Raw genomic sequence first — 72,089 nt, 5'->3', positions numbered from 1 at the left:
AGGTTGCTTAACCCCGGCTTCCTGCGCTGCTCGGACACTCCTGTCTCGTCCCTGCGAGTTTCAGCTACTCATTATTGTGATCCAGTGCTAACTCAAACTACACCTTTTAAAATCTAATTACACCCAAAAGTGAAAAGGGGAAAAAAATAAAAAATTCCACTTAATGTCACTGAAAGACGCCTCTACAATCTACTTCCATCCATCCATCCATCTATTTTCTGTAGTGCTTATCCTACACAGGGTCTTGGGGAACTTATCCCAGGGGATTCGTGGCACAAGACAGGGGACATCCTGTATGGGATGCCAAATCATTGCAGGGCATCACTCACACACTATGTACAATTTGGAGATGGCAATCAGTCTACCTATCTACTGATTACTACCAAATTGTAAAAAACTACAGGTTAACAATAGGAAATTAATTCTTACTTTGATTATCAGCATCCACATCAGACTCTGTTAAAGCTAACACCAGTGTAGAAATAATCTCTGATTCATTCACTCAATTCTCCTGACTACATTTTATGTTATTGATGTCTTTTTGTAGTTATTTAACATTTACAAAAAAAACAACAACAAAAAAAACAACAACAACCAACTTTGTCCACTGTTGTCTGTTCAGAGTGTGTAAGAGATGATTATAAACTGAACTGGTTAGGCTTATGCATGTTTCATCACAGAACTCATTGATGAACCCCATATGCCAGATGAATGAATTATTTTAAGGCCCTCAAACTAAATTGAATTTGCCGTTCCCTACTATGAAACAAGTGTTTATGTCCTGTTAATAAAGAAAAAAAGAATTAATACTCGGCAAGCTAAGGATAAACAAATAAAAATGATCAAGTGAAATAAAAATCATCAAAATGAGCGGTGTATAATGATCATTAAGGGTTCTTCATGTGAGGATCACACAAAACCCTGAACATCACCGCACCGGTTCTGAAGCATTGCTTTATATATATAAAAAAATTAAATGTATGCATTTATGAATGGGTTATAAAAACCCTGTGTAGATACCCTTTAAATAAATTTCAAAGGGTTAAGTCTATATATTCATGTTGCTGTGCTTATCAACAAGACTATGCTATTGTCATAGGAGCTTTTTTAAACATAATTTTTCATTTTCTTTTTCAAAAATAAATTTGCAATTTAAACATCAGACACAAAAATGAGAGGGTTGAATGCTATAGCTTTGTTTCTATCATAATGACAGTCACACAATGAAATCTTATTAGATTTCATAGGTAGATAAAAAATCACTAAAATGCTTGAACTTACCTGTTGGGAGGAGAGGCCATGCAGAATTGGAAGAAAAGAAAGGCAGCGATCAGAATTTTCTGAATTTTCCTGTCAGAAATTGTACTGTGCGTGGATGGCACCATGTTACTGCTTCAGTGGGGATTAATCGTGGTTATTTAGTATTTTGCAAAAAGGAATATGTTTTTTTTTTCAGGATCCATGTCCTTTTGGTGTTGCCTCAAAAACTAGTCAGGATAACAGGATGATGGTGTCTTTGGTGAAAGGAAAAACAAAGTGACATAAGTACATCTTACGTTATACTACCTGTGTGTGTGTGTGTGTGTGTGTGTGTGTGTGTGTGTGTGTGTGTATGAGTAAGAGACAGAGACAGAGGTGGTGAGAGAAGGACAGGACATTGGAACAGGGAGGTCTGTTATTACGGCCTCCGTCTGCACGTCCTTTCAGCTTTTATGATAATATTTAGTATATATTGTAGGTTGTAGTTTGTATTTTTGAAAGCAAATTTTCCTTAAAGAGAGTGAGAAAAAATATAAAGGCTGGTTTATAAATATAAGGTCGACATTCAATGAGACCACTCATTCCCTGATAATAGAGACACTTTGCGTTAGCTATGTTCCCAAAGATAGTAGCCTTCACTCATGAAGATTATGTTGTTTGCAACAACAAATCTTCTGAATATCAGACGCAAAAGCAACAACTTCAAATAATGTTTTTCACATTTATTATCCCAAGAAAAGATCCTCATATATTAGCAATTAAGTTATAAAGTTTGTCTAGGAAGTGATGAACACAATTTTTTACTCTTTTTTTACTCAAAAAGTAAAGAAAAGGACTTGCAACTTGAATTGGGACTTGCCTGTCTTGACTTGGGACTTGACTTTGGACTTGACTTGGGATTAGCCTGTCTTGACTTTGGACTTGCCTTGAGACTTGAATAGGGACTTGCCTGTCTTGACTTGGAACTTGACTTTGGACTTGACATGGGACTTGAATTGGGATTAGCCTGTCTTGAGCTTGGACTTGACTAGGGGCTTGACTTTGGACTTGACTTTGGACTTGACTTGGAACTTGACATGGGACTTGATGTTGGACTTGATGTGGGACTTGATGTGGGTCTTGCCTGTCTTGAATTGAGACTTGATGTTGGACATGACATGGGACATGAATTGGGATTAGCCTGTCTTGAATTGGGACTTGACTTGGGACTTGAATTGGGAATTGAATTTGGACTTGACTTGGGACTTGCCTGTCTTGAATTGGGACTTGCCTGTCTTGAATTGGGGCTTGCCTGTCTTGAATTGGGGCTTGCCTGTCTTGAATTGGGGCTTGACTTTGGACTTGACTTTGGATTTGCCTGTCTTGACTTGGGACTTGTCTTGGGACTTGATGTTGGACTTGATGTGGGACTTGATGTGGGACTTGATGTGGGACTTGCCTGTCTTGACTTGGGATGTCAATGCCAATGACTTGCAAAACACTGTCTTGCACAACCCCGGGTATGAATCATTGTGATCAAAATTTTTACCTCATAAGAATGAGGCCAGCAACAGGAACTAACTTTCGTGGACATTTCATAACATTCAATGTAACTATAAATAAATAAAAAAGTATGAAATATTGTTCTTTAATGCATTAAAAAAACTCTAAATGTATATTTTTGCATGTATAAGTGGAATGAAATACTTTAGAATGTTCTTTTTATGGAAAATAATCAGCGTTGATGTGATAACAGTAACTCTGCATAATGTCTGACTGAATCACACCAACTTGTTAATTATTTTCCTGTAAAATAGCACATATTATGTCAGCATTTGCTGTTTTAGATATTTACATAAAAGTAAATGGTTTTATTTGTAGCATATTGGATGAATCACTATGATCAACATGGGAACAAAGCATTCAGCATGCTGTCAATGATCTAAGTATTCATTTATATTATCTTGTGATGTCAAGCATAGCAAGGAAATCGTTCATAACACATTTATTGAATTTCAACTATGAAACCATGAGCATGTTAGTTTCAATTGGCAGCCTAGTCGCTGTACAGCTTCAGGAACTGTGTTGTGTAATGTGGAACTGGCCCAGCTGAAAGGCCTAGTAGTGGTAGATGTGATACATCTCTTTCATTCTGTGCTCAGGCGGTTGATTCAATGTGAAATATAATTAGGCACATTTTCTAGCAGACTTTAAATGGACCATTGTCATAACATAATCAACCCCCTAACTAGAACTGTGGTAACAGTAGAGACCAGTCTTTATCTATGATTCAGCATGTACAGCATGTACTAAGTGTAAGCTCTATTCTGTGTGTAAGAGTGCTGTTTTATCTCATCAATTATGCCTGGGCGCCACTGACATTCCTACTGTTGCAATGCTACTAGTGAGGCATTTATTATTCTAATTCCCTCACTTACACCAATTTTGCCAGACGTTAACTGGAGCCAGTCTCAGACTGAGACGCTCTGCCATGGGCTATGGAGTGTATAATATCTTTTTTTTTTTTTTTGGCAACAAGCTTCAGAATGTTCATCATTTTAAGCTTTCACAACAACTGTTGTATTATTTCCCTCCTCAAGTTCTCACATTAGACACTTTATATGCTTATAATCATGATATATATAATCAAGATATTAACTTGAATTACTACTGCACTCTATGGCATGACTGATTTGTACTGCTGTTATTATGGTCCTCCTCAGGTTCTTACACAAGTCACTTTCTCTTTACATATTTGAAATCCAATATCGTTCATCAAGATAGACAAGTACAATTGGAAACCATTATCACCACACGGCTGCTTCTTTTCATCCAACACCACTGAAAATTCCTAATACATTTCTATAAGGTGAATAAAGTGATTCTTGATTCCTGTTGTTGAAGGTTGAAATGTGTTGTACTCTCTGCACTTTTGTGTGGTGAAACTACATTTTTCAATGTCAAATCAATGTTGACATCAAATCAACATGAAATGACAGGGGTTTTCAGAGCCAGATATAGTCACGAGATTTTTAAAAAACACTGAGAGAGTCCAATCTTTAAAAGTTATGAAAGTTTTTTTTTTTTTTTTTTTTTTTTTTTTTTTTTTTTTTTAACAGTTAGCATTGAGTAAATGAGAATCTTGTTTGGGAAACTATCTGTGATTGGTCATCTGCCTTTACAGTCAAATTGCCTATTTCTGTGAATATAGGTGGGTATTGGGTGTGTTTATTAAATGTGCCATACTATAGGTTTTGACAAATTGTACCATACTCTTCAGAGAATTCTAGACTTTGGAGTAAGCTAAGACTAAGCTTCATATGAAACCCATAATCCAAACAAATATAGTCCCTCCCATAGGTGATTCCCCAAAGCAACACCCTTTAAAAACACAAGCTCTAAGATTGCCTAGACTACACCCTAAATGCTAGTCTAAGAGTCTGAATCAACAGGCAACACAATAGGCAGGTAACAATCCCTCTTTGTCCTGATTGGTTAGACGTTGATGGTTCAAATATGATTTTTTCCTCTTATTTACAGAGTGCCTCACAAAGTTTGTCCTCTGAGCAAATAGTTTATTCACATCTGCTTGAACCTGTTTATCCATCCAATCACCTATCCATTCAAACATCCAACCAACCACACACATACCCACCCACCAACCCATCTATGTACATATCTATCCCTCCACTCCCTTGTTCTTCCATCAATCAATCCATCTATCCATTCAGCTACTTACCCATCCAAACATCCGTCTACTCACACCCATCCTTTCATCCATCCTTCCATCCATCATTGCTTCCATCCGCCCACACACATACCCATAAACCCACCCAGTTACCTACCTTTCTATCTATCTATCCAATCTTCCACATACCCACCCACACATCCATCCATCCATCCATCCATCCAGTTGAGATTGGTCTAGTATCCAGTTAATTGTGAAATCCTTTGTAAAACACAATGCTTATACTGTCTATGTAAACTATTCCAAGCTTATTCATGTAAAACATTTGAATGCCAATGGTTTTATGGGCATTGATGATGTTTCTAATGTTTGTGTGCCAGTCATTCTTATTTGACTATTAAGGCAGCACCATATAAATATTGTAATCTGTCATAAAACCTCCAGTAAGTGTATGATCTCCTCCATTGAAGAATAAGAGTATATGTGTGATATTCCAGGCCTGCAAACCACAGCACCTTCTCAAAATACCGAATCACTTGAGAAGGGTGAGAGTGGTTTGGAACTGGATTTCTCCATGTGAAGCCAGCGTGGTTTTGTTGAAGTGCTCCGCTACACATCACTGAGTGGGAAGAAACCAGAGAAACAGTTGTGCATGATCTGCCTCTGACTCCCCGCCAAGCCTCAGAGTCTGCTCATCATGATAACACAATTAAATATAGTTCTGGCTGCTGAGAGAGATCGGGTAGAAGACAGCTGAGGCAGAGCTCCCTGGTTGTCTCGGTGTGTGGCATCAAGATTGATGGGCTTCTCAAGAGGGTTTCTCTGTCATGCCGATTATAACGGTTACCTCCTCGAATCCCCACATGAGCCACTTCATCTGTAAGACGAGAGCCTCCGAAGCTCATCCATCTCAACAGATGACAGTGCACTTCTGCTCAGATTAATGTGCGGTCGAAATGGTTGATTTTGAGGTTTGAAAGGGAAAAAAAGGGGTTGCAAATTGTAACATGGGTTGTACAGTGATCCCAAGGTGCTGAAAACAGGAAAATGTTCAGGATTGTCTTTTGGGTTGGGATCAGACTGGTGAAAGTCAGTGGTTACGCTAATATGGAAAGAAGTCTTGGTTTGATTCTGCTGTATGGAGTGACTGCCACCTTCTGTTTGCACTGAAAGACAGTGGATTAAAACCCAAAGTATCTCATTGTTCTGGATTATTTATCATTTTGGTTGAAGAAACGTTGGGATTTTGGCAGCATGTGCTGAAACCTTACTCCTTCCACATTTGGTTTTGCTAAACACTTTGATATGTAAAATGAGAAAACTTTTCAGATTTTTACTTGCCTTTAAATGTGAGCATGGGAAGCATTTTATCACCTGCTGTCCTGTAAACTCATCAAGAGGAATGGCCTGCCACTGTGATAAGTTTAACAGGTGCCTGGAAGTGGCAGACACACCATAGCCAAAGGTCACACTTCAATGAACTGACTCCCAGGTGTGTGAGGTCAGAGATCAGGTTACAGGGTCAGGAGGATGTGACAGGGCACCTGCATGGAGATGGATGAATGTATCATGGATGAATATCGCATTGCATGGACTGTGGCCGGGTATTTGTACTGTATTTATGTTATAGCAACTGTTAAGTCAAAATGAGGCTGCTGACATGGAGACTTGAAATGTGAAGTGATAGTGATATGGTTATTGTTAATTACAATATCTAGAGCAGTGGTATTCGTGCAAATCTAATGTTTAGCTTCATAAAATTCTGTGCTTACAAAGGTCTGGATAAGTAACTAACATGACTCAATGGAGACAACAGCTAATGCTAAGTGATTAAGTATTAGAAATCACATGGCTATAAAAACAACACGTCACTTTGAAGTGGTTATACAGGGTGCCCCAAAAGTCTTCATACATAGGGGACTATACAGTTATGTGAAAAAATAAGTACACCCCATAGAAATGGTTAGCTTTTTTGACATATTCAGACCAATAAACAATTGATCATCTTTGAAACTGTTCCTATTAATAAAGTTGATATGCTTAAAAAAATCAACTCGGGAAAATTAGCTTTTACATTCATTCACTCAACAGAAATATCACTAGATGTGATATTCTTCTGTGGAAAAAGTAAATACACACTTGTCCTCAGAAGCTAAAATTGCATTGCCACCTTTAGCAGAAATAACTTCATGTAGACACTTTGCATAAATGTCCATAAGGTTTGCTGGAATTTTTGACCACTCTTCCATGCAATATTCTTTCAGTTGCAACATGTTTGAAGGTTTTCTTGCATGTCTTGCCCGTTTCACATCCCCCCACAACATTTCAATGGGATTCAAATCCATGCTTTGACTAGGCCATTCCATAACTTTTCATTTCTTCTTTTTGAGCCATTCCTTGGTGGATTTGATTGTGTGCTTAGGATCGTTATCCTGTTAAAAGGTCCACTTTGTGTACAACTTTAACTTTTGGACAAATATGGCCTCACATTATCTTCAAACACTCGATATTATGCAGAATTCATAGTTAAATCAATGAGTGCAAGCGGTCCAGTCCCTGAGGCAGTGAAACAACCCCAAACCATAACATTTCCACCACCGTGCTTCACAGTTGGTATGTGGTGCTTCTCCTGAAAAGCTGTCTTTGGATTGCACCAAACATGTCTGCTGTTACTGTGGCCAAACAACTCAATCTTTGCTTCGTCTGTCCAGAGCACATTATTCCAAAAGGCGTGGTCTTAGCCTATGCGCTTGTTGGTAAACTGTAGTCTTACAAAGGCTTTTTCCTGGTACACGCCTCACATGCAGGTCAAGTTTGTGTAATCTCTTTCTGATTGTAGGCGCGTGCACTTTGACACCAACAGTTGCAAGACTTACTAGCAGATCCTGTGATGAAATTTTGGGGTTCTTGGAGACTTCTTTTTGCATCAGACGGGCTGCTCTTGTGCTGAATTTGCTATGAGAGGGGTATAAATAAGACCGGTTCCACCTGCACTCCTTAAGCAGGTTCTAATCACTGGCACCCAGTCTTCAACACCTGATTCTAATATTATGGATTTGAAGGTGTAATCAATGTAAGGGTGTACTTACATTTTCCATGTGACCGATCTGGGTTTTTTTTTGTTAATTTAAATTGTGAAAATTAAATTAATATCACCTTTATTAATAGGCACTGTTTCAAAGAGAATCAAAAGTTTGCTTGTCCAAATATGTCAAAATAAAAACCAACCATTTCCATGGGGTGTTTATTTTTTTCCACATGACTGTATATGCCAGCACTACGTCGGTTGTGCTTTCATCAGTGGATGTTCGTGTATATCCACTTTTTGGCTGGTCCGCAACTGCACCGCTTCCAATCTTTTTGAATTCGTTAATAAGTTTGGCAACAATCATGTGTGATGTGCTTGCAATGTTTCCTGTTAAAGTCCATCGCAACCATGTGACAGTTTCCCATTCCAGTCAAGAGAATAATTTCAATAAGGCTATCTGAAAAAAACAAAACAAATATATATATATATATATATATATATATATATATATATATATATATATATATATATAAACTAAGTAAAAATTTTTACAGACATTTTGCTGAAAAGTTAAGAGTACGGAGACTTTTTTTGGACACCCTGTCTTTTGTTTTGTTGTGGAGTTTCACGTTATGAGTTTTGACTAGAGCCACGAACTCTGAGCAGATGAGACGCCTGTTTTGAATTTGAAAATGAAAAAAAATAAAATAAAATAAAAGCATTCTGCTGTCTAATAGTTTGTAAACATTATGTTTGTTTCGTCTCTAGCTCTGTAGTTATTCTCTGGTTATAGAGCTGCCTTCATTCATTCAACTTCAGTAACCGCTTTATTCTCTGGATCGCTTTGGATCTGGAGTCTATTCCGGGAACACGTGGTATGAGGCGGTTACTCACACATTCAGACTCATTCACACCTAGGGGCAATTTACTTTAGTAGCCAATTCACCTTCTGGTATGTATTCGAGAAGTGTGAGGAAACCGGAGAACGCGAAGGAAACCCAAGTGGACATGGAAAGAACATGTGAAGAACATCTTGGGGTTATTAGCAAAATGTTCCAACTACACTAACTATGAACCGGTCACTACACTGAGCTGCTTTCAGCCATAAATGCTTGTGATTGGCTGCAACAAACCACAACAAAGGATCTGCTACAGAAGCTCTGATGGTTCTTGTTTAGAAAGCTAAAGTCAATCAACTAAGTACATTTACTTGATCAATTCTGCTACAGTATACAGAACCAAGCTGAAATACTTTGCTTGGTTCACATCCAGATAACAATCTGACCAATTGGTGACCCCTGAGCTAGAACATATCATTTTTCTGATGCTTAGACAATTCTTTTCTGTTTGTAGAGGAAGCATCTGAAAAGCAGATTGCAACTACGAGTTGATTAAACATCATCCAGCCTTGTCTTGTTGGAATGAGCAGTGTTTCTTTTTGAAGGGACTTCAGTAGAGGGAGCCTTTATCCTTTGTGTTGAAGGGCTTTCTATAAAGCATTGACCTACAGCCGGACTCCTTTAAAGCCGGCGCTTGAAATGGAATGCAAGGGCATCATTTGGCTTAGATTAAAGCTCTGAGGGGGCTGAGGATGATTTTAGAAAATATTATGCACCACCTCGTGTGGAGAATCACGACACGGCACCACACAAGTCTGTGTATGAAAACCAGAGCGCCGGTCTTTTTAAAGAAACGGAAAAAAAAACATGCATCCTGTGCCAAGGAAATGCAAATGATGTGAATCCAAAAGGAAGAATGATATCAAAGTACCAGGCCTGATCAGGGATGTGAGAGAAACACAACACTCCACTGATATTCATTAGGGCATATTGCGCAGTGATTAATTAGTTTGGAGTATGCAGACATGCCTAAGATTAGAATAAAACTCGTGACAGTGCTCTGGGTGAATCAGGATGTTTTCCATTAAGCAAGTGTGTGTGTGTGTGTGTGTATGTGTGTGTGTGCGTGCACAGGCACATGTGGATCAGGAGCGTGCGTGTGGCCTGCACTGAGCAGACATTCACTGTTCTGATTCATTGTGAATGCAGTTTGTAAACAGCACATTCTTTTCTCCCGCCTCAAGCTCGCAGAAACGATGGAGTGCCAGCTGCCAACACAAGCACAGGGCATCATCACGCACATCAGTGCACAGGGCTTATGGACCAAATAACCACCTGGACACTGACAAAAGCGAATCTAATGCACTAGTACACATCTCTTATTCTAGATCAGTGGTGTTTTTCCGTTCTTTGTGAAGTGCGTGCTAACAATAATAGCATTAATGAGCATTACTGTTGTATTGACATTGCACTTATAAGCATTATATTCTGTTAACTACTGTGTCCCATTACACCAGACCAAACCTTAAGAGTCTTATACAACAGCGCTGTTGAAAATGCCTTAATTAATTTTCTATAATAGCTCTAACATGATGTCATTTCTATTGTAACGACACAGACAGGGACTTGTATGGGAGATGCTCCAGCTAAACGTATTTAAAAAAAAAAAAACCTGCGTAGTTATTGTGTGCGATATGGTGAAGTTTATTTAACGTTTTTGGAAGGAGTTACCAGTGTCAGCGCTTTATCACTGTCAGACGTAAAGCTGTAAAAACTTTACGTTTTCTGACAGTCTGTAGCACGGAGAGCTTTGCACATTCTCGGGGTTTTGTGTTAGAAGCTGGTGAGTGAACGAACGTTTCTAACTGCTGTAATGTAACAGAACAGGAACTATCTTGTTTTATGGTTCTATGCATGTGTAGTTATATGTAACTATAAATGCATAGAAAGTATGAATTTTCTTTTGCAAATTACTGTGAGAAATAAACGCATTGGGACGTGCCGTTATAGGAAAATAATAAACCTCAGGGTGGTAACAGTGACTCTGCTTCATGTTGAGCTCTATCACACCATCCCATCATTTATTATTTTCCTGTAAAAGCATGTCATCACCCACAGGGTCTCCTCAACGGTGTGTTCTTTCACCACTTCACTATATTCTTTACACTGACGATTGTCGCAGTCGGCATGATAACGGACATATTTTAAAATTTGCAGATGATACTGCTCTTGTCAGTCTCCTCCATGATGAAGAAAATGATGTTGGTCCTGTTGTGGAATACTTTATAGACTGTTACGATAGGGCATTCCTGCAACTAAACGTGGCAAGGATAAAGGATACGCTCATCGATTTTAGCCGCAAGCCCTTAGCTCCTCAGAGTACTTCAATTAAGGGGCAGGTGGTCGAAGTTGTAGAAACATACAGGTGACTTGGTAGCCTGGAACACAGAGATGCTTTATAAAAAATGACTGGTGTTTGTTAATTTTTGAAGGCATGGGTTGGACTTTTGGCACTTTATGTCCGTCAGTGTTGTCAAGACGATAGATTGCTTTTGTTTTTTGTTTTGTCTGACATATGTATTGGTATGGGGACACGGTGGCTTAGTGGTTAGAACGCCTGCCTCACACCTCCGGGGTTCGATTCGCTTCCTCCGTCCTGTGTGCACAGAGCTTGCACGTTCTCTCTGTGCTTTGGAGGTTTCCTCCGGGTACTCCGGTTTCCTCCCCAGTCCAAAGACATGCATGGTAGGCTGATTGGCATGTCCAAAGTGTCCGTAGTGTATGAGTAGGTGTGTGAGTGTGTATGTGATTGTGCCCTGCGATGGATTGGCACCCTGTCCAGGGTGTACCCCGCCTTGTGCCCCATGCTCCCTGGGATAGGCTCCAGGTTCCCCGTGACCCTGAAAAGGATAAGTGGTATAGAAGATGGATGGATGGATGGATTTACCATAAATTCTAAAGTTTATAATGGATCATAGAACATACCTGTACTTTTTTCTTTTAAGATTCAAGTCTCCTAAAAGGCTTTCATTTCCCTTTATTATTATTATTATTATTATTATTATTATTATTATTATTATTATTATTATTATTATTATTATTTAGATTTTAGGCTTATATAAGTCTTCTCCTTTCCTTCATGCTTCACTTCTGGGATGTTCAGTAATCAATTCTCATTGAAAGCAGTGTAGTAGGGCAACAACATTTGCACTGCATTCTTTGATTTAGCTTTGTTCACTTTCGCGTGAAGTAAAGTACAAAAGTATTAAAAAAAAAACAAAAACACAACCCAAAAAAAAAAAAAAAAGACATGCAAGTAGGCAAGATGAATGGCGGCATGTGCAGGTTAATATAACACCACTCTACACAAGTACCACCATAAAACATTTGCATAACTTGTTTTAATGTGTTTGGAAAAAATTGTGCAGTCACTTTGTGAAGATACCTCAGCATGGAAACTTTTACCTAGGTGGTCTCTTTCCACCCATTTAGTTGTTTACTTCGCTCTTCAAGGGATCACAGCTGAGACAAACAGACAAAAAAGACAAGTGTATGGTTTCACAATCGCACACAATGGCCTTGACACACCTTCTCTCTTTTAACGCACATGTTCACAAACAGTATAAACACTTTTGTTTAAAACTATACACACACACAGCTGTACCTGCACACTCAAACTGATGCATTTGATACTGACGGGTAATTAACAGCAGAGCAGCAACCGAGCTGAGACCATGATCTCATTCCTCCACACCCATCCCCCTGGCTCTCCTTTCCTGACACTTACCTGTCTTCTCCTGCCAGTCTCCTGCCATCAGATTGGGCTTGGTGTGTGTTTACATGACAGATTGGGCCCCAGTGGGAACCTTAATTGCATCATTTCATGGATTCGAGTCAGCGTACCGGCTTACAGGCTGTAAACATGAGTGGAGGACCAAGGCTTTTGATGGAGCTTATGTACTAGCTAACACATAACAACCATACATGCTTTGGTTGGATCATTTGTTGGCTGTGTTCAGGGTGTGAGTGTGGCAGCGTGATGGATGTAAATTGGAAAAGCGCCATGAACCAGATGGTATAAGGTGTAGAAACCATGGTTGGTATAAGGAAGTTAAGTTGGCAAAGTAGAGGGCATCATTTTTAAACGGCATACACTGTCTTTCTTACCTTAAAAAAAAAAAAAAGTATTGATTTGAGTCCTGCGATGAACTGGCGTCTGGTCCAGGGTGGATTTTTGCCTTACACCTAGTGTTCTCATGATAGGGACAGGCTCCACTGTTACCCAGACTTGCATAAAGGTGGAATGTGGTATAATCATGGTGAAAGAGGCAAAGAAGAAGCAAAAGATGACAGTTTCACAAAACTGTTGAATCCTCGATTCCGATTGGTTAGAAGGTGATCTTGAAATTTCTCTAACAGCAGCTGTGACAGTAGTAACAGTTTATACAGGGACTTATATAGTGGATGCTCACATAAATAGATTAAAAAAAAAACATGCATAATTATTAATATGGTGAAATTTCCTGTCTTTACAGTTTGTATTCATGTTCATGATTGATGCTTATAATTCTACACGGAACTGTGTAATAAATAGCAGGTGTGTCGTCCAATCAACAGTAAGTAATCCATTCGCAAAATATGCCTACATTTTCCGTTTTGTCTGATTTGTTAATGTGTTTTCAGATTTGTTAATTTGTTTTCGTATGTGTTATTTTGTTTTCATATTTGTGATTTGTTTTGCACTTCTCGGCCACCGTAGTTTGGCCACAGTAACAGCAGACATGCTTGGCGCACACAAAAGACAGCTTTTCAGGAGAAGCACCTCATACCAACTGTGAAGCATGGTGGTGGATATGTTATGGTTTGGGGTTGTTTCACTGCTTCAGAGACTGGACCGCTTGCACTCATTGATTTAACTATGAATTCTGCATCATATCAAAGAGTGCTTGAAGATAATGTAAGGCCATCTGTCCGAAAGTTGTAGTTGAACCAAGTGGACCTTTCAAGCACACTAGCAAATCCACCAAGGAATGGGCCAAAAAGAAGAAATGGAGGGTTATAGAATGACCTAGTCAAAGCCTGGATCTGAATCCCATTTAAATATTGTGGGGGGATTTGAAATGGGCAGAACATGCAAGAAAACCCTCAAACATCTTGCAACTGAAAGAATATTGCATGGAGGAGCGGTCAAAAACCTTCCAACAAACCTGATGGACAATACTAGCTAATTTTAAAGCTAATTTTCCTTGCGGTTTTGTTTAAGTATATCAACTTTATTAATGGGAACTGTTTCAAAGATGGTAAGATGATAACGTGTTTGCTTGTCCAAATATGGAAAAACACCAACAATTTTCATAGGGTGTACTTTTTTTTCCATGACTGTATATATATGGTTTTCCATTGTTTTTAAAGCCTTTTATCTCCAGTAACATTGATGAAAAACGTCAAAGGCACAAATTTGTTCGAGTCCTAGGCTTCCTCAGTGAGTGTATACTGACAGGAATATCAGAATTCCTCATTCATGGCCACACACACTGCAGCAGTAGTCCTCAATGACTCAGTCATGTAAACACATGAAGTAACAGAATACGCTGCGCAATCAAGGCCGTGACAAGACCAGATACAGAACCGAGGGACTGTCATGCAAGGAAACTACATCAGCTGTTTACTCAATCCCCTTTCAAACCATATCAATACAATTAGACAGTTGTGGCCATTATTTAAAATTATTATACCTTATATCTCCAAAGAAATCTAAGCTAATGAGGGCTTTTCGTGCGAGAAAGATGAACCTGAATAAACAAAGAACAGAGCATGAGTACAAAGTCATAATTTTCGTTTTTTTTTTTTTTTTTTTTGTTCCTTGGTCATTGTTTTTAAACTGTTATCTATAAGAATAACTTCTGTACATGTACAAAGAATTGTAACATACCTCTATCATATCAACCATTCAAGTCAGAGAAATATTTAGTATACAGGCTCGTCATGTTTACCCAGTGCTGGGTTACACTGTTTATTAAAGATAGCCAGACAAGGGCCCTTTGGGGGACAGAAAGAAAACCATTCCAAATGAAAAGAAATGATTCATGCCACAGATAACACATAAACTAAGACGTACCCCATCACCCTGGCTCTCGCTATTTCAGTTGGCTCCAAACACTCCACAGACAACCAGGCATCGCGCGACTCTCTGAATACATTGTGGTGGCTTCGATGATGTGGGTGGTCCTCATTTGTTATGATAACGAGCACTCAATCTGATTGATATTTGGTGATATTCCCTGGGTGATGTGTTATATTTATTTGAAGAATTTAATTAAACACTGTCAGTCTGCACGGCAAAACCGCAAACGTTCATTTAGATCCAGCATATCTCTGTGTGCTATAAACTCAACTCATATGAAGCCTGTTTGGATTTGGCGTACACCCCTGAAATTTGATTGTGTTTGTTTCCCCGAAATCCGCACCTTGTGCGAGTGTGGAGATGGAAAGTTTTTACGACTGAGGTCACTTCTGTCTTCTTCAGGTATTGTAGCGGCAGTATGAGAGTGTGGCATTCAGTGTCCAGGGTTTTAGCTCTGGATTAACATTTTTTGAAATATTGCTCTAGCGGCCACCGTGGCCTCCTTGGCGTCCTCTGAACGTCTCTCTGTGCACTGTACGTTGATGAAAAAAGAAAAAAAAAACCTTCGCTGGAAATTTGGCCAGTGACGCACAAGAAATGAGACACTTCCCAGCACTGAGCCACAACAGACACCAGGGGCACCTACGTAAAGCAATAGTTTGTTTGCACAGAGAAATATTCTCTGATATATTTGCGGCAGGATGCTAAAATATTTATGTGTGCTGGACACTGTGTGCACACTGAGCCCTCTCAGTGTGTCCTTGTACCTGTTGTGGACACAGTTTCAGATAATCTATGCTCAGTCATGCATAGAAACAACCAAGTCAGGTATGAAAATCTGAGTCGACATCCAAAAACAATGTTTTTATTTCATTGACAAAAAATGTATATTGTCCAAAACCCCGCCTAAAAAAATGTGTGTTGTGTATGAATTAAAATAAAATACAATGTATGTGTATGAATTAGAATGAATGTATGTGTATGTGTATGAATTCAAACAAAGTACAACTAAATTATACAATTGGTGATGTGGTGATGTTTTTGTTAGTAAACAATTATTATTGTTATTTTTTTAAGAGTGCTATTTATTTATGGACGGTGTCTCTGGTGCCAGCACTTTGTATCAGCAATAGACCTTTATAAAATTTCCCACATTTAAGTAAAAGAAAAAGGCTGTTTTTTTAAGCAGGAGAGAGGGAGAGAGCAAGAGAGAGAGAGAGAGAGAGAGAGAGAGAGAGAGAGAGAGAGAGCGAGAGAGGAAGTGAAAGAGAGGGAGAAAGATAGACAGAGAGAGAGAAAGAGAGAGAGAAAGAGAGAAACAAAGAGATAGAGAGAAAGAGAGAGAGAGACAGAGAGAGAGGGAGAAAGAGAGAGAGAGAGAGAGAGAAAGTGAGAGAAAGAGAAAGACAGAGAGAGCGAGCGAGAGAGAGAGAGAAAGAGAGAGAGAGAGGGAGAGAAAGAGAAAGACAGAGAGAGAGTGAGAGGGAAAGAGAGAGACAGAGAGAGCAAAAGAGAGACAGAGAGAGAGACAGAGAGAGAGAAAGTGAGAGAAAGAGAAAGACAGAGAGAGAGAGAGCGAGAGAGAGAGAATGGCTGGCGAGAGAATGCCTGTTTATTGTGACTGTAACTTATGTGATAATAGGAACTAACTTGTCTCTCTGACGTTCAACAAAATCAAATCTAACTTCAAACTATTAAAATGCCTGATGTTTCATTCATCAGTAAATTAAACGTGGCTGTGGTATAAGCGGAATAACACACTCCAGATCATGCAGTTATATGAAAATAATACACTTAGTGTTATTCCTTATTGTATCACATTACCCTGGAATGGATTATTTCTGCACAGTTTGTCACGTATTATTTAATTACTTACTTATTTAATTAAAAAAAAATGACATATCATGCTTTTTATCCATTTACAGTTACATTGTAATGTTGCAGAATGGCCACAAAACAAGTTTGTTATCTCTTACAACTGTATGTAAATGTTTAGGCACCCCTGGACAATTTTTTTGACTTTTAAAATGAAAAGAAGTAAACACAACCTCTGCGCCAAACTATTTTTTAAAAAGAAAGGTATTTCTGTTCTTGTCTGAGGAAGTTTCACCCACATATTCTTCCTTCTTGGGCCATCTTGCATGCGCAGTATGCTTAAGATCTACCTTCACATTTTCAATCATGTTAAAGTCAGGGAATGTGAGGGCCATTACAGAAGCTTGACTTCACATTTCTTAAAGTAGCTCATGGTGAATTGTGAGGTATGTTTTGGATCACTGTCCTGTTGTAGACGCCAGCCTCGTTTCAGCTTCAGTATCTTGACGGCCTGTCACAAATTTCTTCCAGTATGTTCTATTTACTGGAATAGTTTCTTTCATCTACATGTGCATTGTTTCCTGTGCCACTGATACACCTGTATCACTACACCTGTGTCAGCAAAACTATTACAAAAGGTGCAAATATTCACTGATGCTCAAGAAGGCAACACGATACATTTAAATCCAGGGGGGTGTAAACTTTTGAACAGGATGATTAGTGTACATTATTATTATTTTGTTTACAAATCTTTTTTTTTTTCATTTAGTAGTGCCCTTCAGAAGCTACATAAGATATTTACATGTTTCCCAGAAGACAAAATAATAACAATTTACACCGATCATCCTGTTCAAAAGTTTACACCCCCCTGGATTTAAATGTATCGTGTTGTCTTCTTGAGCATCAGTGAATGTTTGCACCTTTTGTAATAGTCGTGTACGAGTCCCTCAATTGTCCTCGGTGTGAAAAGATGGATCTTAAAATCCTATAGCCGCTGTTGGAAAAGGGTCAAATATACAGAAGATGCTTGAAAAGCAAAGAATATGCAGGACCTGGAGGATTTCTCTGGAGAACAGTCGGCAGTTTAACCGTTCAGGACAAACAAGGGACTCATGAACAACTCTCACACAACATAAACACAGTCGTTGATCCTCCAGGTAACGACACAGTGTTAAGAATAAAGCGTATGTTTCATTTGTGTAAATTCAGTTATTATTGTGTCTATATGTAAACATCTGTTATGTGAAATAGCTTATTCAAGCCAGTACTAAATAAAAAAACAAAATGCAATTTTAACGATCTCTCATTATTATTATTATTATTATTATTATTATTATTATTATTATTATTATTATTAATTATTAACATTTTGCAAATTCTACAAGGTGTATGTAAATTAATGAGACCAGCTGTATATAAACCTCCCCTTCACCATATTCCCTATTATATATGTTTAAGAAACTGTGTCCATGTGTATGCTGTTTCTATAGAAACAATATTGCATGCATTAGTATAAACCTGTGATTTGCTTTGTCATGGAAAATGATTCAATATCATCTGATTAATCACAATTGAGAATTCAACAGTCCTCGGTTGATGCTTTCATCAATAATAACTCGCATTACTGAATCACAATGTATTCTGTTCCTGTCTCTAGATGCGAATTTGTGTACTTTACTGCCCAGTCACCCATTGAGTGTATTGAGGGGGGAAAAAAACAGTCTTGAATCTATTTTTTTTTTCTTAAAACATGCTATACACTTTAATAAACATAATGAAACTTTGGGGAAGACACCAAGATAGCCCTAGTTTTATTTACAATACATGATCAAATTCTTCACATGAAACAGAACAAACATTGCAGACAACTTAAATAAGTTTATGGCATAACTACTTAAATAATGTAGTAAAACAAAACAAAACAAAACAAAAGAAAATGGGTTACTCTATTCACATGACACCTTCCCAGCAGCTCCAATGCAAGTTTCACATTAAGTGCTAATATTACAGAACAGACTTACAGCATAGATTCCTTACATTTACGGAAAAGCAGTGAAGTCAGTTTCACATCGAAGACAACATACTGTCGTTAGTGTACTTCTTCAAAAGAACGTAACACTCTCAGCGGCACTGAGAGCAGAAAGAAGGGCGACTATTGAGACGGTATACTAAATAACACGTGATCCTGATCCTGATTTACGTAATCAAATAAGAGGCATCGGTTCCTCTGAGTAAATGTAGTAGAGCAACGTTCCATCTCTTTATATATATTTGAAGTGAATTAGTGAAATTGACTGGCCACTTTCCGTGACGTGTGACGCTAGAGGTGGTCAATAGTGTACAAAAATCAAGTTCGAGTTCATCAGTGATGAATTAATGCAATTTGAGTAGCAATAGGTTGAACAAATATGGCCTTAAAACAAGTTTTATGTATTATATAAGTATGAAATCAGGTTTTTCTGTATTACATGCAAGTGTCAAATCTGTTTACATTGTCAGCTTGTGATGGGGAGAACCTCTAATCAGTCAGGATAATCACACAGTCTTTTTGCAATGTGGAATGTTCCATTGGCGGTATCATTCATTTTATTGGTGACTCATGCTTAGAGTATATGATTACACATTCTCCTGTTTTTGCCTTTAGGCCTCTTTTTCCTATACTCAGTACAATAGTTCATTATCAAAAGAAAAACACCGATTTGCATCGTTTATCAATGTTAAATGCGACTTTTTTATAGAGATAAATGCCTTCTAATAATCTCACGACTGAATCAAAATGAAATCCAGATATGTTTTTACGATAGCTTTTTTTTTTTCCTACGTATGAAAAAGAAATCAGGAAAGGTTTTTGTGGAAAAAAAAATACACATTGTGAATCCATAGGCTTAATGTAAAACTGCTCTCTAGTAATATTCTCCCCGGTCATATATTATTACACTTAAAAAAATAAAACTTCCTCTATTGAAACAATAGTAATACTATATTACTTTGCAAAGCTAAGTAGTACTTATCTTAGTACAGTACTATCGGAAATGTACAGCACTATGCTTGTTCCCTTTTGACACTGTTAACTGAAGACCATTCAGTGATTGAAGAAAAAAAAAAAAAAAGACACATGGATCTTTGATGAATAAAAAAAAAAAGATCCCAGTGAATGATGGTAATCTATTATTTGTTAATATTATATTCTTTTATACTCGTGGCAGTGTAAGTAGCTAAAAAAATACTGCTGTGAAAATGGTTGTACATACAAGATTTATACAAAGCTAGCTTGTTTCTTTGCTGAAGTTCAAACAGGAACAACAAAAACGTACACAAATCTAATGAAATGTATGTAAATCTATGATACATTATTTATATCAAAAGCAGCGTGCATGGTCATGAAGAATATCAGAAAATCGGTAGAAATATCAGAATCAAAGTGACTGTCAAAAAACTTTTGTGATTTGCAACTTTTCCGTTATACAAAGTACACACCGATTGCAGCCGTCGTCAGGTTAGAGTTGATTTTTTACTAAGACTTTTCTGCAAGAGTTATGAATGGCCTAGACCAAACTTTAAATAAACTGGCATCAAGTCCCAACTAAGTAACTCCATGTATATTGCTGGAATTACACTGGCATTATGTATTTTTACCAGTTCTTTTTTTTATTATCTTGATGATGAGTGGGATAAACTGAGATTTATCAAATGAATAGATACAATGTTTTGTTTGCACATACAATTTTTTTTTTTTTTTTTTTTTTTTTTTTTAAATCATATTGGTTATTCGGCTAAGCCTTTGGTGTGAGGTTATGGATCCAGGGTCATTGTGACTTCCTGTGGCAAGTTTCAGTCAGGTAGACTGTCCATTTGATTTCCCAGAGTGAACCTTGATTATAGGTCTTGGTTTTGTAGATTTGTCATTCATTGTCTGCACAATCGGTTTATAGCCATTTCATACAGACTGTCCAAACTGAGCTTAGATTGTGAGTCCAGTGATGTGAGGCATCTGAAGGGTCCTTTTCACTGGCAAAGCTTAGAAGCAGGAATAAGGGCTGAGTCCTGAAGTATACACAGCAAAGACATAGCTAAAGCACTGAGAGTGCTGGACACTTTAGCATTGTCAAAGAGCTTCTCTTGGACACCCACTCGTATCACTATGTGTGTATGGATGTGTAACATGACACATGGGACAGTGCTTGTGTATCAGAAATGTGGCGCATTAAATATGCAAATATAATTCTGAACCAATAGCTATTATTTGCACTGAAACTCAGTGTGGGATCTTTGTCAATAATTTAATTTAGAAAAAAAAAAGGAACCTGCTAAATGTCAGGATGAGTCCATGTGGTTTACCCAAACAACAGGAATTTGAATGCATCAACCAAATTTGGGAGTAAATACCAGCATTAGTTGACCAATGATGGTCCACCACATGGGCAGTTGGTGATGATTGTGGTAATGAAGATGGGATGCAGTTGGAGGTTGGGGGTGTTGGTGTACTGAAGGCAAACCCTCAAAAACACCTCCTTAAAGTTCGGCCTTCAGACCGGAGTAGAGGAGCTCTGTCTCCCTGCCCTATCTAGACAATGTAACTAGTGAGGTCCAGCAGATATGATGTCATGTCAATGATGTGATCCAAAATGCCATCTTTGTCCCGATCTTCTTGTACACCTTGCTCTCCTTTCTCACACTGCGCCCCGGAGAAGCCTTCCTTACAGAAGCACTTGTTGGGTTCGATGCAGACGCCACCGTTTCGGCATGCAGGTTCACACTTAGCTGTGAAGGATGAGCAGAAGACTGTGTTTCTCCGTGCCTTTCGCTTAACACCAGTATTAATTATGATATGTAAGGGCATTTGTGTGTCTGTATGTGTCTCACCTCTTAAGCAGAAGGGACCCTCCCAGCCATTGTTGCAGCAGCATTTTCCGGTGGGAGTGCAGTGGCCATTTCTGCATTCCCGAGAACAGGAGCTGCTCAGCATCTCCGGAGCTTCCACCGGTCGCCTGCATTCCTTAGGTACCTGAGGTCTGTAGAAACATCACACACTGAACATCACACACTGTTCACCACACTGTTACTAAGAATCATTTCAACACGAGAAATAATGGATTGTAGGATTAGATTCCTCCCAGCGATGATCAATTGTTATACCACAGCATTGTTAAATTCTCAGATCTGATTGGTCAGTTGATCTACCAACAGTATTGCAGCTGCAAATCACAAGATAATATGAATGTGCTTCTTCTAACACATTGTTGTTTCTATAACAACAACTGTACAGAGTTTGCATGTTCTCCCTGTGCCTCTGGGGTTTTCTCTAGGTAGTCTGGTTTCCGCCCCAAGTCGTTATAAGCTAATTGGCATTTCCAAATTGTCTGTAATGTGTGAATGTGTGTGCAATTGTGCCCTGTCCAGGGTGTCCCCTGTCTTGTGCCATAAGTTCCCTGGGATAGGCTCCAGGCTCCCCCGTGAACAGGTGTAGGATAAGCGGTACAGAAACTGGATGGATGGATGGTTGCTGATGATAATCATTGATATGGTGACATTTTCTGTGAGGAAGGTTTCTTTAACACTTTTGAAACGTCTCCAATGTCAGCCCAGTCAGAAGTAAAGCTGTAACTAAGTTTTCCAAGAACTTGTGCTTTGAGGTTTTTGGCAACATGAACGGGCAGCATGAATGGGCAATTTTTTTGTTTGATTAACTTCAATAGTGAGAAAAAAAGTGATGTTGTTACAATGTAAAGAATAACAGGAACTAACCAACTTCAGGATGTGTTGATATTGGAAAATAATCAACTTCGGGGTGGTAAGAGCAACTCCGCTTTGTGTCGGGCTGCATCACACCACCCTCATTTGCTATTTTCCTATAACAACACACCACCAAGTGCTTTATTTATTACTTAAGCAATGATAAATGAACACCCTGAGACACATATTGATCAGGGTGGATACACATCTCACTGTCTCAAGACGCGAAAACGTGCAAGCATGGAAAGAAAATTATTATTGCTAGCAAAGAAGACTTCATATGATGGATGACGGCACGTTTCTTTTGGCCTAGCAACATCTGGAAGTGGAAACAGTACCGTTTTGTGTGTAATGGGGCTCGAAGGCGAAACCTCGCCATCACGCTGAGTAGCTACTAATGAAACTGTGAGAGCTGCAGCTCTTCAAACAACCTAATGCCTCCACACACCGGCTAATGAGCCAGGCGAATCTCTTCAAGGCTGTCTATTACTGAGCGGGCAGACCTGTTGACATACCCAACAGGCACACACATACACACACACACACACACACACACACACACACACTCGTACACTGTAATTGGACTCCGCTGAAGCAGTGACTATGAGGAACAGGCTGAAGAGCACTTAGTTAGTTCACATCCTGTGTGTTTCACTGGGAGTGGTGCCTGGGAAAGTGAGGTGGCCAGCATGTGAGGAAAGTGGAAAACTGAAAGCAAGCCACCATTTAGGCCTTTCTCTACAAGTTAGCACTCCCCTGGTTCTAATGCGACGAAATGTTTAAGAATCCTTCACTTTTGGGTTGAGGATTTCATGACTTAAGTGTATATGTGTGTGTGTGGGATGCTGGAACCAGCCTGACAGCCTCAGTGACTGATGGCAGGAGTAGGGTGGTAACAAGGGGCTTCTGGCAGGCTGTATTCGAAGGGTGGGGTGGGGTGGAGGGGATCTGAAGGGGGTAGCAGGGGGTAGTTCCCATGCTTCCCACCGCTGCTTTCACCACCCGCATCAACTCTCCCCTTTCTCTCATCCGCACTCGTTTTTTTTGTGCTGTTGTGACAGGCTGTACGTTGTTAAAACAAAAAAAAAGAGCCAGAGAAATAAGGGGAAAGAAACTGAGATGGAGGGTGGAAAAGAAAGAGCGAGAGAGGAAGAGAAAGGAGAGAAAGAGGTGGTTCCCCGGAGGATTGGGCTAACGCCGTTAATGACGCGGGGGTCAGCGCCGCTACTAAACAGTTTGCATTACTGGCAGGGTGGCCGTGAAAACAACACCTGCTGCTGCAGCCCTCGACAAAGGCAGCTGGGTCAACAGGCACTGTGGGAATGTATCAACTCTGGGAGGCCACTTGCATAAAACACAGACTGATAAATTAAAGGCGGGCCATGGCTTATTAGTTTAAGGCCTTCCTGGAGCCTGCCGTTCCTCCGCACTGAATAGGAGGCTGAACACATCAGCTGCTGGGATGCTTTTTGTCCGGCCCTTTGAGTATCCTGATCCTAGTACAGATTGGAAACTTACAGTACCTGTAGTAGTAAGGGTCCTGTATTCTACGAGCCTCTAACAAAAAGATTCCAGGAGGTGATGAATCCAATGCGTATTAAGAGTGGAAAACTCTGTCTCACATTTAATTTCAACTTCATTGTGACCTTGATTTGTTTATTTCAATAACCTACACTAGGCATTTTCTAGTATGACCCATTGTTCTATTTAAAACATTTTCTTTATTCAAATCTACTATGAAAAACACGAACTCTACATTCGCACTATTAAGCGACAAGCCACTCATTTTGCTTGTAGTTTGTCTCTAGTGGGTGTGTGCGCTGTCCAAATGATTTTTCCCTGATGACAACCGTAGTAGCTATATATAGCTTCTAAATCTTCTAAATTACTGGGTAAACACAAATTAAATACTGCCCTCATTAGTTTTAAAATTGGTTGCTTGACATATATGTTATGTGATAGGTTTCTTTATTGTCAGAAAAGCAAAGCAAACTAACTGTACTGTACACTCACCAGCAGCACCAGCAATTTCTATTCCCTTCCAAGATTGAATTTTCTTTGTAATGTCTCTATACACTTTGAATGAAACATCATGTGTACTGTAACAGCAAAGTGGGAACTAATTGCTCAGAGGAAATAAAATTGTGAGTGAGGAAGAGAAGAAACGTCTGACTATACATCTAACTGGACTGAATCACTTGTGCCAACGTTTGGATTTGTCACTCTAATGGATCATACTTAACTGGAATAGAATTAAGAAAATATGCATTAAAATTGTCATGTTGCTGTAATCATAGCTCAGTCTCTCGTATTGTACTGTATATAGAAAATTAATGGTTGTCTGTTGACTTGTTGATTACTAGTGTAACATAGGGATAGTAGAATGCACGTAGGGTTTATTTTTCATCAAATATTTGTAGTATTTTTTTTTTTTAAATGAATAGCTGATGCATAAACCTACGTATATAAAGCTGTAAATATGTTTGGTGCATCAATGCAGAGTCCTTCATGACAGAATGGATTATCTTTTCCCATTGCCATTGAGAATATACACATACAAAAACCTAGGAGTCCCACAACACGTGCATTTTTCTCAGAAGACAGTTTTACTTCCTGGGATTTAACTTGCTGAAATTGACAATAAAACAGTGGAGTTATCCAAGCAGTGGGGTGTACTGTGGGAGTTACATACATCATCCATGCCAGAATGAGCTTCGTCACGCTGCTCGCTGCAGTCCCTCTATCCTTTTTTTGTCATCTCTCGCTATTGTCCGGCAGTCTTTGTGAGTACATTGTGTCAGAAAAATTTACTGTGTATTGTAGCTGTAGGCCATTCAGTGACACTGAGAAAGGGCTTTGTCAAAGGGAAGGACGTGGTGGAGAGTTTGTGAGATTTAGGAGACAAAGTCAAATAAAGGGGTCTTTGGCAAAGAATTAGGGGTTATAGAACCAGAAAATGTGAACAGTTTTTATACGTATTTGCATCCTACTTCTTCTTTCACACATCCCTGGCTTTCTCGCTCACTTGTGCACACACACGTGCATACCTCCAAGCCTGTAGAGAAAGCCCTGAAGTGATTTGTGGCTTCCATAACGAAAGTACTTCATTAAAAGGCTTATAAAAAGCCCATTCAGAACACAAGAGCTCAGCACTGAAATCCAATACACTGAAAGGGCAAAGTCTGCACGAAACGTATGCTTTATATACTATGTTTTACTTTACAGTATGCTCTAAGGCTCCATTGTAAGGTTTAGTGACCAAAAAGGACCCACCGCAGGCTGCTGACTGCTTATTAGGAGTTTAGAATTACTTAGATGGGAAAACAAAAAAGCTATTAGCTTCTTTGTTGCTTTGCAGATTTTTTTTTTTTTTTATAAAATTGCGTTGCTTTGTAGATTAATGAAATTAAGAAAAATATTTCAACAGCAGGAAGGCAGGAAACTTGAGCAAAACATCTAGGCTTTCCACTGCCTTTGACCTAATAGACTTCCTACTGGGCTTAAAAGGGGAGAGTCAATTTATGAACTGTCAGAAATGGAATTAAAGGGGTTTTTCTCGCACAGCAGGTATGTCCTCGACGTCAAAAGTGCAAGTGAACATTCTCGTAAAGCACTCAGCACATCTAAATAAGTCTGCTCACATTTGATTAGATGTGATACGTTCCCCCACTCATGTTACTGAAGCCTCACTGCTCGATAAAAACAACACAGCGGATCGAAATCAAAACATGATGTGTTTGTTTTGAAGCCCTTCAATTCTGACAGATGCAAGATCAAAGACACAGAATGTTTACAACGCTAAGAAGTCGCAGGTACGTCAATGCGAGACCACCCGTCATGACGGTTCAAGCGAGGTTAGTGGTGTGATCTGCTCTCCGTCGTTTGGTAATGATATCCCGTTAACTGACAGGGTGTGTAAATCAGCACACCCAATACCGTAGTTCCTACAGACTAAACAACCCCAATCAATCATGGAAAGTATTGTTCATTGGAAAAAATGCAGCATTACCAGAAAACATAAATTAAAAAAAAGAGAGTGCGAGGGGCCTGGGCAAGGAGGAAACATCTGTTGCATAATTAATTGAGTTAGACTTGGGTGGCACTGTCATTGCCTAGGAATATTTATAAAAGCGCTGGTTCTGATTGTGTTTCCGACAAAACAAAAATGGTTCAAGAATTCAGTTTTGGGATATGTTAAAATGAGGCATAACTGTATTTTCTTTAGCTTCTAGAGTATCCTCACCTGCTGAGAGAAAGTCTCAGTGAAGAAGATATATTGTAGAAGCAAGAGCGGAGAAATGATTTGATCATTAGCATGTTCCCTATAATATGTTTGATACAAACAATTCAAAAAAGTTTTGCTGGAAAAATGATAAATATATTTTCAGTAAGGAAGAGACTTTCAGGAAGAAGTTCATGCCTGCTGTATTAGTCACATCAACCTGAGAACAGCAAGAACCTTGATGGTATCTGGTAGATTTTAGGTGGATTCAGTTCTGAACACTCCCTGACATATGAATGTTCTCTGCCGTTATAAGGAAAACATCCCTCCTGTCGATGACAGGTGTGCAAGTCTCGTCAAAGCTCGGAAAATATCCTCAGTAGACCACACATGCTCCCCAGTTAACCAGTGATGCCTGAACTGCACTGACAGTGTTGGTGTTAGAAACACATTACACTAACATTTGGAAATGGTATGCTTACTCTCCAATTATGGCTGAGGTTTGTGTTGGCTGAGGCCGGCAGTTGCGTGATGATTTGTTTAAAGGGGTACAGTCCTTGTGTGTGTGCATGCAAGAGAAAGAAAAAGAGAGAGACAGAGAGTATGATGTACTTAGAGCTAAAGAATGCAAAAAAGCTACAATAATCCCAAACTCTCATTCCGCTCTTCTTGTTGTAAGCTTAATACACAGGCGATCACTGAACATGAGTGGTGGACAGAAACCAGAGTCTTATTTCACAAGACAATAATTTAACATTACGTCAGAGGGATGCTGAAATGGCCCAGGCTCACATTTGTGGAATGAAGGCAGAGGTATTAGTGCTGAACATTGCTGACTATGTTGCTTTAAGGCAGATTTTTTCCCCCTCTGTAACCTACCATGGATGGGCTCGTGCTTCCATTTCTAATTCTATGCAGTTTCAAAGTCTATACTAAACCTTAACATTGGGACAAGTATTCATTCATTCATTCATTCATTCATCTTAAGTAACCATTTTATTCAGGTCAGGATTGCAGAGGATCCTGAGCCTCTCCTAGAAATATTGCTTGTGAGATGGCAATATAGACTTTGGATAGGATGACAGTTCATCACAGTATACCATGCACACACCTATTCACACCATAGAATAGACTTGCTATTTCACTTCCTGGTATTTTCTTGGAAATGGGAGGTAACCAGAGAACCTGGAGGAAGCCCATGGAGAGAACATACACATAAACTGCACACAGACAGTAACCTAAGCTCAAGATTGAAACCTGTAGCTCTGCTACCTTGTAAATACAAGGGTACTTTAATATTTATAGAGCTTGTTTAGTTGGTGGAGAAGTGTCCAGATGTTTGGAAACAAATTCTGCAGTTTAGTGGATCTTGAAAGATTGCTACCATCCAGACACAAGAGTGGAAAGAGCTTTGTAAGATTAAAACTTTCTGTACCTTTTAGGGTCCACCAGCTTGTAGAGCCTCCCAGTGTGTGACGGCATGGCTAAGCTTTTGCTGGACGCCAAGATGTAGACCTCACCTGGTGAAAAGTACGATTGGGAAACCATGAGAATCTGATGAGTGCAAGGCTTGCTTCATCTACTATGTGAAGTTCTCAACCCTGCTCCAGGAGTACCTGCATAATTTAGTGTTTTTCTTGTTCCCAACACCCTTGATCCACCTGTGATCTAGTCAAATAAAATGGTCTTCCCTCCACCATGTTCCTGTGGATCAAGGATCAAATGGATCCTTAGAATTGGGGTTTTGTGAGTTCTCTAGCTTGCAGAGCTGCATTTTTCAAGTCTCAAACATTTTGAATGAAACCTTCTCATGTCTGAGCAACAAAGAGTATATTGCCATCCCTTGTAGACCTCCACTGCTTGGATGGCAAAAGGATAGCGCCTTGCTCTGCTTGTTCTAGGCATTTGGAGCAAGTAGTTCATGTTCCCCTGTGATAAGAGGTCAAGTGGGATTGTACAGAATGATGAAACACAGGCTTGCTGTGAGTCACTTGGAGGTTTGATTTCCAGTGAGGCCTGCGATCCAATCTCTATGTTCTGACATGGAGGAACTACGTTATTGAACTTGGCACACGGTCCAGATAAATGACAGTTCAAGAGAGTACAGAGGCTGTTATCATTGGGTGTAAGGTTAAATTTGTGGTTTGGTTGGTGAAGGTAATTGCAAATGGAAACCCTAGTCACTGACAAATCGTTCTGACCTTTGAATCTTGGTCATATCGTCTGTCAGCAGAAAGAGAGAGAGACAGGAAGTCATGTGCCAGGAAGTTAAAGTACTCTGTCATAATGGAATGTGCCATGGAGGAAAGGTATTTTGGAGTAGTAGCTGGCTTTCCGCTATGACCCCGGCAATCCCTGTTCTGTATCACTGAGATGTCTTTTTAAAATTTGACTCATTTTTGCCACCAAGTCATTTGTATCCAACATCCTGTATCCAAGGCTTTTTATTATTTTAAAAACGCTAATCCGGACTAATGAGCAAGGTCCTGAATAATAATAATAATCAGATTATTATTGCATCTCAAACCCCTTACATGCTCAACAGTGATCAGAATGATTATCTAAACAGAAATTAAACTGACCTAGTTCGTCCTCTCCAAACCCCAGGATGTGGCCTACTAATGTGGAACCACATGAACTGCTACTTCCGACGCAGAATGGCTTCTCCTGCCATGGCCGGTCCTCAGCAGGCCTCTGGAGTATTCTGAGGTTTCTGAAATACCAACATGGTGCAAATTTCATCATCATGCCACTGAGAACAGATTTAACATGTGCAAAATGTGGCTTCTAAGAGCAACTAGAGAAAAAGTCATTTTTAAGTAAAGTAGGCATCTTATAATATTCTCTAATGTTATATAGAATTAGTAGATGTAGAAGTTGAGAAACACAACAGTTGTGTTAGTGTTAGTGTGAAGTGTTAATGATATGTGGTTGTGAACAAATGACACAATCTCAATTTCACTGAAAAAATAATCCCTTTTCCTCTATGGGTTGGGTGGAAATGTGTATACTTTGACACGCAAAACCACCGGAAAGATGTCACTTGACATCTGTAATCATACAGATGACTGTAGAGCTAACTCCCTAAACCTTGGTTACAATCACCACATAGGAAAAGGCTAAGGAGATCTGTTTTAATTGAGTTATTTTTTTTATGCAAACATGTAACACATTCAAAATTAGCATTGGACTTAATTATCTTACCCATTTTTGTCACCAAATACATAACTTCCATAGAGCCTTCTTGACTGACAGCCTCTGTAGATGAATCCACCAACAGGGAGAGCACCACCAATAGACTCCAAGTCAAAAATAGAGGGTTCATTTTCTAGGAAAAAGAACCACACAAATATATCACGTTAATTATCTGAAAAGCAACAGCGTACCAATGTTCATATATATATATATATATATATATATATATATATATATATATATATATATATATATATATAAATAAAATTCTGCATACTTATATACTGTTATAGGCCATAACTCTAAAGACATAAAAGTTCTGCATTGTAATGGAAAGAAGCTGCTCAAACCTTTTGCGTTCTGCTATTATATCACACTATATCATAGCAAGACTTTAACAAAGACACTTTTTGCCTACTTGAAAAACAAGAACGTATATGCCGTATTTCCAACAATCTTTCTGAATGCCAGTGGAGGAGGGTTTTAATGACTCATGGCTTGGGAACATTAAATACAACTTTTTTTTCATTTTTTTTTTTTTATGTGTAGCTGACTGTGTTCCTTTTCACAAAATGGCATCATTAACATCCAGCTTGTGTGAGGGAGAGTCCAGTTTCTAACAAGAGTTTGTGTACTGTGTGTTTGAGAGAGTGTGTATAGCAACATAAGTTATAGCCACTTTGGGAATGGCCAGTATTATAATGTTGCAGTCAGCGTGTTGTAAAACTACTCAGTGCTGTTTAATGAACCTATACTTTCAGCATGGTGATGTTTTAATAGTGTAAAAGGACCTGTAATTTGCACATTTAGTAGACCTTCTTTGGGGCATGTGCTGGAGGGGAATATACTAGGATGGGGCCATATGCTAGAATGAACATTGCCCATGGGGGCAGAAATGTAGCTATCTAAGACAACTAATTTTTAGATTTGAAAGGAAATAACATTCTTCAGATCTTCTGGTACTGATTAAGCTCTCAACCATATGGGTTGTTCTGAACTGTGCCAAAGCACCATCTACATGTTAATTGTGTCTGACAACGATATATCATATTCAAGAACACAAACGTGCATTCCACTGGCAACACTACATAACCCCTTCGATTTGCAAGTATTTATGTTCTTCATTTCTTCTCCACAGTTGGAGATGCCTCAAAGGCCTTATCATCACATTCTGAAAGAATGTATTATTGTATCCTAGAAATGAGAAATTAAAGCGCTGAACTATTTTAGAAAGAGTGGTGATGGAGAGACGGTTTGACTCCTGAATAATGCTAATGTGGTTATAAAGACATGAAAACTAGTTAAGAGCTCTACTATAGGCATACCATAGATAGACATACCATAATCTTTTCCTTTGCTGATCTGCAGGATCCTCCCTGTTGTTGTGTTTCTTCCTGTCGTATCAGTGCACAAGATCAGGAGGCTCCCATTGGTGTCCATGCGAAGTTTATCCACTGCACACCTAAGACAGGATGTTGATTAGGGCAGCTATTAGGCAATGGCAGGAATACAGCGTGTATTACTTATTAGAGCTGGGTGAAATATTCCGCTTATAGTAGTGTTGATATAAAACCAGTGGAATTCTGATTAACCCCAATTTCTGATTATTGAAATTTAATCAAGCAAGCAAAACTTGGATGGTGCCAAATATACAATTGTTTGGTTTTTCACTGGCACTACAGAGGCAATATAGCTAACAATTGTAACCTAAAATCTTTTTATTTTTCATTTAAATCTGCTGTGAATAAATTTCCATAAAAAAAAAAAGTTTGGTTTCAGTTTGGCATTATTGTACTCAGTCCTCAATGTTTCTATGAATTTGAAGGCAGAACTGTAGCAGAAAGCGAAAAGTTTTTGATGATAACCTACAGATGACAAATGATTAAGCTGCCAGAACAGCTTCAGTATGCCTTGGCCTCATCTCTGGAAAATTCCTGGAGGGTTGAACATTGTTTTTTCAAAAGATTTTTCCATCAATTAATGCTTTGATGATGGCGGTGGAGAGCGCTATCTTAACACATTGCTCCAAAATCTTCCATAGGTTTTATGTTCACTTGAAATCTGGTGAGTGTGATGGCCATAACATATAATTTACATGATTTTAATACTCATCAGTGAACCCTCATGCCAAGTGGATGGGGGTGGAGTCATCCTGGAAAAGACCACGCCCATCAGAATAGAAAGGTTTCATCATAGGTTAAGGGTGATCAGTCAGAAGAACTTTGAATTGATTTACAGTGACATTTCCCTCTAAGCAGAGAAGTCAAGCCTAACCATGCCATCACAATAAATGAATGCCCCCACAGCATAACTGAGCCACCGGATCCTTTAATTTGTCAGCTGTCTACAGTTACAGACTACTTTATAGTTACCTATTATTTTAGAGATTATAAAATGTAACCGTTCTCTCTGAAGCAAGTATATAGCAGTAAGATAGCAATAGTAGCCAAAGCAAACATCAGAAAGCAACCATGTCTTTAATTCAGATGGCTCTAGAGCTGTGGTCACCAACCTTGTTCCTGGAGATCTACCCTCCTGAAGACTTTTGCTCCAACCATAATCATGCCCACCTGACCATCTAATCACTGCCTTAAGAAATTCTTGATCAACTAAAACAGGTGTGTTAAATTTTGGTTGGAGATGAAACCTGCAGAAAGGTAAGTTTCAAGGAGGAGGGTTGGTGACCACTGCTCTAGAGAATAGACTATACCAAACCTCAGTAGTTCTCCATATTATATTTATGACCTGCTCTGTACTCTGGAAGTTTCTGAAGCATCCTCATACTGTCACTCACCTGCCAGGATCATGCAGTCCATGGGCGAATATTTCTGGTGGTTGGTTGGTGCTGTTGAAGTATGGGTTGTCCCCTGGAATGACGTAGGGAGTGGAGCATTGTTCCGTGTCGACATCCACCCTCAGAACTGATCCAGTGAAGTCACTGCAGCAGCAAATCTCTCTCTTAGTAGGTTGGCAGAATCAGAGGAACGTAGCTAATATCAAGGTCAAACACATTCTACACTGACAGGTCACTACTCATTACTCAAATGTTGGATTCTGATCGTATGGTTTTAGAGCTTTAAAAAATGTGAGGATTAGTGTTTTCAATGCTCTATCATATGTAAGGGTTTGCTATGTGTTACTGTGACCCTCCAGTACTAGAAGCTGATGCTCCAGCTGTACATTTTTGGTAGAATCACCTCAATCCGTCCATCTCCTCCATATCATCCAAAGTGATCATCCCATCACCCAGAAAGATATGCAAAAGCCCATCAGGTCCAAAAAGCAGCTGCCCACCCAAGTGCTTTCTGTGGAGCTCAGCAACCTCCATTAAGACTCGATAGGTCCTAGTGTCCACCTGGTTGGGGTTTTTCCTTTAGAGAAACATTGAGAACATTCAATATACTCTAAGTCTATTTCATCAAGTACCATTATCTCTCTGTGCCAAATGATCTGACTATATTCTTTCCTCATGACAAACTTTATTTTTTCTATAAAGTTTATATAAATTCCTGAGAAATGAATTTACAATTTATGAATTTATTACCTCTTGCATATTTATTTGCCGGGACTGTACAATAGTATAAATACCAATACTGCAAAACCTTCAAACCTTTCAAAAGCTTTTAATGATTCACAGTTTCTATTTTCTTGAGTGCTGTATAGTTGAATGAAATATATCACTCTTGATTGCAATATTGATGTGCTTCAGCTTTGAGACTAGTCATAAAATGCAATAATTAAACTAAAGTTTCCTTTCTTAACTGCTGCATGTTTTGCAATGCAGCAGAAAAGAATTCCAGTCAATGAAATTGTTTAATTATGCACTGCCATTAAATCTCTATAAAAACATCCATCACTGTCATAAAATACTTTACAACACCCTTGGCAGCCAAAAACCTGGCTTCAAAACCACACATATCCTGAAACATTTAATAACAATCATTAAACCAATTTTATTTCCCTCCTACCCCTCAAACTTGGTCAGTCTGAGATGTGAGCAGTGTGTAAGTGACTGACTGTTACCTGGACACTGTATACTCGACCACACGAAGAATGTGGTCATGAGGGCCGATGGCCCAGCGCTCCTGGTTCGTCGTGTAGGAGACGTAGAGCTTGCCGTTTTTCTTATAATTGGGGTGGAATGCCAGGCTTAGCAAGCCCCTTTCATCTCCTCCCTGCAAGTCAGATGGGGAGCACAAAGAATCTAGAAGTTAATTATGTTCCTTTTTTAAAAGCCAGCGTAGGGCCAGGCCTAAAGCCAGGCCCCCCATGTCCCTTTCTGTCCCTCTCTTTCTTATTCTCTCCTTTTCTATCTCGCTCGCTCCATATGGGAGCCAGTTACCCCCATGCCCTCTTGCTCCAGCTCTCTTTTATTCTCGCCCCCCTTTCTCCCTCCTTGACTACTGCATTACAAACAATTATAAAACATTTGACTCCCAGCAACCCCCTTCTTTCTGGTCCTCCTTTGGGTTATGTGTGGCTCATTTTTGGGGCGAGGCCCCTCCATGATGCTTGGGCCCTCCCTGCAGCCTCCACCACACTAGTGATTTGTGTGTGTAATCTTTGGGGGGATATCCGCGAATGCAGCGGTGAGAAGCTGAAAGAATTTATTAGCTCACTGGCAGTTCATAGAGAGCACAAAAAGCCCAGGAGTCCTTCAGCCGAAGCTGTGGGCCTCCACCTCCTTATTCCATCCCGACCCCCACCCAATTCCCCTCCCGCCCCCTGTTTTTTAATCCGTGCAAAATCTGAGAGGGGAGGAAAAAGGAATTGGAAAAAAATAAAAATAAACAAGGAGCAAACTGCCAACTCCCACTGTCTTGGCAACATGTTTAGAAAAGCAATGAAATTGCTTGTGTAATAGGTAAACCTTTGTTTCACCCCGGGGGCAGCTACATCAGTTGTCACAACTCTGGTGGTCTACTCATCATCGTCAGCTGTAATAAGCAGCTGTATCATTTCAGTCCCTGACCAAACGATCAGGTTGTGCTTTCATCTCTCTCTTTCTTGTATTGTTAGGCAAATAAAAAGAATGAACAGAATGCCAGGCGTATGTGTTCAGAACGTGTGAATAACAACATTTCAGGCGAGCTTGTTTTTGAACAAGGATCGCCGAGATTTAGCGCTTTGGGATCGGACGTAACATGGGAGGAGTGTTTTCACCCCACAGTGAGCCAATACAGCGTGTCCAATAAACAAATACAGCATGCCGTCATGTCAGTTATGCGGCATTCCTTTCTGATATTTCACAGGAATTGAGTAAAGAGAGGTTTTCTGTGAACTGCTTGAGTTAACTCTGTGGTTCAGCCCGCAGGATGAGCCAAAACACACAGACCATAAATTGGTCAGAGAAGCTCTGTTAGGCTGCGCTGAACTAATCCAAGTTGGACAGGCCAGTGGCACAAATGCGGACACGAGTCTGCACCATCTCTGGAATGCTTTTGAGGGGAGTGTAAAAGATCTTCAGAGACTCGAGTAATCACACTCCAGAGTCCTTTCAATTTGACCGCAAGTGTGGGAAAGCCGTGAAAGCTGACAGATAAATAATGACTTATGGTCTCATTAAGCTCGATAAGACTTTTTTTTTGTGTGATTTATTTATTTATTTTTATTAAATGCCTGTTCCTGATTTGGCAGGTACAATGCAATTGAAAGAATGAATGTAAATATGTTTCCTATTACTTTGTTGAACCACCTGATTCAAATGTAGGACTGATGTCATGACCCAAATACAAAAAACAAACACGTGGAGGTCAAGACAGGAATTCCACTGATTTTTATGATCTCCAGCCAGGGACCACTGAGTATGCAAGTGGGGCAAACCCCAATGATGATACTGTGTGGCAAGAAGGATCCACTCCTCTGGATTCAAATTAACAGCTGAAGTGTACTGAAATGAAGCCAAAATCACTCCATTGTGGTCCATTTATAATTTGAAGAGTTGGAATACCAGTGGGGGCAAGTTGTTGGCAGACTCGCACCCAGTGAACAGGTCTGCTTAATTGCAACACTGACACAAGAGTCCCCATCTTAAGCCTAGACACTCCAACCATGTATTTACAACCTCCTCAGGAATTTACAAGCTGGACATATTGTAAGATATCTTTCTTACAGCTACCATAACAGATTACTCAAGTTAGTGGGAATTGAGCAGGCTATGATATCTTTCATGATTCTCTTTTTAACTCAGACTGAACTTTAAGTGCATTATACCAACACCAATTTCTTTAAAATACCTTCCGAACAGACATTTAGCATATCTAGTGTGTCTGTTTTACAATATCCAGATTCAGGGAAGCAAGCAAGCAATGGCCATAAGAGCCTGCCCTTACAAGTGTTCTGCCAGTAGTGGAACCAGAGCCAGGAAGCGAGAACGGGATGTGCTACAGACACAAACTGCACAACACTCCCCCTAAATTTCATACAGTCATTGGCAGTTTTCTGGTTTTTGGTTTTCAAGGTTTTACATAGCTTAGCTTGCACATTGCTGCAGTGCACCATTTGATCCTGGTGTGCTTGGGAAATCCTACATAAAAAGCATTATCCAGGAGCTGATTGAAAGAAGAAGGAAAAAACATGCATACCTCAAAAGCTACCTGAACTCTTGATCCCCCAACTTGGGGCTTTGGATTCACACACATCTAGTGTTCCATCGCCTCCAAAACACACACACACTCATACACCTGTTATTATACATTACTGGAGCTGGAAATGGTGTACAATGGAAAATTGTATGGAAGACCGCAAATCATAATGTTTTCGGCCACACTGTTCATTCCTCAAGAGCTAAACTTTCTTCTGGAAATCAGGACAGTGCTGGGGGAAGTTAAGTCAAGTGAGATGACAGCAGTGGTCGTTTCCTGAAGTGATCTGTTAAAAAAGAGGGGGTGAGAGGGAGGAAAAAGGCCATTTGTCAAAGCTGGGGTACTTATCTCAGACAGGTCTGAGAGCCCTTCTTGCTCATCTGACTGAAAAAACCCAACAGCTGTGTGTGTAGTGTGACAGAGAGCATGACATGCCATGAACTATTTGCTTCAGCAAGAAATACTTTATTGCAGCTGGCTGCCCTCGCTCTGGCAATAGAGCCATGCTCACGTTGCATACAGATGTCTTCATCTCTGCTGCCATGCACCCCGGACTAGCAGACACAACAGCGGAGCAGTCCCGTGCTTTTGCTGCTAACAATTCAACGTGCAATGAATCAATTCTAAACTCTTAATCACCATCTCCCTCACACAAATATTTTAAAAGATCAACACATGCTCCGGGTCTTTACATGTCACCATGAGGACTGGAGTTCATTTGGGCATCTGGAAAAGCTTGACTCAATGCAAACCCAAAACAAGTTAATTGGCGAAGCACCGGTGCTTAAGCGCAGTCTTGCTCTGTCAAATCCAGGCAACGTTAGCAGCTGGTTAACCTGGTAAACACTGCACAGCTGTGATGGTGTGGAGGATTAAACTGAGCAAGATCATTATCCCACAATGCACAGCTGAATAGGAATAAGTTTCAAACAGCAAACTGAGAAACTGCAAACAATTCAGATTAGCCAGTTGGCTGGGTTGTCAGCTGACAGGGTTTAATTGTCCCATTTAAGCACTGAGGGAAAGCTGAACGACATTGCAGGATGGTTTAATAATTGCAGAGAAAGAAAACACTGGTTATTGACTCTTCATATATAAAGAGGTCGAGAAGAATCATTGTGTCTAAGTTTCTTGGCAAAAGGGCAACAATGCAAACTATGTTAGTCCTAAAAAAAGGATCATTAGGAGTAATGATCATAGAGATGGAATATACATGTGTTTCTGGGCCCTTGGGGCTGGAGAGACAGCAGATACAATTTAATCAGAGAACACCCACAGCGCTTGAGGGACCTCCCTATAGTGGACGGCGCATTGTTTCTGAGTTGGTGTAATTGGCAGCGGGAGGATTGACGGTTTGAGGAAACATAGAACATTAGAATCAAAGTTGTGATAAAAACACTATCTACTTTTCCTAAGGAACCAGGGGACCTACCGCGTACACAAAGAGAGCAACATCCTGTTGATGCTTTGTGTAAACACCATCCGTTCTGTGTAGCTCTCTACGATAGCAGCCAATCTTCACTGAATAGGACTCTTGGGGACTACCAGGGCTTGAGACTCCCCTAATTTTGACATAATGAGTGTTGGATCCACAGCCAATTATGTTTAATTATGATAAGGTGCACAAGGTCTTCCTAGCGAAGCGTTCGCATGTCAAATTCACGGAAGCCCATAATCACTCTCTCTGGGGAAGCACAAGAAGCATGCGACAGATGTAAACTTCCTGTGCAAACGTCGACTGCTTCCTCCATCTTGGGACACTTTTGCAAATAAATGCCTTTAAACAGAGTGCATTTGTAATGGGGACAGATAAACATCCGAAGTGGCACACTGCAAGGCTCCTGCTGACGTATGTGAGGATATCCTATAATCATGTGGCCACATTCTCCTATTTCTCAGAAATTAAACATATAAAGTTGTCTCTAATGGCAGGGGCATATACAATAACTTGCAAGTACATGTAACCTACAGTATATTATGCCGTTCTGTTTTACTTCTATAGTCTGCTGCACACTGTGCAATTTCATTTATTTATTTTTTAAACATTACTTGTCACACTATACGAGATGATCTCAATACAATCTTGGTCGAATTCTATAACAGTCTGTGTGATAAAACGTGGCGTCCATGTCAGATTATATGCTGAAGATCCTCAGACCTGTGATTAAAGAAATTCACTATATTCTGTTAACGACATCAATCAATGTAATGCAGAAAGTGGGCTCGCACAAACACAAACATCCATCAAAGTGAGCGTGAGGTACTAAGGATATTTTTTCTGTCCATTAGCATGTTTTGTTTACATTTTGCCATTGCCACTACCATATGTGTAGCTGTCCAGTGGGTTTTCTATCATCCTATGCTGTCCTATTATATTGGTATAATAACCATACCTTTCTTAAAATGCTTGAAATTCAAGATCCAGGGCTGAAGGGAACAGGCAAAGAATGAGGTAGGAGGTATAATGTCTTGCCTTAGGTTTTTGTACAAACCTCGTCCGTCTCTCCACAGTTCAACCATGTGAAAATGTACTGAAAATGCATTTGCCTTATGACCTCCTGCGTTCTGGAGATCAGACTTCCCTGATAATAGGAGGGCAGGCTGGATTGATCTCCAGTAGGCACTAATTGCTCTTCAGCACATACATGTCCACATCTTCCTGTCTGGAGCAAATCCATGCAGCAGAGCAATGTGTTTTCAAAGGAGCACTCCTCTACTCTCTCCCCAAACTATGCATGACCGTGCCTGACACTGAATGTGTGTGTTTACTGTTGCTCTACAGAGCATACTGGTATTGTCAGCCATGTCCTTCCTCACTGAGTCGAGGTATTACACATCACAGAGAACCACATCATAGCAATACTGAAAAAACAAACAAACGGGTATATACAGTTCTTTTTGTGAGAAATTATCAAAAAAAAAAAAAATGTACAGAATATATTATGTTTGCCATGATGAGTTTTCATTATTATAAAATGTTTGTTGTGATGCTTCTTGGTTTTTTCCAAACTAGGAACAACTAGAAAGTCGAAAGTTATTGTTTGAGGGGGAAATAACCCAGATGGTCTAGCTTGTTGCAACCAAAGCTGTATACTAGAGGTACGCACAGGACTTTTTAAATCCCATTCCCACCCACTCCCAAAGGAATTCTGCACAATCCCCACCCACTTCGGCAGTTATTATTATATATTTTCTGGTGGCTTATTTGGTTTCTATTTGTGAAAACATAAACAAATTAGTCATTTAAACATCCATGACCCTGAACAGGCTAAAGCAGTTACTGATGATGCATGAATGAAAATGCATCATTCAGTGCCATGCAATAACCATATAAGAAATAATTATGTGGTTAATTAACAGGGCCTTTTTTGATTTTTGCTCGTTGCCCTTTGCAACAAATTTTCTTTTGGGTGGGTTTTCACGAACTATACTTATGGTTGAGGTGTCAAACTATATTGTTGGTACTGTAGAAAAACCCCATTTTTGTCTGCAACCTGATTTTTTTTGTCGTTATCTTTTTTGCTTTTTGCCAGAATTCAGTCACAGCGACATCCGACAGGCTTTCCAAGACCACCACACATAGTACAAACCTGGCTGAAAATCTAACGTGCTGTTTTCCAGAACCAAAAAAAAAAACAAAAAACAAAAAAACAGGACAGTTTTACCATCCAGTTTCTCAAAGCATGTTTTACAGTGTTCCATCCACTAGAATTGATATCATCCGTAATTCTACTGTGTCTCTTACCTTGATCCCAGTTTGTACTAGTTTGTGGATGTCCAGGTATGGCTCTTTAAGAAGCTCCATATCATGAGTGAGGATGCGGACAAAGCCTTCCTTCTCCACGATGAAAAGGCGCTGCGATCCATCCCCACAATGCTCCACAGCCATGGGCTGACGTAGCCCGCTCAAGATCTCCTGAGCACAGTAGCAGTTGTGCTTATGCTTCCTGCTGAAGACAGCGGCTCGGTCAGATCATTTAAATGCCTTATAACATTGTTTAAACAATTTATTATTTAGTCAGCGAGAAATAGTTTAATCCATGCTATAATGCTGCTATAATACTGACTGCTATAGAATATGAGCAGATTTACTGTAGAAATAGAAGCTCACTGCAGGTGAAGGAACTCCCAAGGTGTGAAAGATGTGTTCCATTAACCAGACATCAGATCTGATGTGGTTAAAAAACTAAGACTTATAACATATATGTCTTATAACAGAGTACTGTAGAATGCTGGAATGTGATTGGTCAGTAGGTGTTGATTCATTTCCTTAACGTTTAATTAATGTTCTGGTTACAAGATGCGGGTTTATATGAACATACTCATTCTACTATGTTATCAGTTTCTATAGTGACTTGTATGGAGGATGCACCACATAATCTACAGCTAATAATAAACCGTTTATTTTACATTTATGGAACTCGTCTCAGCAAAGTCAGTGTCAGAAAAGTCTTCAAGACAGGACATTTTGTGTTTTCTGGTTTCTCTGTAACATGACAAGCTGCATTTTTTGCCTTACTGACTTCAAGAGAGAGGCTGGTGAAAAATCGACTGGTTAAAGGTGATATACTGCAAGTGATGACAGGATCTAATGTGTTTTGCGGACGATCTGCAACATTAAAAATAACTATAAATGGACAGGAATGATTGCATTCATTAACAAATAAAAGTTTGTAATGATTGGATGTAGTATAAGAAGTATAAAACACTACAGGATATGCTGTTATAGAGGCATAATCAACTTGGGTATTACAGCGGCGATCATTTTCCTATAACAGCACACCCCCAAGTGTGTCAGTAACATGGATGCTAGTATTTGCCCTACTTTTAGGAATGCCCAAGGAGATGAATCTGATACTGACATTCTGATTCATTATGTTCATAACACTGATAAATATCATGCAAATATGGATATTTTATTTACTTATATTTTACATTAGTACACATGCCTAAAGTGTTTACTCATTGCTCCGGCCTCAAGAACTGAACAAATGAAAGATATTTTGGCAAAAAATCAGAGATGGATTAAAGTGTTCTGAAGCAAATGTAAACTAAACTGATGTATAACATATCAGAACCCTGAGGTTCAAACTCAACATGTGAGCGAACATTTGAGGTCTTTAGGCTAAACCATTTTTCAAAACACAAACCTTGTTTCTGGTGCTCCTCTGATTCTATCAGCTGAGATTGCTGCTTTTAGAGACGAGCGCTCACCATGTCTTTTCACATAAGCTTCAAAGCCCACTGGTCCAGATCAGAGCAAGAGCAGTATAAGCACTTTCTTTGTGCCCTTAAAGCTGGCTAAACCAGCACTAGACAAACAAATGTGGCTCGACCATGGGAAGGAGGGGGCATCGAGCCAGGCCGAAAGCACAAGCGGGAATCTTTTTACATGTAGGCTCATTCATGCATGTTGGGATATTAGTGACCTCTGCTCTTATCTGGCAAAAGCAGACGAGATGAGCTGATAAGGGTTGGTATTCATCATCTGATGAATACAAATTTTCCAAATCATCAGTGTGGAATAAACTCTGAACCGATGCTGCAGAGCAGAAATGTTTAGAACATGTTCTAATCTATGAATGTCCAGGATTGGTCTCGTTTAAAGAAAACAAAACGAAATAAATCGCCGAAATCTGAACGTACTTTGATACATACCTGTTGATCGCTTCTATTCTTTCATCTCCCAAGTAGTTGGAGTCCTGCCCATGCAGTAGCTTTCGGTGGAAATCGGGAAAGCACAGGCCCCCATTCCGTCTCCCGTAGTATTGGCAGAACTCGTCTACATCGGCTTGGAACAGCTCTGCCAAACACAGACAGACAACTGCGCTCAGCCCGAAACAGACACCACGCCAGTCTTAGAGGATGATGTCATCGCCTCCAAGACCAGCAGAATCCCCTGTAGTTAAAGCTGTTCCCAAGGCAAGCTCACACAGTTCGAGACGTCTCACCACAGGCTCAAGCTAAATCCCATCTGTGGTTATGGTGCACTGGTTGGACACTGTGAGATGCTAGCATTAACATTTATAAATCTCATTGTAATATTTGTTTCATAAACCTATAATCCACAACATTGGCTGAGCCCATGATAGGTGTGGCATTTGTGTGCCACTGATATTACATTTACAAATATGTATGGAACGTAAAGGTTAAAAGACCTGTCTTACCTGTCTTAGCCAACTATAGTTACAATTTACCTTGAAAAGTAATCAATATAACGCTTCAAAAAATCATATAATATCTCATAAAATGAACATTTTAGTTCTACAACGTTGACTCAACCCTGCTACATGAACACATTCAGCCCAAGAAATATTTGAAATATTCCACAAAATTCCACATATTCAACAGGATGTAACAGGAGGTGGAAACTTCAGAATTTCTTAACGATCACGGGAAGAAGAAAAATAAGTTCTCTCATTCTTTCTTCTCTATTTTCAGGCATAGCGCTATTGACTCACAAGCACATGTTGCAAGTACAACCAGGTTAGCTAAATTATAAATCGAAAGTAAATTATTATTCATTAAAAATAACGGCTAGTTAACCCCATTATGTGTCTTTGCTAATTATTATTAGCAAATATTAAGTATTATGCAAAAGAACTGTTACTTTCAACCCTGTTTCTCATGTAAGAGACAAAGGGCAGCTGTCTCCAGGAAAGAAAACATGTAAAAATGTTATTTTAACATTTTGGAATGATTACATGTTTGTTTTCCTAGATCCAGTGTTCAAAACTCGTAAAAATAAAGTTTAGAGTTACAAAGGCTTAATGACACCACAATCTTGGAATCTCCCAACTGTCAGCACACACAGCAGAGAGATATTGCACACCTCTTTTAGACACATGTGGAAGGTTTAAACACAGCGTTAAACATGCCAAACTCAAACTTGTCAAAGATTCACTCTGAAGCACATTTCTCATCTGGAACGTGTCAGTCAAATTCAAATAAATGATGAATGTACACCCAAATTTGATTGATTGTGCATCTCAGATTAGATTTGCGTGCTTGCTATCAGGGGAAACACGCTGATTTATTTCTCTATTAACAGCCAACATAAATCTCTCAGGATGTGAAAAGCCAACAACACGGAGAACTTGTGAAAAAGTGGGAATGAAAAAACCTAACCTAAACGTGGCCTACACTGTAAGACTTTACGGCGAAGTTTGTAAGAATGCAGGTTGTTAAAAGCTCCACAGTGACCTACAAACAAGCGGGCTGGTGATTTCCTCTTAACTAAACCCTCACGGAGATGAGTGTCTGCTTGGGAGGGCAGAGCAAATACACCAGTGATCGAAACACAAACACACTCCCCTCCTTACTTTCATCTTTGCCAAGCCCCTTTGCAACGCCTGAGGAGTATGTGTTTGTGTGTGTGTGTGTGTGTGTGTGTGTGTTGGTGCTGGGGGTGACCACACCAACAACTGAGGTGATAGGATATCCCTAAACATCTAAACACAACAAGGAGATCAAAGACACACGCACATACACACTCAGCCATGCCACCCACGCACAATTGGTTATCTCAGGCCTGCTAGTGCTAGTGTTGAGTCATAGCAGTGAGAGGGAGTGAGGCAAAGCAGTAAATGCCTTTATGGGGATACTACCTAGTCTGGAACTGGACTGGGGTGTCTCTGGTGCTGAAGGATAGATAAGAAGCCCGTAAAAGCTACCGTTTGTAGGTCAGGGCACCTCTGTGGAGTCTCAGAAGGTAGATAAGTGCTAATTAATGACCTTTCCTTGAAGTGTTTGAGGTTGTTGATGACACCAATACAAGAAAACACAAAGATTCTTGAGTTTAAATTCTTGAGTTTAAATTCTTGAGTTTAACAAACTCGTGAGTTTAAATCCCAGCATTGCCTCCTCAGTTATATCCTGTCTCGATTCTAAGTCGCTTTGGATAAAAAGCGTCAGCCAAATGTATAAATTGTAGATATGTGAAAACAAATATGGCCCGTTGTTCAAAAGGATTGACCGGTTGATTACTACTGCTGCTACCATTAAAATACATCATCAATATCATGACATAAAGTCAATACATATGAGACAACAGATTGTTTTATGGAGAGAAAAGTTAAAGACATATGGCCTTTAACATCTCCTCAGCTCTGTCCAACATTTATGGCAACTGGGCAAAGTTGGATAAGGATCCAGTAGACATTACACAATCCAGACTTCCAGTCTTTTTTTTTTCTTCTTAGTTTGGTGTCAGAGTGAGTTAACGCATTAGCAACGTCAAGTAAATCAAGGTGCTTACCAGTGACCAGGGCCACTAACGACTTAATTAGTTTAGCAGGAAAATTGCTACTTTTATCGATACTACGGTGCAGTAATTGGTAGTGAAGCTAGTATACAGTCATGGTATTTAGCACATTAGCAATGTAGTTCCATAATTCACCTTATACCACAGTCAGTTTAAATTCTCAATGGGGTGATTAATGTTTTTTTATAACAGCCGCTCTGACAATAGGTCTGGCTGCAAGGTTGCATTCTTTGTAATACGTTACTTTACAATTCACACAGGGATGAAAAAATACATATATATTTTAAAATTTTTGGATAAAAAGTTTTCGGAGAGGAAATCTCTCTCGTTAAAATGACAAACTGAATTTTATTTTTGTCTCATTAACTTAAAAAACAGCCTGATGAAGAAAGACAATTAAATGCAACTATAAATGAATGAAAAAGACGATATTCGTTAACAATTAAAAAATTGGAATCATTGGCACATAGCGGTCTTAGAAAAAAAAAGAAAACACTACAAGATGTGCTGTTATTGGAAAACAATCAACTTTATAGCTATTTGGGAACATTCCACAACACTGTAACTGTAAATGGACAAAAAAATACAATGTGTTGTTCTTTAGCGAATAATAAAATGGTATAAGAGGAATAAAACACTTGCTGTTATTAGAAAAGACTCAACTTCTCGTCGAGCGATATCACACCATCCCATCGTTGATTATTTTCCTATGACATCGTGCCCTGAAGTTTATTTCTTACCGACTCAAGCTGATCATAGTGAAGCAATAAAGTATAAATAACAACTGCGCCTTCGACACTGCCCTGACCTTTACGATACTACTATATAGCTCAGAGAAGGAGAGTTTTCCTTTTCTTTCAGTCTTCTATAAGAAACTGCAGAATCCTTTCTGGGGGGAAAAGGCCCAGAATATAGAAGTGTTCACTCGAAAATAAATTATATGTACATGAAAAAAAAACTGTTCTAATTTGGGCCATTTATGGTTAACAACTTCCCTAAACATATATCCAAAATTACTATGTGGCCACACACTGTCTGTGCGTCCACACAGTACGGCCTAGTTTTATTGTACTGCCCTGAGAGCGAGACTCTGTCCACATTGCTGCTTCTATGGTTATACTTCCATCTGGTTATCTTCCAGAGCAACCTGGGTGGCCACCCAAAGTACTTGACATCTTGATGCACTTCAGCAGTTTTACATATACACAACCTTTGTAGAAAAATAAATGTGTCATTCGTCACCACATATGCTGATTTTGAAAGCGAGGGAGAGGGGAGGAGGGAAGAGGAGGAGCACTGAGGTTTGTGGACTTCTGTTCTCTAGTCTTTACTGCTTTCAGATTGTCTTACCATAACAGTTTTGCATCGATCGTTTTCAGTATGTTTGACCGACAATATGTTTAGGATGACTGATTTATTTGTGTATGTGTGTATAAGTGTGTATGTGTGTGGCCTGCTTGCATATCTGCCCCTGTCTAATCTACATACCATCCCGTATGGTGGAATGCACCAAGCAGTGACAGTTGCGGCCCTGCACAGTGACACACCCAGGCAAACACAGGAAGTTTGTTCCTAATGCCATTCATACTACACCGAAAACATAAACCCTGCAATAGCTGATTGACGTTTAACCATTGCGATTTTCTTATTTCTGCTGGGCAGCAAGCCTGCACTGTTTAGACTTTCTTGAATGCACCACCAAGATAAACAAACCACTGAAGCGGATGGCTGTCGTAAAACAGCTGGTATTTTCCGCCGCATCGTGCAGTAGGGCAAGGTGTCAGGGTCGGTCATGTCTAGACCTTAGTCATACACGTGCACCCGGGCTCCACTGACGTAAACGCAGCCGCTTGCCAGGAATACAAAAAAGAAACTCATCATTAAACCATTCGATCACATCTATTCATTCTAGATCGACTGACTTTGTTTGAGGTATGTGTGTGTATGTGTGTGTGTGTGTGTGTGTGTGTGTGTGTGTCCACTCATGGGTGCTGAGGTGTGTCTGACAGCTGCAACTTGACAGCGTGTGAGAACACCACTTGGTCCATGACTGCTTACACTAAAGAGATATGACTTGAACGATTATGGTCGAAGTCCACTGTGCGAACACTGAAGATTTACACAGGCTAGATTTATATGTTGTGTAACTTAAAAAATGTGAATTTAACCTTTTTCTTTTTTTTTTTTTTTTTTTTTCTGGTTTGTGGCAAGCATGAGATTTGCATGTGTGCTCATGCATATTCAACAAAATTATGCAAGACAAACTAAAACAACAACAACAAAAGAACAGTACCGTGAAATCCAAGACGATTCTGCCGTATTTCAGATTCTACCAAAAAGCAGTAATATTTAGACATTCACATAATCCTTTCAGTGGAAGCTCAGAACGGCAGTGCTCGAGCAGCTTAGAGAACCATTCTAAAGCATCATGTGGGATGGCATTGTGTGGCGAAAAAGACAAGCAGTATGTCCTGAATGCCAGGGCTATTCAGTCAGCTTGTTAGGGTTTGGCAGGAGCCTCCAGCACCATATTTATGTGTGTGACCCATAAACAGTGGCCGCTGCTGTGGGATAAGGCAATACCTTTCGCGCAGTGTCTTTGCGTAGCATCTGTGGAATGATAATCCTTGTATTCTAACCTTTACTGGGATTTTATTCAAACATTTGGAAAGGGTTTGGCTCTGACGTCTTTTCCTTTGGCTTTAGGCTAAGCATGCATGCTGTAAACGTGCATGTGCTCACTGAGTATCGGAGCTTAGGAGCTGTATTATACAGTGAAAAAACCTTTCGAATAAACATGGAATTGGAGCCGTTTGTGTTACAACATTTGGTTCGTTTTTGGTTAGGGAACAAATTGGAGTGCAGTACAATTCCACACTGCCATTTAAGGTTTGCAAACATTGCGTGATGGTCTTATAAACAGCTCTGAAGCATCAAATATGGTTTACTTTGAAGTGTTTTTGTGCCAGATTGTGTTACCTGGTACATGTCCCCTACAGGTATAGTAGAACTCTTGGCAGTAGTCGAGGCAAAGACGTGGCAGGTCTGGTTCACGGTGTCGTGCCGACTCTTGTTCAGATAAGTGGAAGAGCATCTGGGCATTTGGTGAGCAGCGGGCACACTTGATCTCCTCCAGCAGTCTGGAACACTCCGTGTTATTGGTGGAAAAGATCTGAGGAGATCAGGCAACCAGTATTACAGCAACATTTTAGAATTCTCATAACACTATTGCTATAAAAGCTGAACACTTGTGTTTGACTTGATACTATGGCTTTGAGGCTTTTTGGTGACTGGATTTCAGGTGAGTCTGATTGGGGTGAGTCCTGCTGGCTTTGGGGTGAGTCTAACTGGCTTTTTGGAGCCTTATTGGTTTTTGGGTGATTCCAATTAGCTTTACATTGTGTCCCATGGACAGTGGGAGTGAGTCTTATTGGCATCAGAGTCTCATTAGAGACTTTTGAGTCTCGCTGGCTTTTGAGTGAGTCTGTTCGGAACTGGAATATACCTCATTGTTTTTTGAATCTTGCTCGCTTTTGCGGGGTGAGTCTGATTGGCATTGGGAAGAGCCAGATTAGAGTATGATTGGCATTGTATTGAGTCACACTGGCTTTTCTCATTGGCTTTGGGATGAGTCTGAGTGGCATTAGGATGAGTTTTCATTGGGTTTTAAGACTTGCTGGATTTGAGGTGAATCTGATTGTCTATGTGCTCAGTACAAGTGCTTCACATCAGAATAAACCAGCTATTTGATTTACATTTTTAGAATACATGGTTTTATAAACACAAACATTCCATGGCCACTTGATGAAGCTGATCCACTATAAAGATTTGTTTGTACTGTAGACCGTGACAAACAGTTCAATTTAAATCAGTTCAATCTAAAATTGCACATCACTTGTTGGCTGCATGCCATGCTAAAAAAACCAAACACAGTAAGGCGAAATGGATAAAAAAAAACAAACAAAAAAAAAAACACCAGTGCCATCCTAAACGTTCTTTTAAGTCAGCAAACAAATGCAAACAAATAGATTGGGGCCGAGAAAATTAGCGGGCTTATTTACGTAACAAATTAGCTGTAATAAAACAACAGTGTAATGGGCCTCCCCTCCACAGGCGTGCGCCTGTGGCCCAGCAGCAGCCGCCTGGTACCACTCGCCTACTCTGTGTGAGGTCTGTGTGTAAACACCAATTTAGAGATAGACAGGCACATCATTCCACCGCTGGGATCAACAAATTAGCAGTCTGTCCAAGTCAATTAAAGTTGTGGCCTGCCCCCAGCCTCTTAAACAGGAACCTACAGCCACAAAAGTTGGGGTTTTAACTTTATAATTAAGTCTATAATTAAGCCAAATGAGCACTGAAAGACATTTGAGTGGTCGGTGGTTACACAAGTAAGAGGATACTAGGATGAAACTAACTTAAAATCCTGCTGAAAATCCAATTCTAAGGGTGCACTGAAGCAATTCTATGTAGATGATATGCCAGAAAATGAAGTTAAACCCATTTAGATTCTCCAACATAGAATAGGTATATTGCCTGTGACATAATGGCAAACATCTCAAGCTTTTCTCCTGTCTCAATTTGGTGCTTCTGGTTGGTTCCCCAATGCAGTGAGTACCCGTTCTCCTGCTCTAAATTGCCCATTGATTTAGTGAGCCGTGGACTGGCACATGGTCCACGGAGAGGAGCATTTGTGCGCTCTCAAGCATGCCCAGCGCCCATATGCTGTTGGGATAGGCTCCAGTGATGCCATCACCCGTACCAAAAACAAGAGCACCTTTGTTTGTTGGGGTAGGGGAAAAAAAACATATATGTGCTCTAAAATTTGAAAGCATTTCCTAAAGAGGGGTAAAAAAAAAAAACCCATCAGTGAAAGTCATGCAGATTTCAGTCTTTTTAAGTCAGGCGTCATTCCTGTCAAGTTCCTTCATGAATATATTGCTTCCATTACTTAACAAGAAAGAAGGCCAAGTTATACAACAAGGTTAACATTAATAGCAATGTTATAAATGACCCATTAAACAAACACTAAACCTGGAATAAACTTCTTTCAAACCTTCCATTGATCCCTTTGCACTTTAAAAAGTTCTGTTCAGCACATATCCTATGAGCTGATTTCCAGAATAAATGTTGCGTAGGGCTTGTTTTATCATTGCCAGCATCAGTTTAAAAAAAATAAAATAAATTTTCAATCAGGAATCACCAAGATCGACCAGAGCGATATTGCAGCTGCTGGGGTTACTTATTAAGATCTGCACAATTCCCTTTGTCAGTGAGATTACCAGAACAAACATATAAACACACAAAGACACACTTGAAAACAATTGCTTGTCATTCACCCTTACACAATGGAGGCCGCTGAAGTCCCACAAGGCCACATGGTAAGAGGCAACCAGGAGGCCAAGGAGTCACATTACGTCATGTATATAGCTGGGAGTGTGTACAAGTGGAGGTTTTACAAAAACAGCACCAGACAAGATGCGCAAATAAGATCGGAGTCTGTTGCTGCGAAATTACATTAACCTAACAATTTTTTATGACTTTCTGGTTCTCTAAAGGAGCCAGCTCAGCTCTGGTGGGTGTTTAAGGGCTTAAGCCAAACACTTTTGGTCCCTCGGGGGAATAGGTGTAAGTTTGTGAGGGGGGTGGGGGAGCAGGGCAAACGCTCTCCCCACGGCATTAACACTTGGCCAGGGCCGCGCACTCGGGAGAGTGATGTTCTCCAGGTCCAGCCATTAGTGAAACTAACAAACACAATGGTGTTGTTGTTATTCTTTTGCCATCGGCTCAAAAGGCTCCGTGTGTGGGCAGTGTAGCGGGGAGGAGGAGATGTCCACTCCCTGTTTTTGTTCCATTCAGAACCACTCTTATTTGCATGACTTGAGCAAATGAAATGATGCAATATGGCTTTTTTTCCACCAGAGTGTAATGCCACCCAGCCACATGGGTTGCTCGACCGAGGCCTTTTACATGAGAAAAGGGGCAGGTTTTTTTTCTCTCTCTCTCTCTCTCTCTCTCTCTCTCTCTCTCTCTCTCTCTCTCTCCCTCTTCTGTGAATTCGCTATAGAATCACAAAAGTTGTTTTTTTTATTTGTTCCATAGTTGAATTTAAGCATGGAGCCAATGGGACCCAGTTTGCTCATGCAAAAGAACTGGCAATTAGAAATTTAAATCTGCATTAAAATAGAAACCTGTTCTGGAAACATCAGGTGTTTAGACAGGATTTGTTCAGGTGTTAGTTAGCGAATAACGCAAGTCAGGGAAGAATGACTGAATATTTATAAAACAGGACAAGACTGAGACGTGGACATTGAGCACATCCATGAAATAATGCAGAACCACACATCACAAACATGTCTAAAACAACGGATGAAACCAGCATGAACCTGCGATTAAGTTATTATTATTATTATTTTTTAAATATTCTTTTGAGCCTCACATAACTATCATTAATAGTGATCATAGTGAAAAACGCTGTATATTATTTATTTATTTATTTATTTATTTATTTTGGGGGGTGAGATTGAAATAAGGTGAGATTTTTAGACCCACCATTTACATGACTTTCAATCTGTTACAAAGGTTACGAGCAAGCTTTTGACTCGGTTTTTAAATATATATATGAGCACACATAATGATCGAATCAAATCTAAAGCTTTGCAGAATGCTTTCAGTTTGATGAGGTCACCTGTACACCATTCAGCCTTTAAAAATAGTTACACTGAAATGTTACAAAGCTTAGGGTTTGGGTTACAGGTAAAGGTTAGAGGTTAATCCATATCTATTCTTATGACTTTTAAATGAGATGTATGCACAAAGATGATTACGCAGTGGCAAGCAGAGATTGAAATGCATCCAAAAAGCGCACGCACATACACACACAGAAACACACACACACACACACACACACACACACACACACACACACACCACGAGCTCATTTTATGCTTCTAAGACATCATGAAGCTGAACTAGGTGAAACAACGCGCCGTCCATGTATATGAGTGCTTTAACACACCTGATTCATGACCAGGTGTGTGAGAGCAGGAGTACACTTTGGACAGCACGAGGATGACAGGAGCGTAAAACAAGCATGTGCGCGTGAGTGGGTTACCGTGGGGTCTGTCCTGTGCGGGACTCTGCGGCTCGGGCAGCACGAGGCGCGTGGGTATAGCGCGGAACAGACGTCTCCAGAGCCGCCGGCTACTTTGCGCTCCTTCTTCTTCAGGCGTCTCGGCAGACTTCCGTCGTAACATCTCCGCCTCCGCGGACTCAGCTCGCCCTTGTCGCCCCACTTGGCGTCCGCGCACTCCCACAGGTCGGCGGCGGCGATCACCAACACGAGCACGAACTTCAGATGCCTCATTGCAGAGAAATAAATATATAACGGCTCTAAGAGAGTTGCTCAGCTGCTCCGGACTTACAAGAAAAGTTTTATTTTCCCCTAAATAATTTATTCAGTCCTCTATTGATTTATGATTATAAATGCATAAAGTAACTTCGCATCAAATATCAAGTGTATATCAAGAGGGGTGGGGGGGAAGGGGGAATCACCCAGCAACTTCACGGTAATAAATTAGTCTACAAGTGCAGTTTAGGCTCGCCCGACACGTGAAAAACGTGTTCTTTCATAATGTAACGCGATTAAAAATAAGTATATTCATCCGGACAAATAATCTCAGCCGGTTTCCTCGCGCGTAAAAGTTAAATCCCGTTAAAGTAGTGCGTAAAAAAAAAAAAAGAAGCACCAAGTTTAGTCGTGTGTGTGTGTGTGTGTGTATGTGTGTGTGTGTGTGTGTGTTCCTCTCTCTCTCTTTCTCTCTCTCACTCTCCCGCGATGCCTTCCGCGCGCTCACGTGCTTGTCCCGTTCCGTCTCCGTCTTCTTTTTAACCAGCGCGCGAGAAGCGAGCCGGATGACGTGCGTCGACGAGAACGCGCAATAGGCGAACGCGCAGTGTGCTACCTGTTGGGACGGGTCGGTCTGATTGCTCCGTGTCGCAATCCGGCACACTGTTACTGTTATCCCCTTCTCTAACACACCCATTTAACACCCCCCACCCCAATCCCCCCCCCTCTCCCCCTCCACCTCCAAGCAAGGGCTTAGTGTAAAATGAACGGGTTGGAGTGTGTAAGTGTGTTTTAGGGTGTGTTAGAGCAGTGTTTCCTCATCCAGGTCCTTAAGTTCCACACGCACTGCACATTTTAAGGGGTTTTTAGTGTGTTAAAATAAAGTCACAGAGAGGTTAATGTGAAATATATAAGCATGTTTCGCAAGCCTGGTCCTGGAGTCCTAATTCTACACTTTAAATTTTATTATCTTCCTTGTTTAAAAAACAAACAAACAAACAAACAAACAAACAAACAAACAAAAAAAAAACAACTTTTTAATGAGATGATGAGTTAAATCAGGACAGACCAGGATGGGGGAATGACGGACTGCATTGTCTGCATTGGACTAAACTGTACCTTTCTTTTTGATGGGGTGGTATCCTTAAGGGTTAGGGTCTTTCGTAACTTTATTTTTATATAGCGCCTTTACAGCAGCTTCTCAAGGCACTTTACATAATAAGAAATGTACCTTTCAAGGTTTACTCAAGAAGGTAAATACGATCCGATTATGTACCTTGAATACATTTACACTTATGGCATTTGGCAGATAGTCATCTTATTTATATGACGGAGCAGTTGAGAGTTAAGGATCTCGCTCAAGGACCCAACTGTGGCAACTTGTCGGTGCTGGGATGTGAACTCACGACCTTCTGATCAGAAGTCCAACATCTTATTTTTTTTAAAGGTATATTATATTCACATTTCCAGCTGAGATACATATTAAAGGTGCAAAAGAAACAGAATGTTTTTTTTTTCCATTTTAAAATCGTTTAAAGTTAAAAGCCACAATCCTATATGATAAAGCTGTACAGTTAGAAAATTTAGAAAATAACAATTATCCATATTACAGAATATAACTAACCTACCACAACATGGTAAAACAAAACTGCTATATATACATGTTTAAGTCTTTTTAGGTTTAACAAAGTAAAATAAGCGTGACAAGTATTGCTCTTTTTGATTAATACTACAAAGCAAGTTATGCGTAATAATCACCAAAAGAAAACAATAACAACAACAACAAGAATAATAAATGAAAGAATACAAAAAAGAATACATGAAAGAATACAAAAAGAAGACAAGAAACAATTGAGGTAAGTGGATAAACTGCTTCAGTGAATACTTCCATAATGAAAAAGACAGGCAGTCTCTGAAACTGCTTTTCTAATGTGCATTTTATTGACAAATAATGTTTTAATTAAATCACAAAACCCCCTGAGGGGGAAAAAAAATGTTTTGATACAAGTTTTGTAGTTTTATGGCGTAATAGACAGTTGTGCTTATTGCAAACTCAGTGAAATATTTTCTTGCTGATTTACACGTTGGAACCAGGCCTACATCTAGCATACCCCGGGGAATGAGATAATGGAATCTCCCCTTTAACTTTTGTTGGTCATTAAATGCAAACAAACTCTTTCCAGGGCTAATCAGGAGGCCACAGTGGGACGGTCTACGTTGATTAAAACATGCTACGCTATTACACAAGTGGGGATGTTAGAATGCCTGGTATTTCTGTTCTTCAGAAGCCTCCTGATAAGACAGAGCCAAATGCAGGACAAGTTCTCTTTTCTTCTCGTCTTCAGAGAGATCTCCAGATTGCCAATCCATGAGGGAATGTCCGTGGCAATAAAGAGAGAGAGAGAGAGAGAGAGAGAGAGAGAGAGAGAGAGAGAGAGAGAAAGAGAGAGAGAGAGAGAAATCAGCTCCATTGCCACACCTGCACTTCCTTGGGGGTCTAACCCTGACCAGAGCTCTGCTTGCTTATCATCATTATAGATCAGGAGCTGCAGGAATCCACGCTGATTGTGAAATGGTGGACAGTTATGGAAATGCTTCCGAGCTCCAAATAGGTGTCATATGGGAAACGTTTGCCTTATCGTATTTATTGTCACTATTTAACTTTATTCTATTTTGTTGGTTAACAATGTTGGCAGATATTATGTGAATTACAACCAAAAATTATAGTGGAAAAAAAAAAATAAAAAATAATAGTGTGGTAAATTGTTTCCCGTTTCACTGTAAATTATTTGCATTAAAAATTCTGTTTGGGGGACATGGTGGCTTAGTGGTTACCACATCTGCCTGTGTGCGTGCAGTTTGCATGTTCTCCCCATGCCTCGGGGGTTTCCTCCGGGTACTCCAGTTTCCTCCCCCAGTCCAAAGACATGTGATGATTGGCCTCTCTAAACTATCCGTAGTGTATGAATGGGTGTGTGTGTGTGTGTGTGTGATTGTGCCCTGCGATGGGTTAGCACCCTGTCCAGGGTGTTCCCGGCCTTGTGTTCCCCCAAGTGCCCCGAGATAGGTCCCTGTAACCCTGTGTAGGATACGCGGTACAGAAAATAGATAGCTGGATGGAAAAATTCCGTTTGACCTTTTTCTTTGTCCTGTGTTTTTTAAAAACTATTTCACACAAGCAATACAAGTGCTTATTGATAAAAGAAATCTTGTGAACACCCAGCTATCATGAGTTCACTAAGTACTAGTGTGTAATTACATAATAATATGTCACTGTAAATAGACAATGTAAGAAATAAATCCTTTGGGGGCATGCTGATATAGTAAGATAATCAACAACAAGGTGATATGATGCTGTTAGACATGAGTTACATTAAGTATCCCATAGTTGATTGTTTTCCTATAAAAGCTCATCCCAAACTGTTTTATTACGCTTATTCCACATTATTTTTGTGTTATCATTTACGTTATAACCACTATAATCAGTTGTTCCCTCATAGTCTTTTTTCTCTTTCAGGAAGTTAATAAGACAAACAAAATTTAACTTGTCATATTGCAGAGAAAACTGCAAAGCCCTCCAGTATGGCCTGGGTACACATATACATTCATTAGATTTTTCCAGTTATACACTATATGTGCACACACTACTATGTGCGATACTGTGTCCTTATGAAATTCCCATACTTGGACAGGTATTTATTCCCATTTAGTTCCCATAGTTAGCAGGTGCCAGTCAATATCGCAAGAGGAAATGTCCAGAAAAGGTGTGGCCCGTCATTGGCCCCCTTAGATGAGAATGATCACAGAGAATGGGAGAACACAGATATGAAAGCAGGAAGGTCTTGCATCTCAGGTATGAGAACCCCAATCCTGATTGGGGTGGAAACATGTGGGAGGCAGCTGTGGATGGAGAGCAGAGTTAAATGCATCTGCCTTGGAGAGCTTATGCAAAGGAGAACTAGAGAGGCCACCGGCTTGGCGAGAACAGTGGTTCACACTCATATTCTGAAGATCTGTGGTGCCAAAGCATTTAAAAAAAAAATATATATATATATATATTTTAGACATGATAATTTAAATGATAGTTGGGAACAATAAATCAAAACTAGCCAGTGCAGTCAGTGTGTGTTATATTCAATGGACATTGATCAATAGCTATTTCTGTTCCTTTTGGGAAATATTTCTCTAAAAAAAAAAAACAAAACAAAAAAACCCACCCAACCAAAACCCCCAGTCAGGCTGGTTTGTTTACTGCATTAATGGACACTTTAGAACAACGCTACTGCATCCACTAAAACAAATCCATATGTACATTTGCCATGCTGCATGTTGATCAAATGAAGTGGCTTGTGAGAAAGCCAGCTTTTTTTCTTTTGCCAAAGGGCAAAAGAAAATGTGTGTTTTTCCACTTTCTCATATACTATCTCTCTCATTCTGTCCTTTCTGACAATTATGAATTGATGTGATTTTCTTCTACTACGATGACCTCATTTTCACCATATAAACTTATCACATACATTATTTTCCTGACAAAGCAGCCCACTTTAAGGAGGTATAGCTTACACACACAAACACACACACACACACACATACACACATACACAAAGCTCCTCTTTCAGACCAAACTGCTGAATCATAAACATATCATAAGAACAAGCATAGTCATATAGTACTGGGCGCGTTTATGGCAATTGTTCCTTTGGTTTTATATAAAATACACTTCCGTGGTTAGGAAACCGAGCGTGTACACTGACTGTGGTGGGCAGTTCCAGAATATGTCTTGCTTTGTCATTTGGGAAAGTCCCTGGGTGCAAAATTGGTTTTCTCAATCGAAAATGGCAAGGCATATCCCGTAGTCCTTTAGCCCTTAAAGAAAACCACACATGGTTCTGGCCACAAAGGGACCACCAACACTGTGTAAGTCACTAGAAGTGGAACACTCATGTGATCATCTAAAGAGTCATTAGAGGAGGTAATATAGGCCTGTCGGCATTGCCTGTTCCCTTCCACTGAGCCCCTGCCACTTACAGAGGTCATTGCTAATGCTACAGGTGTGTGTAGTAGTCAGGACGCTCTAATCGTGGTTTAGTCATCCTGAAGCAGTTAGAAATTTGGTACTGTTTCTGGTACTACGCTGATAGTGTACATATAGTATGAGTAATCAGGAGTGGAAAAAGTCCTGAGATATCACACTGAAGTGAAAGTATACTGTAGATTACATGACCAAATCTTATTCAATTACAAGTGGAAGGATCCAAACCAAAAAATGTAGTCAAAAAGTTATTACTTAAATGTACTTAACTAAGAAAATAAAGTTAATATCATGTTTTCATGTAAAATGTAACTTTTATGACTTGTTTAAAACTGTTGAAGATCATTTCTATTTTAAAAAGACTACGCCATTTTGCCTGAAAACATCATTCAATCACTGTAAGTTTGCAAAATTTACCATTAACTAGAATTTAACTTGCTGACTAGTCAAGTATGTTGCCTATTGATGCTAGAATACGCTGGCTTAAAGAAAACAGGCTAACATAGATAAATACACACAGTTGCTGTTAGCAAATGTAACAAAACTTAGCGCAATCCATGCCACTAGTGAGGTGAAGGAGATGCCTCATTTTATACAAATATTTGCTTCCTCCAGCATTTTACTGAGGTAGGGCCAGGGTGCTCATCCTCAGTTTCAGCACTGCAGTGTGGTGGCCTATCCACACACAGGAAGTTATAGTGCTAAATACAGTGTGTAGCATGAGGTCAATGATCACAATTCTTGATAGTTTTTTTCTTTTTTCTTTTTTCTAGATTGACTAACTTGATTGGTTGCTAAACTCTGAAATAACTGGATACTAATCCCATTGGATTGATACAGTATATAGCGTAGTCACTATCTGGAAAAGGGAAGAAGAGATTGTCAGGATTTGTAGTATTTTAAAGTTCTAAATATAAAATGTAAGAAGAAAAATTTATGTTTTTTTCTTGGAGATATAATTAAGTAAGAGTAATTAAGCAATTCTCAGACCCCCTTGTCTAGCCTTGTCTTACCCTTGTCATATTCGCTCAGATCCTTCCTCTTGCCCATTCTTCCTACTTCCAACACATCAACTTTGAAAACTGACTGTTCACTTGCTGCCAGTATATCCCACCCCTTGATAGGTGCCACTGTAACAAGATAATCAATGTTATTCACTTCACATGTCAGTGGTTTTAATGTAATGGATCAGTTTACATCCAGATGTATACTCTTTATAGCCATGTGTGCTTCCCTTTCTGCCATGTCATTACTTGTAATATGTACCTCACAGTGACTCACACTGATTTATGCATTATGGTTATCAGCAGTGACGGCTCTATATGGTTTTTCATTGGGTGGCAGGAATTTGTGGCATGATAAATGTACATATATGAAAAATGTCAGCGCATTAACTATATATTAATGTCTGATCCCTTTATGGTCTGTATATGTGCAGTGCGTTAGAGTATACATGCAACCACCAAACAGTGAAGCAACCAATATGCCTTGGAAATAATTCAGGAGAGAGGACTGGTGATTAAATTGTTAGCGTTGGCAAATTATTGGGTTATACAAGGAATAAAACACTCTGAGACATGCTTATCTGACTTGTATGCTTTGTTTGTGCATTTGTTTCTTTTCTGATCTTGTTAATTAATGTATTGTGGTCATGTTATTTTTATTATGAAGTTCTTTTTTGGGTTTGCTTAGAAAGGGTACTTTTCCATCTATAATCAATCACCTAGACCGAAAGCTCTGTAAGTCAAATGTTGTGTGATGCGTCGTCCAATTTCTTGTGATTTCTTGTGGGTGAATTGTCTGAATCCACGAATAATGGATTTTTATTTGCAATTGTTTTGTCCATTTTAGGTATTTAATTTGTATCAGTGTGTTAGAGACCTGGCAGGATTTAGTTGAAGGGCCATGTAGAAGGTAGATCTGCCAAATCTTGATGCAACTTCTCAACAAATCTCAATGGCCACATGTTCACAAGTCATAATGGAGCCGTAGCTGCTGGAGACAGAGATTTCCCAGAATAGCCTATAGATGGTGGAACGGTCCAGGCGTGCACACACCATATATGATATACCGGAGCCATATCACTCTGCAGCTCTCACCTGGTTTCCCATTGAACCTAAGCAGGGTCAAGCCTGGCCAGAATGTTTATGTGAGTCATTAAAAATCCATGGAAACTTATCATAAAAAGAGTAGGAGTATAACCCTGGTGTCCTTGCAAAATTCCCCCATTGGCCTTTCTCTACCATGGCCCCCTAGTAATCCCCATCTCTGAATTAGCTACCTTACTCTATATAACGCACTATGGCTGCCGTCACATCATCCAAGTGGATGGTATACACTAGTGGTGGTTCAGGAGATCCCCCCATACTATGTAAAGCACTTTGATTGTCTAGAAAAGCACTATATAAATGTAACTGTAACTAACCAAGAGTCCATGACAGAGCAACTTCTTTGCAGACTTTCATAATTATAGGTGTTAGTGAGCCTCCATGGTAAAAGGAGTTCATTCCAAATTTAACCTGTCATAATTATGAGCATGTGGTGCAGTGCACTCAGAAAAAAACAAGGTACTAAACTGTAACTTTCAAGGTACTAACACTTGCCAATGGGGTTGTACCCTCAAGGGTACATCTTAGCTTTATTTATCTGGGAAAATGACTGCAGTGTACATTTAAACTTCATTTAAGGTTCATATTTAGACATTTATACCACAGTGCTTAGTTCTGTCCATCCATTTTCCATACTGCTTACCTTACACAGGGGTCGTGGGGGAGCCTGGAGCCTATTCCAGGGATCTCAGGGCACAAGGCAGGGGACACCCTGGACATGGTGCCAACCCATTACAAGGCACAATCGCACACACATTCACACACTATGTGCAATTTTGGAAATGCTAATTAGCCAACAATGCATGTCTTTGGACTGGGAGAGGAAGCCAGAATGACTGGAGGAAACCCCTAAAGCACGGTGAGAATGTGCAAACAGCACACACAGGGCGGAGTCAGGATTCCAACCCCCAAGCCCGGAGGTGCAAGGCAAATGTGCTATCCACTAAGCCACCGTGCCGCCAGCCTGAGCCTACCTTAATTTTAAATTCATTTCAAATGAAAAAATGTGCTGCTGATTTGGAAAACCTACAGTATAATCATTGATTTGGTGAAGTTATCTGTGAGTGAAAATATGTTAATTTATGGAAAGAATCTCCAGAGTCAACGCTTTTAATGGTCAGTAAGATTTCCGCACACAGGAAAGTCTTCAGGTGAGAGGACATGGTGTGGTATCAGAGGAATAAAACACTTCTGGATGTGTTGTTATGGGAAAACAATTAACTTAGGGGTGGTAACTGTAATTCCACTCTGAGTTGGGCCATATCACGCCACCACATTGTTGCTTTCTTACATATTTCTTACATAACTACCACTGTTCATCCTTAGTAGGTATATTTATGTTGTTTATACCTTGTTTTGTGACTGTCTAGAAGGAATTCTATTAAAATCTATGGCAATTCATTTGTAAATTTAGCTTCATGGGATGTCATAAAAATAGGGCCATCAACTACTTGTCGCTTGGTTGACCTACAGTTACATGACACAGGAAGCACATGCTTTAGTAGTTAATAGCCCAGTGTTCTCCTTCTGACAGTAATTGTAATGAGGGTTTCATACACAAGCTCTCACATTCCAAGAGCATGGAAAGTGGTTATAGTATTCTGCACAGTTATGACATATCTGATGAGGTCCTGTCACGTGTTTATGAATGCCTTCACGAAATGAGGAAGAGATCCAGTAGTTCTTTAGAGCTAGTGTCTGCAAGCCCCAATTTCCACTTCAATAGCTTTAAACACATAAGGACGTCCTAAGTGTGGTGAATTACGTGAAGTGAGGGAATGGATGTGTCGCTGGCGGCGTTGTACTACTGGGATGACTGCCTGGGATCAACAACCTCTAAATCAGTGCCTCCAGCTTTCGGACCACACTGAATATCCTCCGGTCCTGTTCCCTGCCTCCGTCTGTCTTCTATTTGTACTATTCTCTGCCCTCAGCTCCTTTCTTATCCACTCTTTTGATTCTTCTGGATGATCTCTTTTACTCTTTATAGTATCTCTCTTTTCTCTCTTCCTGTCAGCTTGGGTCTTTTATGACTGAGTGTTTGTCTTTCTCTCTGTGGTTCCTTCCTAATGTATAGCAAATTTCCAAAACGTCAGCAGAAAAAATGTGACTTGTGTGTTTTTGAAGGAACTACTATTATACTAAATTCTACAGCAAGTTGACATAATAAGACAAACACCAAGGATTATAACAAAAAAAAGAAACCCTCTGCTTATTACCACAAGAGAGTACTCCAACATAAGTTACCATAGTTATCAAAAGGTGGCCAATTTGACATTCTGTATAGTAATGTGCGATATGGTGATGCCTTGTGTGAAGACATGTTTATATAGAATTTTTGAAAGGAGTCTCCAGAGTCAGTTTTCTGACATGAGAAAGGCTTTAGTGTGAAGTGCTTAAAAATGCAGAAAAAAAGATAAACAAAAACAATAATAAAAAAAGAAAAGCTGGTGAAGGAACTATTTATAGCTGCTCTAACATAAGTGATAACAGGATCTAAATCGTCTGTGTAATAGTAAATGTAACGTTAAAAGCAGACAAAGTACAACCTGTCATTCTTTAGTAAATTTTAAGAAATTTTAACATTGGAAAATTGCTATGTTATAAGAAGAATAACACATTCAGGATGTGCTGTTATTGGAAAATGATCAACTCTGGGGTGGTAGCTGTAACTCATCACACCACCCCATTATTGATTGTAATTCACTGTGTTTTATTCCTTACTTATCACACCCTGTCTTTATGGAAACACATTTCAGTCTTTTCCTTTTCTTTTTTTTTCATTCTCTATCGCATTTCAGTATTTGTATAAAAATTCAATATTTGTTTAAATTTGGTGAACACATACCCCTCCTCTTTCCACACTTCTTTTTGGGTGGAAAGCAAAGCCACCCAGAAATGTTCTCACTCCTCCACCACCTCCTCTTCACCCATTGGTAGAGGCAAATGACTTGCCTCAGGTTATGCAAGTGAATCAGAAAAAACCCTTAAAAGTTAAATGTGACATTTGACTCCTCAACCTGCCCACATTCCCATATTTTCATTTCAGCACTGCATTGTGAAAGTGTCACTACAAGGCAGAGGGGCTGATGATCGTGCTGGACTTTACCCTGGAGGCAGAACTGGAGTAGTGTGTTGGAGAACTATAGTGCTCTTTACAGGAAGTGTAGACTTCATCAGCATGTCCAAACCACATATCTCAGGAGACACCACCGAACCGTGTCTCTGCAGGCCAAAAGGGGTATTCAAGGGGTATTTATCATCAAGGCATTTTCCCCCCTACACACCTTTCATCATCTACCAATCTTTCTTTCTGTAGACCACAGAGAACCTGCAGCTGCTCTGTACGAGGTCTAGAGGATCGACTAATGTTGAACAAACCACATCATTTATGTCTATTTCATGCCTGGCCTCCCAAACCTCATTCTGATCACATGATGCTCTGTGCTGCAACCTGAAGGCTAGTACAGCACTAGCCCACAGATGGATGTCTTTTTTTCCCCTTCCTCCCTTCTACCTCCTTCTCCTCCTACACTGTAATTATTTGTAAATGGTTCCAGTAGGGTCCAACAGAGTGACCCAGAGCAGACCCTTAGACTTAAAGCCCATATGTGAATGAAAAATGTGGTGAGGCATCATTAGGCTTCTGCATCATACACTGCTAATGAGTAGGCGGAGAAGAGAAGGACCACGTGAGTGGTGTGCTGTGGGCACTAGTGGCGTTGATGGTGGTCCTTCCCCGTGATCCTAGCAGTTCCCTGTGTTCGACCCATCTGTTCCCACTCGGGCCTGCTTGGCTTTCTTTCAGCAATTGAGGGCTTCTACAGCCTTCTGGTGTCCAAAACAGTCGGACATTTTACTAGAGCTGGCCCTACACTCTGCCAAATTGCTCATGGCAAATATATCAGTGGCAAGACGTAATGCAAGTAAGGCAACATAGACGCCAATGATCGATGATTGGACCACAGGGATGGGTGCATTAACCTGATGGTTGATTAATGGAAGTGTCTGTGACTAAGAATAATTATGCAAAGACACGGGTTAATGTTACTTTAACATCTCAGAGTAGTTCTACAAGCTATCAGTCATTTTAAAAGCAATATATTGTATGCATTACACTGAATATAACTGCTGGAATAGGTAGAAACCAGGTTTTTTTCAGATAGGAAGGTTGGTTCAACTGGTAATTCGAGATTTATACTTGACATGTGATTATAGTTACGGAAGCAGTATTGATCTTATACTGTACTCACCTGTGTACCTTTAGTATATCTGAAGGATTTAAAGCTCTGTACACTAGGGGCAGATCAGAGTCGAAACATATCATGCTAGTACTGGAATGACTTCACTGATTGCTACCTCTAATTTTGAAGATTTTGGAGTTGAAGAGGCCATGACAAAGTATATTTTGAAGAAAAAATACATCAGAAAGAGCAACAGCAATGCCAAAATAAAGTGTACTCCACTAATATTGGCACACTTAGTAAATATGAACAGAGAAGGCTGTGAAAAACTGTCTTTGTTTAACCTTTTGTTCTTTTGTTAAAAAAATTCATAAAAAATACTCTGCTCTCATGGATCAAACAATTGCAACCAAACACAGGTTTATAAAAAAATCTTTCTTAAATATAGGTGTGATTCATATGAGTATATTTCCATTGATATTTAAAAATTTTTTTAGTACACCTGGATGACTAGGAACAGGAAATTGTTCGACCATGACTTCCTGTTTCACAGGGGTATACATTACATTTACATTTACATTTATTCACTTAGCAGACGCTTTTATCCAAAGTGACTTACAAATGAGAAAGATACAAGCAAAATAAATATGAGGTATAAATATGAGGCAACACAACCAAATTCCCTTAGCCATTCATAACAATGGGTAAGACCAAGGAATACAACTGTGATGTGCGGGAAATGGTAAATGGTCTGCACTTGTATAGTGCTTTTTTAACCTTAGCAGTTTCAAAGCACTTTACACTGGTTCTCATTCACCCATTCACACACACACACACACACACACACACACACACACACACACACACACACACACACACACACCAATGGTAGCAGAGCTGCCATGCAAGGTGCTATCTTGCCATCGGGAGCAACTTGGGGTTCAGTGTCATGTGGGCTGAGAATTGAACTGCCAACCCTATGATTAGTGGACAACTGGCTCTACCACCTGAGCCACAGCTGCCCCTGGCAAAAGGTTGTTGAGCTTCACAAAATGGGAAGTGGCTGTAAGAATATAACACAAGCTTTGAAAATGCTCATTTCCACCATCAGGACAATAATTAAGAAGTTCCCATCAACTGTTATGAAATGTTGAAATGTTATAACATTCAACTGAAATGTTATGAATCATCCTGGAATTGGACGTGTGTCTGTATCGTCTCAACGCTCTGTGAAGAGGACGGTTCGAGTGGAAAAAAATCTCCAAGGATCACAGCTGGAGAATTGCAGAACTTAGTTGCGTCTTGGGGTCAGAAAGTCTCCAAAACTACAATCCGAAGTCACCTACATCACCACAAGTTGTTTGGAAGGGTTTCAAGAAAAAAAGCATCTACTCTCATCCAAAAACAAACTCGAGCATCTTCAGTTTACCAGACACTACTGGAACTTCAAATGGGATCAGGTTCTATGGTCAGATGAAACCAAAATAGAGCTTTTTGGTAATAAACACCAGAGGTGGTTTTGGTGCACATAGAGAGGTAGCCATATGGAAAAGTACCTCATGTCCAGGGTTAATTATGATGGTGGCGCTTTAATATTTCGGGGCTGTTTTTCTGCCAGAGGACCTGGACATTTTACTAGGATACATGGCATCATGGACTCTAGCAAAAATGTCAACAGATATTAAATGAAAACCTTACTGCCTCTGCCAGAAAGCTTAAAATGGTCTGTGGTTGGATCTTCCAGCAGGACAATGATCCAAAACATGCATCAAAATAAACACAAAAATGGTTTACTGATCACAAAATCAAGGTCCTGCCATAACCATCCCAGTCCCCTGACCAGAAACCCATAGAAAACCTGTGGGGTGAACTAAAGAGGAGAGTCCACCAGCATGGACCTCCAAATTTGAAGGATCTGGAGAGATTCTGTATGGAGGTATGGGTTCAGATCCCTTGCCATGTATTCTCCAACCTCATCAGGCATTATAGGAGAAGACTCAGAGCTATTATCTTTGCAAAGGGAGGTAGCACAAAGTATTGACTAAAAGAGTGCCAATAATTGTTGCACACCTATATTTAACAAAGATATTTTTTGCAATAAACCTATGTTTTGTTTGCAATTGTTTGATATCCATGACAGCAGAGTATTTTCTGATTTTTTAAATAAAAAAAATCAAAAGTTTAAACAATAAAGACAATTTTTTTACAGCCTTCTTTGCTCATATTTACCAAGGGTGCCAATATTAGTGGAGGGCACTTTAGATGGTACATCACAGCATTAAACCAATATCATTGTGACGATGGAGAGTATATTTTGCTCATTGTACAGACTGCTATCAAGGTAATTTCTAGCTATAAATCATCACTTCAGTCCCCTGAGACACCAATGGGCCATGTAACAATGCATTATTTTTTACAAAAAACATAATGCTGTAATAATATTTTTGCTGGTAAGGGGTGGTGAGCCTATTGCTGTTACCATGGTTCAAGCTTTCACGTGGGGTTGCCTTGTGTTTTGTAACTTGACCTGTATGACTGTCAGTGGGATGTTGGGGGACATAAGTAGGATGTTGCTTAAGGACCCCAAAGTTACAGAAACTGCCCTGACTGCCACCTGCATTCGTATTGCACTATGGACAATTTGATAATTGTTTTAAGATGTGCACACACCAAATCAGTGCAGGATGTACCCAACAGCCATCTTGTGTATACATCGTTAAAAGCAAGTAGAGCCCTACTACACATACCATATGTTAAACCAGGTTGGTGGGGCATGGTGGCTTAGTGGTTAGCATGTTTGCCTCGCAGGGATGTGGGTTCAATTCCTGCCTCTGCCCTGTGTGATTGGAGCTTGCATGTTCTCTCTGTGCTTCGGGGGTTTCCTCCAGGTACCCCAGTTTCCTCCCCTAGTCCAGAGACATGCCTTGTAGGCAGTCTGGCATTTCTAAATTGTTCGTAGTGTGTGAATGTGTGCACAACTGTGCCTTTCAATGGGCTAACCCCCCTTCCAGGGTGTCCCCTGTCTCATGTCCGAGGTTCCCTGAGATAGGCTCCAGGCTCCCCCCCAATCCTGAGTAGGATAAGTGGTACAGAAAATGAAGGGATGGATGTTGGATGGATCATATGATATTTTTTAAGAAATATAATTTGACAAAATCCCTGATGTTTCCCAGAATCCTGATATGGCAACCGAATTACTGTAAATTTCACTTAAAAGTGTGAGTTCTTAATGTGGAAGTGGAGTATGTAAGTATAGTACACTTGCTAAATTTGTTCTCTTCCCCACATCTCCATATGTGAGGTTAGGGCATTGCAAGCATTTTTAGTTTTATTGTCCCAGGAAACTGTCTTAATCGTTCTGTAACAACTATTTACTTTTCTCTGTATATAATTTTTTTCACTTACTATTTTATATTCACAATCAAAAGTGAAAGCTTCCTTTTGTCTTTGATTTGATTAAGCAGAATGACTCATGTCTAACAGGCCCTATTTCCACTGCCAGAATTTTTTTCCCTCCTCCTTAAGAGAAAGGTACAGTAGGTCTAGCAGAAACTATAATGCAGTGGCTGCACTGTGTATTTTTTCCCCCTCACCACCCTGCATGAAATGTAACCTGCGGGTCAAGCTGTGTTTTCTGATCCAGTCTTTGAAGACTGTTTGCTTGTTTTTTTGATGCCACACAGATAATGCTGTGATAATAGTGGCCGAAAAGCAAGTGCCTGTACACTTGTCTGTGTGTTCATGCCCTCTGGTTCCACTTGTCTGCACTTTTGGCTTTGAATCCCTGCACTTTTTGAATTCCAAAGAGTTTTTCTCATGTCCTTTTACTAGCATCCACCAGTTAGTCATGTACATATGGATGTTAGTCAGATCGGGGCATTGCATTCTCATTAGTGTCTGGGGAATGCAGATGTCAGTGTGGTTACATGTGCACATGCATGCATACAGTATACCACTTCCTGCTGCACTGGTTCCCAATCCTGAACCTGGAGTACTCCCTGTCCTGTGCATTTTTGTGATTTTCCTGCTCCCAAAACACCTGATTTTAGTAACCTGCTAATTAGCACCCCTTCCTGAGTTGAAGTAGGTGTGTTAGAGCATGGAAACACTAAAATGTGTAGTACAGGGGGTATTCTAGAACCTGGGTTGGGAACCTGTACCCTAATGAACAGATAAAAAACACATGCATATGTGCACATGCAAGACTGCACATATTAAACCAAGTCCCTCTCTCTTTTTACAATCAAACATCATCCCATCATGCCTTTCAAAGCCCCACAACCATGCTTCATTTGGGCAAGAAATTAAGTAGTGCCTATTACCATAAACACACTCCACATTCGGCTGCTTTTGTGTAGGAAAACCCATTTTCTAAATATTTCACAGGACAAAGTATAAATCACCAGAGTGCAAAAACCCAAGTTTATCTTCGCCTAATTGCAACGATACAGCCACAGAGATGTGTGTTGATTGCGGTCCTCTCCGCGTTTGCATTCCAGATGCTGATAGTGTAGAGAGGACCACCAAAGACTCGAAGCACACTTTATTGACTTAGGCTGAATAAAGAGTCTGATAAAGAGCTTCCCTCTCTTGGCCATTTACCAACCAGGCGATGGAGACGGCTGTCTCTGTGTGCTCAGTATGAGACAGTTACTGCCTCCAGGACCTGTCTGCTTACAGAGCAACAACGACTCACTAAACACTGACTCACTGCGTAGTGATTCAGTATACACATTCACTCAACATAAATGTATTAGATATGCATTAACTGAACGCGGACATTAACCCACTGAGCATAGTGTGTTCTAAGGATTGTTAGGGCACATGGTGAAGATCTAAAAACTAATTTCCACAGGCAGATTTCAAGTTTAAATGAAGTCAGTATGCCGGTTCACAGCAACAAGGGCACAAAACATTCACATTTGCTAAACAGCAAACTGTTTACACACACAGATGTAAAGGGTAAATCTTGCCAGTATGGTTCATTCTTTGCTTCTTTCCATTGTTATTGTTTGCTATGATCTATGACCCACGTGATGTAAATGATGTACCACCCATGCACAAGATTTCAAACAGATTCAACAGCTACAACAGATTCACTGCATACTGAGTCACCCTGCACATATGCAATTCACACTGATACATTGAACATTGATCTCTGCACCAGTGTTCAGTGCACAGTGATTTATTGAATATAGACTCAGTGCACAAGGATTCACTAAATAAAAACTCACTGCACAAACTTTTGCAAAATATAGTGCATAGTGATTCTCTGAATATAGACTCACTGTAAAGCGATTCCCTTAATATAGACTCAATGAACAGGGATTCAAAGAACACAGACTCAGTGCACAGTCATTCAGTGAATATAGACTAAATCTAAAGATATTTGCTGAACATAGACTCACTGTAAAGTGATTCCCTCAACGTAGATTCACTGAACAGGGATTCACAGAACACATACTCAGTGCACAGTGATTCCCTGAATATAGACTCACTGTAAAGTGATTCCCTGAATATAGACTCACTGTAAAGTGATTCCCTGAATATATACTCACTGTTAAGTGATTCCCAGAATATAGACTCACTGTAAAGTTATTCCCTGAATATAGACTCTTGAACAGGGATTCACTGAACACAGACTCAGTGCACAGAGATTCACTGAATACAGATTCACCGTGCAGTGATTCCCTGAATACAGACTCACTGAATACAGACTCACTGTAGAGTGATTCTCCGAACATAGACTCACTGAACAGTGATTCCCTGAATACAGACTCATTGAAAAGGGATGAACTGTATACAAACTCAGTGCATAGCTATTCACTGAATACAGACTCCCTGCACAGGGATTTCTTTGAATATAGAGTCACTACACAGGGATACACTGAATATAGTGTCACTGCACAGGGATTTACTCAATGCACACTGAATCACTATCCACAGACTCACTGTAGACTTTCTACACATTACACCGATTCACAATACACAGACTTGGCTAATGTACTTGACTATAGACATAATGGAAATACATGTACTGTATATATGGATTCACTATTGAACTCAGTAAACATAGAGGTGCTACACAAGGCCCAGATGCTAACTGACAATGCACACAATTTCACATTCATAAGAAAATGAATAAAGGACACAAAATATTAAAGGAGAATGCAAAAATATCCAATTGTTAGAAGTGGAACTAAGCCAGAGATACACCCTATAAGAAGTGGGAAGTGACAAAGTACAATGACAAAGTACAATGGCTTAAATGTAAATTTTAAGTGTATGCACTTTACTTGAGTTTTCTTTTACCCCATACTTTGGGATTTAATTTCCCACATTTCAAAAGAACTCGACTTTCTGCTCACTATATTATGAAAGATCTAAACTTTTCATAATTAGATTTTTTTTCCAAGGATTCTTTGCAGTCCTAATTCTTAAGTCTAAACTTTAACAGATATGACCTGGCTACACACAATTATCATGGCTGTTTGTATTTTTACAGCTAACTATTAGAATTCAGCTAGTTTGTATGATAGTTATCCATCCATCCATCCAACCATCCATTTTCCATACTGCATATCCTACACAGAGTCATGGGGAGCCTGGATCCTATCCCAGGGAACTCGGTGTACAAGGTAGGGGACACCCTGGATGGGGTGCCAACCCATCACAGGGCACAATCGCACACATCAGCCTACAACACATGCATTTGGACTTGGGGAGGAAACTGGAGTGCCCAGATGAAATGCCAAAAGCACGGGAAGAGCATGCAAACGCTGCACACACAGGGCGGAGGCAGGATTTGAACCCCCAACCCCTGAGGTGCGAGGAAAATATGCTAACCACTAACCAGTAACCGTGCTCCCCTGTGATAGTTATGATGCTAGCTAACGTTTGCCAGAGTAGGAATAAAACTGCTATTATCCTTAATCACTTGGTAAAAGAGGCATTAATTCACCATCTGACACCATCATCTAATTTAACTTTCTTTATTGAACCCAGTCTAGCTTCAGCAACTTCAGGTTGGTTCTTGCTCTAGGAGAAGCTCAGCTTGTTTATCAGGATTGAAGATATGTGTATTTAAAAATCTCACAATTGGCAACTGTTCCAATCTCAGAATGAGTATCACATTTATGGAGACATGATTTATTTACTCCCACACTAAGGTGCTGCGCGTCAGTCTGTGTGTGAGCTAAGCTACAACACGGCATGTTTTGCATTAGGAGCCTAATTGAAACGAGACATTACATCCAGCCTGGCCAAGTCAAAATGGACCTGGTCTGACGTAGTGACCAAGCCTCATAAATCACTGGTGCATACAGGAGGACTCTCAAAGGCATTTTAGCACTTGTCTTTCCTTTGGGACGGCTTCTTTTTCTGTCCCTCTTAACCTGTGGTTTCCATGCTCCTTTGAGGCTGAGTTGACTGCCAAATATGAGCACTTTACTGACTCCAAATATTTGCATGGTCAATTGGGCAGTGTACTGTTGCGGTTGCAGCCCCACGAGTCACATCTAAACACCCTTGAGGCTGTGCTGATTTAACTCTTATGCTGTGCAGAGGAGAGCTCTTTTTGCTCAGCCATGCTTGTTTCACCATCTAGCATCCTCTTTCTCCTGCAATTCAACCAGTACACTGTCTAATTCTCCTAAATATTCCTCTCAAAGAAAATTATACATTCTCTTTAGAGCATTATTGCATCTGTTTGTGTGAGAAAAATGGAGCTTGTTTTCCATGAAAAGAGATATTTCACAATAACTAATGAGTCCCAGTTTGTGGACAATGTCCTTCCTTCCATCATCATCATCATATAGTGTACATTTGTAGAAAATAAGAGTTTGTCCTGTTATTTTGTATAGAGATCATATATACAAATACATATATTGTATGTAGATTTTCATCCACCATCTTTGTTGGTAACATAAACTGACCATTTAAATACATTTTTTAATTTTACATTTAAAACTGTCTTATTTGAAAGTGTGAAATGCAGACGTATTTTACTTGCTGATGGGTTTGCATAATTCTAATTATGTGGCCATCAGTTAGATGAGGCAGGACACAAGAGTGTAAACTCAGCATTTGCTTTATTAGTAAAAAAAAAAAAAAAAAAAAAAAAAAAAAAAGGAATTAAATCAAAGTCTGTAGCCAGGGTCAATTGCAATTGCAATTGACAATTTCAGTAGAAACAAAGAAGCATATAAGGTTTGCACTTAATGAGACAAGTGCATAATAAGATGCAAACAAAAACAATAAGACAGAAATAACCAAACTAATCAAGGTGAAACATAGAATAGGTGAACACAATAGGGTAATCAACCAAAGACGGTATAGGGGCGGAGACAGAACCAAAATATTGTCTCAAATTGACAAGACTGCAGCACTCATTGTGTTGCCACACACTGAGTGGGGAAGTTCATGACAACTTTACAATTTCTATGATGTAAAATTTTGACTGTAAAGTATGTTTTTAAAGTATGTTTGAGATATAATAAGCTGAGATATAATTGCCATAAAAATGCATTCAGTGATTCCATTCCACTTGCCAGAAAGACATCTACCTATCTATCTATCTATCTATCCATCTTAAGAGGTTTTTAATGGTTTAAAATGGCCTTTCTCTAATTACCACTTACTATATTATAAAGTAAATGGATTGTATAGGAATGCCATGAATTAAAAAA

The 72,089-nt window shown here is 39.8% G+C and overlaps 1 protein-coding gene across 3 annotated transcripts; it reads right to left on the bottom strand.

Moving 5' to 3' along the window:
* Positions 1 to 18,527: 18,527 nt before the first annotated feature.
* On the bottom strand, positions 18,528 to 52,742 carry hhip (hedgehog interacting protein). 3 transcript variants are annotated; one of them, XM_017464590.3, is made up of 13 exons: positions 51,845 to 52,742; positions 47,710 to 47,902; positions 42,114 to 42,270; positions 40,213 to 40,414; positions 33,907 to 34,058; positions 33,081 to 33,254; positions 32,678 to 32,821; positions 31,224 to 31,345; positions 29,893 to 30,016; positions 29,271 to 29,401; positions 28,124 to 28,208; positions 21,597 to 21,745; positions 18,528 to 21,494 (listed from the first exon to the last, which is right to left on the bottom strand). In XM_017464590.3, exons 1-13 carry the CDS (start codon positions 52,094 to 52,096, stop codon positions 21,298 to 21,300), a joined length of 2,082 nt encoding a protein of 693 aa, XP_017320079.1. In that variant the 5' UTR covers positions 52,097 to 52,742; the 3' UTR covers positions 18,528 to 21,297. The 3 variants fall into 3 exon arrangements, with proteins under 3 accessions (XP_017320079.1, XP_017320080.1, XP_017320081.1); XM_017464591.3 differs by having other exon boundaries at positions 40,213 to 40,417; positions 42,126 to 42,270; positions 51,845 to 52,741; XM_017464592.3 differs by having other exon boundaries at positions 42,126 to 42,270; positions 51,845 to 52,741.
* Between the last annotated feature and the right edge of the window lie 19,347 nt (positions 52,743 to 72,089).

Source organism: Ictalurus punctatus, chromosome 3 (assembly GCF_001660625.3).
Source record: "Ictalurus punctatus breed USDA103 chromosome 3, Coco_2.0, whole genome shotgun sequence".
NCBI classification, from domain to species: Eukaryota; Metazoa; Chordata; class Actinopteri; order Siluriformes; family Ictaluridae; genus Ictalurus; species Ictalurus punctatus.
The sequence above is the reverse complement of the archived record's forward strand: the minus strand, read 5'-3'. Positions and strand labels throughout refer to the sequence as shown.

What these genes read in the sequence shown, in the direction of transcription:
- hhip (XM_017464590.3), bottom strand. Translation starts at nt 52,096, where the DNA reads ATGAGGCATCTGAAGTTCGTGCTCGTGTTGGTGATCGCCGCCGCCGAC. An exon ending in GTATTTGGTGACAAAAATGG is followed by an intron (nt 29,402 to 29,892) that starts GTAAGATAATTA and finishes TTGGTATTTCAG; the next exon opens with AAACCTCAGAATACTCCAGA. An exon ending in GTTTGGAGAGGACGAACTAG is followed by an intron (nt 28,209 to 29,270) that starts GTCAGTTTAATT and finishes ACTTTTCACCAG; the next exon opens with GTGAGGTCTACATCTTGGCG.